The following is a 72,089-nucleotide window of genomic DNA, read 5'->3' as shown; positions in this document are numbered from 1 at the left end:
ACAACACTACTATAAATTCAATAGAGCTTCACTCACATTGAAACCAACAAGCTATTAGCTCACTGCTTCTTCTTCTTGAATCCAAAAAACAAAAACAAGTCTACTTCTTTTTTCCTACATCAAGGCCATGGCAGGCAAGAAGAGCTCATCATTCTCCTTCTTCAGTATGTTCAAATCGAAGAGCTCGAGAACACGAAGAGGAGATCAAGATTACTACAAGGATGATTGTGTGAAGGCTTACAAAGTGTGGCCAAGTGATGAAGATAGAGGTCAATGGGTAGCTGAGCCTAGAATTGATGAAAAGGCTTCTACTTTCATCTCCATTAGGACTGCAAACTGGAACGTGGAGTAACTTTGAAGATTCAAGCAAATATCTACTATAGCTAATTATAGAAGAAGATTAAACATCCCCATTAATTATTACATCCACTTCCCCTATTTGTCAAATGCATTATGTTTCCATAACTTGTAATTTTTTGTTAGATAGTGTGTTAGGTTTGCTTATTAGTCTGTAGAAGTGCAAATAACACACCGATTAATGTAAAGATTTGTTTATATTTAAAAGATCATGTCTTCCTATTCATCTACTTCTGCTCCTACTTTGTGCGTATCGTAACATGAGAATATATTTCATTCCGTAGTATTTGGAACAGGGGAAAAAATAGCCCGAACCAAGACGTCAAAGATTTCTTAATGTTCAGTACTCCAGTTTATACTACCTTCCTCTTCTAGTCTTCTTGTTGAGTAATATGATAAGATTAGAATCAGATTTTTTCTTCTTAACATGACTGGTATTTTGTCTGTTTGCGCTGCTTTAGTACTTATACACCTAAATCCTTAGTATTCTATAGAGGACTTTCTTTAAGGAAGCCACTAATTATAGCCATGCTGGATGTTGTGCGAAAAACTTGCCAATGGCAGTTATTGATGATCTGGGTGAACTTTCTGACGGGGTAATGCGGTTAGTCGATAAATTAGTGAAACCAACAGGAAGATTAGTGACGATCACAAATTTTCAATGCAAGTTCGTAGGAAATTTCTATAATACAACAAAATTCCCGGTATAATCCCACATAATGGAGTCTAGGGAGGGTAGCATGTACGCACACTTTACGCTTACCTTGTGAAGATAGAGATGCTGTTTCCAATAGACCCTCCGCTCAGGAAAGCATAAACAACACATTAATGAAAAAAAAGACAAGAGGGACATTACCCAGAAGCCATGTAAAAGTAGCATAAAAATAGCAAGATAGTAAGATGTCCAAGATGAAAGAAACGACAGGTAGTCATAGAAACCTATTACCAACAGAATGTTATACTACGTACTAATACTACTGGTATGAACAAACTAGACCACCTAACCTACAACCCTAATCCTCGATCTCCACATATTCCTATCAAGGGTCATGTCCTCGGTCATCTGTAGCTGCGCCATGTCATGCCTAATCACCTCTCCCCAATTCTTCATCGGTCTACCTTTACCTTTCCTTAAGCCCTCCAATGTGAACCTCTCACACCTCCTCACCGGGGTATTTATGCTTCTCCTCCTTACATGTCCAAACTACTTAATCCTCTCTTCCCGCATCTTGTCCTCAATAGGGTCCACACCCACCTTATCATGAATATCCTCATTCTGAATCCTATCTAACCCGGTGTGCCCGCACATCCATTTCAACATTCTCATCTCTGCTACCTTCATCTTCTGGACATGGGCACTCTTGACTGGCCAACACTCAGCCACGTACAACATAGTCGGTCTGACCACCACTCTGTACAACTTACCTTTAAGTTTTTGTGGCATATTTTTGTAACACAAAATACCGGAAGCGAGTCTCTATTTTATCTATCCCGCCCCAATACGTTGTGTGACATCTTCATCAATCTCCCCATCGCCTTGAATAATAGACCCAAGGTACTTAAAACTTCCTCTCCTATGAATGACATGTAAATCCAGCCTTACCTCCGCTTCCACTCCCCGATTCTCACCACTGAACTTACACTCCAAGTATTGTGTCTTGGTCCTGCTCAACTTAAAATCTTTAGACTCTAGAGTCTGCCTCCACACCTCTAACCACGAGTTTACACCGTCTAGCATCTCGTCAATCAATATAATATCATCTACAAATAACATTCACCACAAAACCTCCCTTTGGATATGACACGTCAGCACATCCATTGCCAGGGCAAAAAAAAGAGGGCAGAGTGCCGACCCCTACTGCAACCGTATCATGATCTGAAATGGTCTGAGTCCACTGCCATTATCCTTACCTGGGTCTTCACTCCATCATACATGTCCTTAATCTCCCTAATGTAGGCAACATGTACACCTCTAGCCTCCAAATATCTCCATAAAACTTCCTTGAGGACTTTATCGTAAGCCTTTTCTAAGTCGATGAACGCCATATACAAGTCCTTCTTCCTCTCCCTATACAGCTCCATCAATCTTCTAACAAAGTGAATGTCTTATGTAGTCATACGCCCCAGCATAAACCTGAACTGGTTCTAAAAAATAGACACATTCCTCTTCACCCTTAGCTCCACCACCCTCTCCCAAACGTTCATAGTATAGATAAGTAGCTTGATACCCAGATAATTATTGTAACTTTGGATATCACCCATGTTCTTGTATTAAGGAACCATTATGCTCCACCTCCACTCCTCAGGCATCTTCTTCGTCTTAAAAATGATATTAAATAACCTAGTACGCCACTCCAAGCCCGTTCTTCCATAACTCCACCGGTATTTCATCTCTCCCAGTCGCTTTGCCCTTGCTCATATTACCCATAGCTCTTTTGAACTCCTCATCTTTATTCTGCCTACAATACCCAAAGTTACAATTTCTCTTAGAGAATTCCAAATAATCCAGTACAATGTTCTTGTCCCCTCCTCGCTCAAGAGACTATGGAAGTGGGTCTGCCATTTTTGACGGATATGCCCGTCATCCAACAAAACTCTACTTTTTCGTCCTTGATGCACTTCACTTGGTCCAAGAACCGGGCCTTCCTTTCTCTTGCCTTGGCTAGCTTGAAAAGCCTCTTATCCCTGCCTCGGTCCTTGAGTTCTTCATACAAACGACCAAATATTGCAGTCTTAGCCGCCATGACTGCTAACTTCGCCTCCTTCTCCGCCAACTTATACCACTACCTATTGGTCCTATTCTCTTCCTCATCTACACTTTTGTCTAGATTTAGATACGCCGCATTCTTGGTTTCCACTCTGCCTTGAACATCTCCATTCCACCACCAATCGCATTTGTGACAACTAGAGTAGCCCTTCGAGACCCCTAATACCTCTCTAGTAGTTTCCCTAATTAATGCGTTGTGCAGTTGTGGTCCACATAACGCTCGTGTCCCCACTACTCCTTCAAGACCCTATAGTCAGCATCTTAACCCTCAACTTCTGCCATGCGTCTTCCGTCAATGCTGCCCACTTGATCCTAGGTTGGCCATATACCGCCCTCTTCCTCCTCTTCTTCGTGATCTCAATGTCTATGACCAGTAGCCGATGAATGGTCATGAGGTTCCCACTCGGGATGACTTTGCAATACGTGCAAAGACATCTATCGGACTTCCTACAGAGTAGATAATCAATCTGGGTCTTGGCCACCGAACTCTGGAAGGTGACCACGTGTTCCTCCTTCTTTGAAAAAATGGAGTTTGCTATAACCAAATCAAATGCTCTAGCAAAGTCCAGTAGAGAAGTTCCTCCTCCGTTTCTATCTCCAAAACCAAAGCCACCATGCGCATCATCATACCACCAAGAGGGCACACCAATGTGGCCGTTAAAATCTCCTTTTATTAAAAGCTTCTCAATGTGCGGTATACCACGTGCCATCTCATCAAAATACTCCCAAAAATACCTGTAGACTTTCTCATCCAAGAATGCTTGGGGTGCATACACACTGATTATGTTCATAGTAAATCCTCCAACAACTAGCTTAATAGACATCAGCCCATCGTTCTCTCTCCTAACCTCCACCATTATATCTCTTAGGTCCTTATCAACTAAGATATCTTCCCTGTTACTGCCCTCCCCCCTCCTCCCCCGCGATTCTAAAGTATCATAGTTTATACCCGTCAACATCCCTTAGCTCCTACTTTTGACCTGAGCGGTTTTGGTTTTGATGATTCACAAAGAAATACATGCATAAACCAGGTCCATGGACAGTGTAAACAGGTCACTATCAGATTCAAGTAAAAGTCATGCACGTGTAAGGGATAAGTATAAATGATTATTTTTTATAATTCCTGAACGAACAGATTGTATAACTGATAAGGAGCAAGACTCCTTACTTGAAGAGAACAATATCCAATATAAGTAAAGAGTTAGAAGTTGAAGTTAACTAGAACTCCTCCACCAAGGAAGAGTAAAGCATCAGAATTATTTTTACTAACTCTATAAATATCAGTTTTTTGTCTTTTATAGGGATGCACACATACTAGATTTTAGGCAAGAATTGAGAGAAAAATAGCAAGGCATTTTATGAGCAATTCTTGTGAGTTTCAAGAGTGCGAACCTGAAGCTACATGAACCAGATTGAAAAACCAGTTCCATGTTTCTATCTTTTATTCTAGTTTAATTGTAGTAGGAGCTTTTGAGTTGTACCTTTCAGCTTTTCATCAAAGCATTTGTACTAGGTACTTGAGTTGTATTGTTCAAGTTAAAGTTAACTTGAAGCAGTAGCAACAGTCTGTTGCTTGTTTCTAGAAGGGTCAGAGTTTAATCATTAGGTTTGCAAGAGGTTTGTAAACATTATGTTTTGGCTCAGAGTTGTAGTGAAGTATTGGGAAAAATCCCACAGGGAAGTAGGACGCGTTGTTTTTCACCTATTGAGTCGGGTGTTTTCTATGTAAAAATACTTGTGTTATTTACTTTCTGCATTATTTATTCCGCAACAGTAGATTAAGGAACGTATAGAAGAACCAGGTCCATCAATAATATATATGTTTAATTTGTGTTTCAAATGCTCTCATGATATTGTTGTCACTCCCCGAAATCAAGGAGCACAACCGGCACTTAACCGAGTAAACCCAGTCGAGCAAGCCTAATTTACATTAACCTCTCATCATTACTCATGCATGATTTACCATAACATAATAAGATCTTGACTTTCATATTAAATACACTTGGCTCAATGGCCCATATTTTCTTTCTCGTGGTGGTTACACAACTCTATAAATAGCTGTAACTACGGTGAACATAAATACATGACAAAACTCAAATCTTTAATTACATGACCCACAGTGTACATGGAGCTTCTATGACAATAGATACCTATATACATAAAATGAACTAGACCCAAACACCCACTAGAACTATAGCGGGCTCACCATAAGCTGAGTAGTGAAGAAGATCCCTATCAGAGATTCATATCATCCTGTAGAAGTATACCTGTATCCATTAAAAGATGCAGCGCCCCCACCAAATAGGACATAAGTACATGTGAAATAGTACTAGTATGTAAGGCAGTCAAAACAACATATGAAAATACGGTAACTCAAATAAGAGGCAAATAAAGTACACCAAGAAACTACAAAACATCCAATAGAATCACATTTCAAGTCTTATTATACTTGCATCATTCTAAACTTCTTTTAGGATCAACTGAGCCATATGAACTATATGTGGAATACATAATATAATATAATTATAACAACATGTACAAACAAGGTCAATGAAAGTGCTACCTTCCTCTCTTATTTTTCACATATGCATTCCATAGATCGTCCTTATTGTTAACATATCATATTATACACCTATGCGTCTTATAGACCATTCACAGTATCACTTATACAATACATTTGTGCATTTCATAGACCGTTCACAGTGTTCACTTACCCAATACAAATATACCTATTCAAGTGCTTGGAAATACAACATGAATATGATGAATCATGGTAACAATAAAAAGGCTTAGATAGCCGTTAACGTCAAGCAAATTTATTAGGATCTTCCATTCAAATTTATAAATATTAAGTCGGGAATCCTCTACAACCACCTTCACATAAAGCGGCCCTGTCTCCTCACCCCAACATATGCGGGTGGAGGTGTATCACGATACCACAATGTCTACACAAAGCAGCCCAACCGCCTCACTCCAATGTATGCGGATGTGGGTGTATCTCCATACCACAATCCCTACACAAAGCAGCCCTGCTGCCTCACCCCAATATATGCAGGTGGAGGTGTATCACAATACCACGATCCCTACACAAAACGGTCATGCCGCCTCACCCCAATATATGCAGGTGGAGGTGTATACCACATTACCACAATCCCTAACAAAGCGGTCATGCCGCCTCACCCCAATATATTCAGGTGGAGGTGTATTCCATAATCCCTACACAAAGTGGTCATGCCGCCTCACTCTAATATATGTAGGTGGAGGTGTATTCCAAAATACCACAATCCCTACACAAAGTGGACATGTCGCCTCACCCCAATATATGCGAGTGGAGGTGTAATCCCAATCACAATAACATATATAAACTCAAATCGACATAGTTTGTCATGACATTTAAGGTCGTAATTTCTCATATCATTGGAATACTTCATGTTCATGCTCATCATGGAGAAACACAACTTATTACATTAGCACATGTATGGTAAACAATAAGTCAATTTCAATGGCACAAGGGCCCAATTTCTTTTTCTTAAGGTTCATCATTATCTAACAAAAGACATCTCTCTTCGATCTCATTATTCACTCCCTTGGCCTCTTGAGGTCATTAGCTAGGTTCATGGCTCTTGGGTACTTGACAATCGAAGTCATTTACATACATTATTTCAGAAGCATACAACTATAGTTGAAAGCATTGGGACATACAACACTTCATATTTCTCATTTAGACAACGACCACATTTCATGTTCATACTATCACTTACTTGTACTTTCCATGGGTGATCGTAGAGCATTAAGAGCATTTAGAACATTTAGGAACATCATAGTCTTTACTCGCAAGAACGTAGGGACTTATAACACATTGAAAACTAAAGTACAAATACGTACATCTCATAACCTTTCATACCATATATCATTTAATCCGTACTTTCAACCACTTACAACATTATTATTTCATTGGCTCTCTTGGTCATATATATGATTCTTCTTTCATGCCACAATGACCATATTTCATATTCCACGCTTTCATATCTTTCCTTTCATGGATCATCATCTTAAATATCAACATATATAATATTCTGGAAATCACAACTTTAGGTTCATTAGTAATGAAGACTTTAAACACAATGGATTTCTTTCCAAGAAATGGAGTAAAATGATTGGAAATCAAAGTACAAGCTAAGATCATAAACAAGTAACACATCATTTATTATTGAAATATTTTTTTCCAAAAAGGACAATACACAATTTTCACTCACGAATATGTAAGAATGCAAAACATATTGAAAATACTCACTACACATAGCATTAGTTAAAACAACCACATATGTGCATCACTTGAGTTCATAAGCTTTTAGGCAATTCTATTTTCAAAGTCAATTTTTGAATAGTTGAATCAAAGTTCATTTCATAATCTTTCTCACATCATCTCATTTCATTGGCACCATTGTCCATAAGTATAACTTTCACTATTGGCACGTTGGCCACACTTGATATCCCCAATTCACTTATTTTACTTCCAACCATCTTTATAGGTTATCAACAATAAGACATTTCCAATCAAGACTTTAGGTACACATATGAGCAATTAAGAGTCTTAAGCATATTGAGTTTTCTCACACAATTTGGCATCATAACCTTCATTTGAAACACCACTCAAAGACATAGCATTTTAATACACATATCATTCTTGAACACATTCTCAAAAGATAACATAATGGGATAGGAACATTCAGAACACGTTTTGAATACATAATTCTCGACACTTTGCTTATCCGGGACAATCGAATTTATTGGGAGCAACCCGGTGTTGATACCCAATTTTGCCCTATTATATTTTTCAAATAATATATATACTTTCAAAATATCATTTTTGCATTATTACTTAATTTACAAGATTTACACAAGCACTTCTTATAATTTTCCATAATTTTAGAGCTTTTGCATTAATTTACAAAAGAAATTCAGTAATTACCCTTTTAAATTATTTGTGATGACTTAATCACTTAAAATTATTATTTGCATCCCTAATACATTTTTGAAATATTTTAATTTTATTTTTATATAATTACAATTGTATTTTTAGGCTATTCGCATAAATCTGCAATAATAGCCTATATTTTGCAATTGACATCTTATTTAGGGTCAAAATAATATTTTATATTTTTTATAGTCTTCAATTATTGTTTAAAGTATTAATTTGCATAAGTAACATTTTTATATATTTATTTCGCTATTTTAGTAAATTATTTTCCTTTTAATTTCTATTTAAAAGAGCTGGCCCAATATTTTTAAACTACTTTTCGGACCAAAAGGCCCAATACCCTAACCCAATAACCCCTAGACCAACACCAACAACCCACCACCCATACCTATTTAATTAACCCGCCCCAATCACTCTTTAAAATCCTGGTCGTTGATCTCTAAGATCAACGCCCCACAATCAACCTACCCTTTTAAATTACCTAACCCCAAACCCTAATCCCATTTCCCTCTAACCCGCCGCCCTAACCCCCTCCTTCTCTGAAGAACCCTAATCTCCACCTTCCTAAAACTCTCTGAATCCATCTAAAACATGGATTTTTTCCACTATCTGCTTACCTTATTTGTATTATCTCGTTACCATTCACCCGTTCGTGGTGTTACTTAGTATTTGCCTTATTTTTGCAAGTACTACCTCTCCGAATCAAGTGTAATCATCCTCAATCGACAAGATTCAGATGGAAATCTGTCTGTATACACTCTCAATATTCTTGGCTAATTTTTTGACCATTTGCCAACTAGGGTTTGTCCGATTTTGTTTTACCTATTTCTACTCGAAATAGGCTATGCATGTGAATTTCCTTGTTCCTGCTTAAATTTGACTGATTTTCTTTCCCTATTTATGTTTAATTGATTATTTTCCATATCTGTTCTTCCAATTTTTGTCACTATATAAACCCCTCCCAAGTCCCCTTTAAGACAGACTTTGAAATCGATTTTCTTCACTAAATATTAGGGTTTTGCTACTCTCTTACTCCATATTCTATATTGGCAGGCTGAAATCCAAGGCCATTAACACCTTGTTACTTAACATGTTCTTGGTGCGAGCATTGCCATGAGTTCATCGAAGCTCTTGGGAACTTTGACTCATTGGGATTCTGGATTTTCTATGGAAGTTCATTCTTTACTGTTCTTCGCTTAACTGGTGAGTTACTAGACTTTGTAATTTCATTCCTATGTATCTATGATTTGCATATGTTTTCACTCCTGAAGTTTGTCAGTTTAATATATTTTTCTGGGTTGTTTTGTGTGCAATTCTGTTTGCTTTCTTCAAATTTTTAGGTCTCTTTAACTTTTAGCTTCAAGCATGCCTAAGCCTTGTTCTATTAAGTAGATATTTTCCAAATCTGACTAGTCCATATGTTAAGAATTACTACTGTTTGGGACCTTTACACTTGGTAGCATCTCTTGGTGATTAATTATGCTTTAGGCCATCAATTTTGTTATTCGAATATGCTTTGCCTACATAATTTGTGCTCTCTTTCGTTAGCTAGTCGATTGTGTTCAAAACCTGAGTATGTACGCTCACTATATGGCACAAATATGTTTCCTATCCTATTCTGAATTGTTGTGATGATATCCTGCCTATATAGCATGTTTGATCCTGTTACTATGCCCTTTAGCATGTTTAACCCCTCCCCCCATGATTCACCAGTAGTTGTAATATGCTTTTCTCATGTCTAAATGTTGTCCTATTGCCAAATTAGCATGACTGTTTCATAACACCAGGACCTATACTTAGCATAATTTGGACCTCTTCCTTTGTTATGAATTTGTGTATGCTACTGTCACCAATCCTGCAAACCTGTTCTGCTAATGTATGACCACTTATGCACTAGGTGTTGAACTTGTTCTTCTGAATCTTTGCTAAGTGTGTTCTAAAGCCCCCCTAAGGCCTGTTTGATAATTTGCTCTATGTGCTCAACTTGACTGTGTTTGTATCCCCTCAGCTTTGTCTCTCAACCTTGGTTTACTATCCTTCACTTGTCATCGATGCTCTCTCTTGAGTTCTCATTCTTAGCCGGCTGAAAGCAAAGGCTACCTAGGTTCTATTATTGATCACCCTAGTGTGAGCACTGCTCGGGGTCCAATTGAGACCTTTGGTAACTCTGACACACTAGGGCTTGGTCCTTAGTTAGTCTGATATTTTCACAAATGAACTAAATAATTTCAGCATGTTTAAACTGAAATTTTAGCAAATGAACTAAATTACTTCAGCATGTTTAGTCTGAAGTTTTAGCAAATGAACTAAATAAGTTTAGCATATTTAGACTGAAGTTTTGGATAAAACTCATGACAAAACTGTTGACTGCAGGATAATAACTTCAGCATGCATTAGCATGAAGTTTTAGCTTCAATGTAAAACAACTTCAGCTGCTACTGTAAGTGGCTGAAGTTTTAGACCATCTCGCATGCTAATGAATAACCCCTGGTACTTTAAAATAACGTCATCTCCAAATATTCCTCCACAAAATCCTCCACAGAAGCAAAAGTGTATATAGTTCATACTGAGAATCCTGAAGATGAGGAATTTGAGGAATTCCATATCAAAATTTTAATTAGCTTCCGTTCTTGGCAGGTTTAACTTATTTTTTCTCTCCTTTATTTTATCATTTTTCCTTAATAAAATAATTGTATGATCTGAACATCTAGGTTTGCTTGTATTCATTGTGATTCTTATTAATTTCTCCTTGAACTTTTTGACTTCTATGTTGTCAAATGAGATTTTCTTCTTGTAATTATATGTTTTTGGAAGCAGACCTATTCTTCATTTTTGTTAACTGTATTAAAATATTGCATTTTTTCCTATTTTTATGCTTCAACCTTTGGCATGTTTTAATAGGAAGGAAAGAGATTGGATACAGACTTGTTGCATTTTTTTGTTAATCTGATGCTTCAATTCTTGGCATATTTTAAGGTAAGGAGAAGAGATTTATGCGTGATGCATCTTTTATATGTTTTGTCTGGTCATATTATTACGGATGTTTTGTCAACCGGGTACCAAATCAATAATTTTTAAAAATAAAGTACATGTTAAAAGGTGGCGCAAATATAGGGTATGACTGCAAATCCCCCGATATGGCCCCTATTAGAGGTCTGGGTACACTGTGTGAGAGTTGTTGAAGGCCCAGACAATGCTGGGTATTTCATGTTGAGCCTACTGTGGGCCTATTGTCACTGTTGTATAACATTTGTATTATTACTCATTATTGGGCCTGCAATAACTTTTGTATAAACAATTGGGGTATTAGTAAAAAGGGAAAATGGGTAGAATTTAATATTTATATGCAAAATAGGTAGATAACATGCCTATAGGACTTGGTAATTTATTTTCTATATGTGTTGTTCGATTACATGTACACTGTAGAAATCACAACATTAGAAGAAGCACACACACACACACACACTATTTGCTCGCAAACCCTAAATGCTGCAATTATATTTATTGTTATATGTTATTAGAGAACCTGCCTATAGGAATTAGTTTCTCATCGATGTTTCTGTCAATCCTCATCGCCTACTAGAAATCATGCCTATAGGATTGCAATTATTGTACTTGGCGCTGCTCATCTAGAAATTATGCCTATAGGATTAAGATATGACGATAAAATAAGCTTTAAAATGATGTGCGTTAGAGATCCCGCCTATAAGAAATAATTGCTCGTTAATTGGTTAATACTAGACTACTCAAACACTGTTTCCTGAGCGTCACTGTTAAAAAAACCTGGATAATTCTGTGACTTTTCCCAACAGATTTTGTTATACTTAACTGCGTATATCACCTAGGCATAACACATATAGGATTGGTAACTTAAAACCTTCAATAATCAGCTTGTAATACCTGAATAATTCTGTCTATAAGCAATGTACTGCATCTGAAATTCCCCGCATACTTTGACCCAAAAATCGCCTAAAAATTAAGTTTATAGGTTTAAGATTCTTGATTCTGCAGCTTCCTAATTGACATCTGTGTTTGCGTGCATTCGCTCCTTAAGTGTGGAGGTCAATGTGAGCCCTCAATTACTTTTATGTGAAGTCTTTATATGTTTTGTTTGTCGCCTAGTTATGCATTTTTGGGCAGCCTAGATAAGGTCTAGAACCATCCAAATAGAGGTCCAAAATCTCCTGGACCATAGGTATGGGACGAGTAGTGCACGACTTAGAATTGAATTAGAGCGCTCTTAGGTAAACAACTTTAATATAGTAATCGGGTAGCAGGAGATGATAGTCTATACCCGCTGGATAATATGAGTAACACCCTATCTCACGGGAGTTAAGAAATATTATTTATGTTGTACGGGGTGATCCTTTAGGCTAAAGAACTTAGGACCCCCCCATCCTTTCTTTTCTATTAGAATGAAAAAATAGTTGTACCTCCCTATTCAAGATCTCTTTGTAATAAATTCTTAGATTTTGTACTCTCTTTGCTTACTTGATCACATAGACTAATCCGTATAATTTAAGTTCAATCGGGATCCACAATTGTGGACCTCGAGGAGTGCCTAACACCTTCTCTTTGAGGTAACTTGAGCCCTTACCCGATCTTTAGTGGCGTTGACCAGTTAAACCGGAGTCATTTGCAAATAGGTGCCCTAACGCACCTTAAAAATCGTTAGGTGGCGACTCTCCTCTTTTAATACCTCCTTAAAAGAGTTGTCACATGTCGAAACTCGATTTCGTGAGAAAAAGGGGCGCGGCAGCATGGCGACTCTGCTGGGGATTTACACTTAGGCTCTTACCATAGCTAATTTGGCTTATATGGATTAGTCTTCTTTGATATAAACGCGCTTCCCTTTTCCATTTTTATTTGCTACTACATGTACATCCCTCTCCCATTTTCTTTTTACTTGTTTAAATTCGTTGTAATATGCACATCCCTTCCCTGCTCCACCTTCGTTTGCTTAAATTGGTTATAACATGCATATCCCTTTCCTATTCACCTTTATTTGCTCTAAATTGCTCTTCATTTGTTTAAAGATTGCTACATCATGTCTCTCCCACCCCTACTCCCTTTCTTAAATTCCCTATATTCCATGAACTAACTTCTTCCTTTGTCTTTCTTTTTACGTCTTTCAAGTTTTACCAGAATACTGTATTTATTGCTTTTACATATTTATCATGCAAATACTTGGCAACGTGTTATTATCTTTGCATAAAGCGTGCTCCACATCATATTCCACTCGTGCCTGATTATTAATATAGCGGCACTTGATGATTGTCCGCGCTATTCCAAAATATTCCTTTTAAATTGAAATGGCTTACTTGCGGTAAACTAGTCAATCAGCGGTGCAGTCGACGGTCCCGTGCCTTTCCCTCTCAAGTTGTCCACTTGAGAGTACCCGTCTAGACCCTTCTAGAAACTTCACTCCAATATCAACTGTGCATGCATCATGTCAAACCTAGTATGGGTTAGAACACTGTCCACATGATAATCCACTAAGATAAGCCTTGTCCTAATTCCGACGGGATTTCTATAATCCCAATGGACACCATTACGTTATATGCATTACTTGGAGAAAACATGCCTATATGTTGATCATTAATGTGTAAATAGTCAGATCCGGAGGGGGGAAAAGGCTAACTCTATTTGTTTGCAGAAAATGAAGCACGAAGTCCCCAGGTTCGGCATGGTTCAAAACATCCCACCTTTGCTGCTTGATTGGCAGAAGAATCTCTCACCTAGTGACAAGAATCATGTGAAAATGGTCCTTGGTAATTTACCTTCCTTTTTGGACATTCGGCCAAATAGGGCATTGATTGAGGCTGCCACTATGTTTTGGGATGAGAAAAGAGTTGTCTTCCGCTTTGGTGACATAGAAATGACTCCTCTCTTAGAGAAAATAGGAGGCTTCGCTAAGCTGCCATGGGATAGTCCGGGTTTATTAGTACCAGAAAATCGCACTCCCAGCGGTTTTTTAAAAATGTTGGGTTTCAAGAAAAATGATGAGTTACTCTGTCTGAAGAAGTCATACATCCCATTTGAATTCCTTTACGAATCTTATGGGCACCTTCATCATGATGAACTTGCCATCACTTCCTTGGGTTAGACGCCGAGTTTTTGTGTTCATTGTCTGTTTCTTCAGATTGCTGATATTTCCGATGAAAGGGGGAAGGATCGACACTCGCTTAGCCATGGTCTCTAGGACTCTAATGGAAGGAATCGAGGGACAAACTAACACTATCATCCCAATGATCTTGGCCGAAATGTATCGCGCTTTAGACCGATGCAAGCAGGGGTATGGACACTTCAAGGGCTGTAATCTATTGTTGCAGGTTTGGTAACTAGAACATTTCCAGAGATGTGAATATCGCCAGGAGCTTCCTCGACGACCATTGAATGACTAGATAGCTTACCATCATCCAAAAAGATTGACATTTATCCCAGATAAATGTCACACCCCAAACTCGGGGAGCGCGACCGACGCTCAACCGAGAGAACCCGGCCGAGCAAGCCTGTTAGATTTCCTTTTACCCAAACTCATCCATGAATAAAGAGGAGATATACTCCATTAATCAAACACTGAAAAGATTTTATTAACAACTTCGTTTTCATTCCCATTAGTTGCTTCATTCACAAATTCCAAAAGATTACGAGTTTATAGAATTATTGAAAAACATGATTTCCAAATACCAGCGTTTCTAGTTCAGTTCCCAACATCAACCACAACCCACAACCAGTCTACGAAGCCTCTAAGTACAATAGAAGACTAATATGGAAATGCCGGCAATAAGGCCTCGGCTATACCTTAAAAATACAGTACATGAGAAACAAAAGATACATGACCCCGAAATGAAGTGGGGCTCATAAAATCAGCTGAAAAGAGTGTACTACTGTCACTGATCAATGCCGTATGCTGTAGAACCACCTGCATCCATTAAAGATGCAGCGCCCCCGGCAAAAGGGACGTTATTACTATCGAATAACACTAGTATGTATAGCTAAAAATCCTCTTTCAAAATAGAATGCCCATATAATAAAATGCAACGCATAGAAACAGCAAGTCACAATCCACAATATCCAAATGTCCTGGCTAAAACATACTAATTTTCAAAATATGAACTTCATATATAATTTTGTTTGGGAGATCATTAGCACCGATATACCACCGTCTTTGTTAGCACGGAGTCCGATCACGCTCGATAGGCTAGGCCATCTCCCCACGAACAATGTGGTTTGACAAGTGATGTGAAAGAAAGATGTTACCAAGAGTAGTACCACCATATGCGCAATATGGCGTCTGATCTCCACCCTATCAGCTAGGCCGCCTTCCTACATATGCCGCGTGGGTTCACTTTTCCAATCCACAAAGGTTCCAATTTCATCCCAATTAAGGGGAATAATATCACAATTTCCCAAAGATTCCAATTTCATCCCAAATAAGGGGAATAATCAAAATCCACCCCTACACCGGCACATGTAGTTTCAGGTGCCGGCCTTATGACCCACCCTTCTTCGGTTTTTCTAATGATGCTCCCAAAAACATTTTTGATTTGATTTACACATAGAGGTAACATAAATACAATTGTACTCACCTCAACATTTTTCACATTGTATAAATTCTCATTAGTATTTCTAGTCATTCACAACGACAATATTTCATTGGCTCATTTGGCCATTCACAAGATTCTTTATTCCTGGCATGATGGCCGTATTTCATATTCCACACTTTCACCTCTTTCAATTTCAAGATCACCATCAAATATCAACATATAAAATATTCCGTAAATCACAACTTTAAGTTCATTAGAAATGAACAATTTAAGCACAATAGATTTCTTTCCGAAAAATAGAGTAAATAATTGGCAATTGATGCACAAGTTCAAATCATCAACAAGTGAAACCTCCTTTATTCTTGAAATACTTTTCCCCAAAAATGACAATGTACAATTTCAACACATGAGTATATAGAACTCGAATCACACTGGATATATTTATAAAGCAAGGCATTAGTTAAAAAAGCCACTTAAGGGCATGAATTGAGTACAAAATCCTTTAGGCAATTCTATTTTCGAAATCGTTTTCAAACAATCGAGTCGAGGCTCATTTCATATTCTTTATTTCATTCTCTCAAATCATTTGCACTACTAGCCACAACTGTAACTTAACTTCTTGGCACGTTGGCCACACACTATATCTCCAATTCAATTATTTCATTTCCAACCACCTTTATAGGTTATCAAAAATAATACATTTCCAATCAAGACTTTAAGTACACATATAAGCAATTACGAGTCTTAAGAATATTGATATTTTCACACACAATTTGGCATATTAGCTTTCATTTGAAATACAATTCAAAGCCACAACATTTTAATACGCAACCAATACTTTGAAACTCACGGAAACATTATGTAGTTCGATTCCAAGAGAGAATGTTTAGCCAACATACCTCAATTAAGCTTTCCTTAAACTACTACAACGTTCCGAAAATTCTAGCAATCCCAATCTATTTTGAGACATAACAAAATTTAATAATAATTAGGAAGATATTCATGGTCTCAGCTCATTTGAGCATTTTATCAAATACTAGTTGTGCAAATTTAACCACAAGGTTCTTCTACAAGATTTTCTTTGCTACACAACCCAATCCTTGTTTATTTAAGCTCAACAATCTTCCCACAAATCTTTTTGGTACATGCATGTATAGATAATACTCTCATACCCAAGAATCATACTCCTAATCAATCATCTTCTACCCAAATTCGAAATTGAAAACTAGGGTATGGAACCTTACCTCTTAGATGAAGAACTTGTGGGTTTTCCCTGTTAATCTTCCAAGATTTGGGCAAGACTTGATTAATAATTAGCCTAGGGTTTCCTCTCTCTCTCAAACACTCTACCTTCTATCTAAAACATCAGAATATTTGATCAAAAATGACCCTTTGTGTGTATTTAACGAAGTAGGGTCGGGTTTTAAAAACCCAAAAATGGAGCTCCGTAATAGGTTCTGCGATCGCATAATCGTTATGCGGACCGCATATCAGTCGCATAATTGATGTCCAAAGCTGGCCAAAAATCTGCCTCGGTCTGTGGTCACTATGCGGTCGCAAAATGCACCACAGAACAGTTATGCGGTCGCATAGTCGGCCGCATAATTGCTTCCAGACTGACCCTCTCCTGCCTCACTTCTGTGGCCATTATGCGGCCCGCGGAGTGATTCTGCGATCGCATAATGGACCACAGAAATGTGTTTTTCTGCCAAAAAAATTTCTTTAATTTTCGGTGCATTGTTCAACCCAAAAAGTCTGAGCCTTGAACACGTATACCTACTCTAGCACCATGAAACCTTAAATTCATTTGCGAAATTTTACGGGGCTTTACAATTAAAAACTATGAAATTTTCCGGGGTGTTACAATAGGTTTGCACAACCTGGAAGTGCTGTGAGCTGGATGCGTTTCTTCAGCAATCTGACTGAAAAAAGGTACACTGGATGTTTGAATGGTTCCCTAGCAGTGAGTTCATCATCAGATCAAGAGAAACTACTCATCTAGTGCTGATCGAGTTAAGAGGTATCTATCCTTGTGCTCATATAAGGGTAATGAGGCAAGCAGGAAGAAAAGAGGTTATACCTCGGTTTTCCAACATGGTCCAATATAAAGCAGATTTTAAAGGAAACATCATTTCATTCAAGTTCGATGCACAACATATGTGGAATCAAAAGGTCATTGTGGAGAAAGCTACTATCGAGCCAGACATGTATCATTCCAGCCATGCGTACTTCTACCCATTATAGTTGGTAGATGATATAACGGGGGATGTCAAGCCAGGAATTAATCTGAAAAATAGGGTTATAGATGACGCTGCTGAAGTACAAGTCAAGTATAGGATTCTGCGCAAGAGGGTCTTCGAGTCTGAAGCTAGGCATTTGGAACAACACAAAATGGATATGGAAGCGATCAACGAATGGAGAGAAATTGCTACTAAATCAACAGAGAGATTGGAATGTTTGGAGCAAGGGCTAATAGAACTTGAGGGAAAGATGAGAAAGAGACTCTCGGATTGTCAGAACACGGAAGGCAATGAAGGAGGGCATCTAGCAAGGGTTTACTTACTATTGGATATGCGCGACCTGGGAAACCTGATCGACGGATCCAAGAAGGCCAAGCATGGAGAAGGTCCTTCTGGGGCCAAATAGATTAGGAAACAATGTCTTTATTGCTTTCTAGATTTGTTCAAATTTTTTGATTGTAATAAGGCAAATGCCATTAGTGACTTTCTCATTATTGTCATTTTGGTAAAGATTTGACTCATTTGCGTATTAATGAAATGATGCAATTATTGGCATCAATTATCTCCAAGTCTATGTGTTGCTTAGGCCTACCTCGGGCACAATGAGGTCCCTCAAATTAGGACCCGAATTTATTAATTCTGCAACACATGTTCAATATCGCAAACATTCTTTTAATACTCCTTACTGACTTGGTTAACTTTTTGTTTTTTTCTTTTCTTTTTTTTATTCCCATTCCCCAAAGTTGGTTCGTGCATACTGGCATCGTCAGCATATCACACTAGATCCAGAGGTCCTCCACCTCCTCCTCCACCAAGTGATCCTTATAACAAAGGAAAAGCAAAAATGGATGATATGAGTGGCATTAGAAAAGACAATGCTACCCACGCAGAGAACATTGAAACTTCAGACGGCCGGAGTACGCCAGCATAGAATGATTTGCTCCTACGTTTGGAACAGAAAATATTTGAGCTACAAGGGGAGCTTGAGCAGGTCCGGAACTTGGCAAACCTTTCCCTCACCCTAAACGTCCCCGACATCAACCAATAAAATGCAAACGCCCAAAACCCGGTACCTCCCCAAAACACACAAAACCAAAATCCGCAAAATCCTCTCGCGCCTCATCAATACGCCACACCTCCTCAAAACCATAATCCTCCACCAATACCTACCCCTCCACAACACCATCACCATCCGACTCAATATCCATAAACCACCACTTATCACACTCCTCATAACGCACCACAACCTACCCCTGACCCCCAAAACTCAACCAATGACCACTAATATACCCAGATTCTCGAAGTCCATCAAAGCAATCCCATATATGTGGAAACTTTACCCCATACCCCACAACAAACCCTATGTATACCCGAATCTGCCGAGAAGGACCTTCTCAACAACAACATGGCGGAAGAACTCAAGAAGCTTAATGGCAGAGTTCAAAGTGTCGAAGGTGGGAAAGACATTGAGGGTTTGAATTATGAGGATTTGTGTATTCAGCCAGATGTAGAACTTCCAGAGGGTTACAAACCTCCTAAGTTCGAAATGTTTGACTGAACTGGTGATCCGAAGGTGCATTTGAGAACGTATTGTGACAAACTTGTAGGGGTTGGCAAGGATGAACGAATCCGTATGAAGTTGTTTGTGAGGAGACTCACCGAAGACGCCTTGTCTTGGTACATCAGTCAGAACCCAAAGAAGTGGGTTAATTGGGTGAGCATGGCATCGGATTTCATGGATCGGTTCAGGTTTAACACAGAAAACGCACAAGATGTTTTCTACATTCAGAATCTCAAGAAGAAACCAATAGAAACTTTCCGTGAGTATGCTAGTCGGTGGAGGTCTGAAGCCGCAAAAGTAAGGCCGACACTTGAAGAAGAACATATGAATAAGTTCTTCATCAGAGCTCAAGACCCACAATACTACGAAAGATTGATGCTTATTGAAAATCATAAATTTTCTGACATCATCAAGTTGGGAGAAAGAATAGAAGACGGGATCAAAAACGGAATGGTGAAAAACTTTGAAGAACTCCAAGCCACAAATAAAGCTTTGCAGTCAGGAGGTATCTCCAAGAAAAAAGAAGTGGGTGCAGTAATGGTAGCCCAAGGTCCAAAGTCTCCTCTCACATACCAAATACCTCCACCCACATATCAGCCTTTACCTCCAAGATACCAACAACCTGCCGCCACTTACCAAACCAATAACACCCAACCAACATACTCTTACTCACCACCAGCCCGCAAAAATTACCAAAAAACGAAGACAAAATTTCAACCGCAAACCACCCAGACAATACACTCCAATTGTTGAACCCATAGACCAACAATACGAGAGGCTAAAGGCTGCCGGTTATGTCACTCCCATTCCCGTTATTGCTATGAAAAACCCTTCCCAGTGGATTAACCCAAATAAGACATGTTCCTATCACTCAGGTATGAAGGGTCATACTATTGATGAGTGTCATACTTTGAAGGATAAGATTCAGACATTAATTGACACCAAAGTCATACAAGCAAATAAGGCTGCACCCAATGTCCGTAATAATCCTCTCCCGGATCACAGGGGTGAAAGGGTAAACGTGATAGAGACCGATGAAGAATGGGACTCGTAAGGGTCAATTGGACTTATTCGAGAAGGTGATAATCCTAAAACATCTCCAGTCACTCTCACACCTAGTGAAGTTGAGGTAGCCGCACCAACTCTATTTGAGGTTGAAGTAACAACACCCTTCACCGTGATGGTAGTACCTATGCCGTCTTATAAGAATAATGCTATACCATGGGATTATGTTGCGGAAGCAAGAAGAAAAGGAAAAGCAAAAATGTAAGAAACAGGTGCAGCGCAAGGCATGACCAGAACCGGTAGGGTTTATACACCAGATCATTTGGGAGGAACGAGCAAAGAAGCTGCATCTAAGCCGCCTGTCATTGAGACTGGCCCGGATAACCTTTGGAGAAAGGTGCAAGTAAGATAATATTCTGTGGTTGATCGTATGAACAAAACCCCTGCTCAAATATCCATTTTATCACTGCTGCAAAACTTCGAGGCACATAGGAATGCCTGATGAAGGTGTTGAATGAAGCCTATGGACCCAATAACATCACCAGTGGAGAAATGGCCAACATGGTAGGGCAAGTGTTGGAGAGCCACAAGATCACTTTTCATGAAGACGAGCTACCACCGGAAGGACTAAGTCACAACAGGGCACTGCATATCACAATGCAGTTTGGGGACAAATTCATTGCCAGAGTCCTGATAGATGGGGGTTTGAGTCTCAACATATGTCCACTAACTACTTTGAAAAGATTGGGTAAAGGCCTACACAAGATACGAGCAGGAAGTATGAATGTGAAAGCATTTGATGGGTCTCAAATGACCACAATTGGGGAGACCAACCTCAGTCTACAGATGGGCCCAACCTGGTTTGATGTTGAGTTTCAAGTATTGGACATATCTACTACCTACAACCTATTATTGGGACGACCTTGGATACATGCCGCTAGGGCCGTAGCTTCTACTCTACATCAGGCCGTGAAGTTTTAGTGGAACCATCAGGAAGTGATTATCCATGGAGACGGAAGTAATCCCATTTATACCAATTAGATTGTTCCGGTCATCGAGAATATAAAAAGTTAGGTGGAGAAACATACCATCGCATCGAGCGCGTCAACGCAATTGAGAAAGACAAATGGTGGAGCAGTAAGATAGAAAGTATACTACCATGGACAGGATATGAACCCGGTAAGGGTCTCGGCAAGAATCTCCAGGGGATCACCAAACCGATACAACTAAAGCGTCATGGCACAACTTTTGGGCTTGGGTATGAATACACCTGGCAAGAGTATCAGAATTGGTCGCCACCATGGCGTGGTCCTTATTACCCTCTAGAACAACCAGTACCATATTTGCACCAGTCATTTCATCAAGCTGACATGATGTGGGGGTCCGAAGAAGATGAAGTTTTAGCTGGCAAAAGGAATTTGTTTCTAGATGATGAAGACATGGATTGCAATGCGATAGTTGAGGAGGATATGGAGGAAGGCCTTATTATTCAGACCGTGGAGAAGGGAGTTGTTCTCAAGAACTGGACTGCTGCTCTATCAAGGGCCCGTTTATTTTGAAATAATTGCTCAAATCATCGAATTGCACTTGTTTGACATTTTAAATCTTTATCATTGGATTGATGTTTTTAGTATTTATTATTATCCTTTACATTTTCTTTCTCTACAGTATTATTATTACTTATCCCGATGAACCTAGGACTGTGACATGTAATGAGACAACGCAACATAAGGATAGTGATTTAGAGGATCTGGAAGAGGATATAATACCCGAGGAAATTGTCAGAGTAGTGGAAAATTTTAAAAACAAGCCTAAGTACAATTTGGATGAGACTGAAAAAGTTAATTTGGGAGAATCCAAAACAGTCAAGGAAACACGTGTAAGCATTCATCTATCGACGGCAGAGAAGGAAGAATACATCCAGTTTTTGAAAGAGCATGAGGATATTTTTGCATGGTCCTGCTATGATATGACAGGTTTGAGCACGTCTACAGTTGCTCATAAACTACGTACCGACCCTATGTGTCCACCAGTAAAGCAGAAACTCAGAAAGTTCAAGCCAGATATGAGTTTGAAAATAAAAGATGAAGTCACCAAGCAAATCAAAGCCAAGGTTCTCAGAGTGGTTGAATATCCGTCCTGGTTGGATAACATTGTGTCGTTTCCAAAGAAAGATGGGAAGGTCAGAGTGTGTGTCGACTATTGGGATTTAAACAGAGCTAGTCCCAAAGATGATTTCCCTTTTTCCAATATACACATACTGATTGAAAACTGTGCCAATGATGAACTTCAATCCTTTGTGAATTGCTTCACGGGATATCATCAGATCTGGATGGATGAAGAGGATGCCGAAAAGACAGCTTTTATTATACCATGGGGAGTATATTGTTACAAAATTATGTCGTTTGGCCTAAATAATGCTGGAGCCACTTATATGAGGGCTATGACAACCATTTTTCAAGACATGATACATAAGGAGATAGAGGTGTACATGGACGTCGTCGTCATCAAATCTAAAAAGGTTACAAATCACATAGTGCATTTGAGGAAATTTTTTGATCGACTTCGAAGGTACAACCTGAAATTAAACCTCGCAAAGTGTGCCTTCGGAGTCCCTGCTAGAAAATTGCTAGGGATCATCATCAGCTACCAAGGAATTGAGCTAGACCCGTCAAAGGTCAAGGCTATCCATGATTAACCACCGCCGAAGAACAAGAAAAATGTGATGAGTTTCTTAGGGCGTCTTAATTACATCAGCCATTTTGTAGCACAATAAATTGTGATCTGTAAACCGATTTTAAAAATGTTGAAGAAAGACGCTGCAACAAGTTGGACTGAAGAGTGCCAGAAAGCCTTTGACAAAATCAAGGAATAATTATTCAAACCACCTGTTCTGGTCCCACCGAAACCTGGGAGACCTCTGCTACTCTATTTATCTGTACTGGATGGGGCTTTCGGATGTGTCTTGGGACAACACGATGATACGGGAAGAAAGGAGCAAGCAATATACTATTTGAGTAAGAAGTTCGCACCCTACAAACCACGATATTGTTTTGCTGGAACGCACCTGCTGCGCTTTGACATGGATAGCTCAAATGTTAAGGCACTACTTTTGTGCCTACACCACATATCTCATATCAAGAATGGATCTGCTAAAATACATCTTCCAGAAACCCATGCCTACGGGGAAGTTACCAAAATGGCAGATACTACTGAGTGAGTTCGACATCATCTATGTAACTCAGAACTCGGTCAAAGGGCAAACATTGGCAGATCATCTGGTAGAACATCTTGCAGATGGAGAATACAAACCACTGAAAATGTATTTTCCCGATGAAGAGGTATCATTCGTAGGAGAAGATATCACCGAAGCCTTTGACGGTTGGAGAATGTTCTTCGATGGGGCTGCGAATTTCAAAGGAGTAGGTATTGGAGCAGTTTTAGTGTCAAAAACGGGTCAACACTATCCAGTATCCGCAAAACTCAGGTTTTCATGTACTAACAACATGGAAGAATAGGAGGCCTGCATCTTAGGACTTAGGTTAGCCATTGACATGAATGTTCAGGAATTGCTGGTAATTGGAGATTTAGACCTTTTGGTACATAAGGTTCTAGGAGAATGGGCTACAAAGAATACCAAGATATTACCATATTTGTTTTATGTACAAGAGTTGATGAAGAGATTCACAAAAATAGAGTTCAAACATGTTCCGAGAATCCAGAATGAGTTCGCAGATACATTTGCCACTTTATCTTCCATGATACAACACCCAGACAAGAATTTCATCAATCCTGTCCTAGTAGGGATTCATAATCAGCCAGCTTATTATGATTATGTAGAAGAAAAAATGGATGGAAATCCATGGTTCCACGACATCAAAGAATATTTGGCAAAACGAGAGTACCCGGAGCACGCAAATCATACTCAGAAACGCACACTCCGAAGATTATCCAACCACTTCTTCCAAAGTGGAGGAATTCTGTACAGAAGAACTCTAGATCTAGGATTATTACGGTGTGTTGATGCCAAGGAAGCATCCAAATTGCTCAAAGAGATACATACCGTAACTTGCGGACCGCACATGAATAGCTTTGTGTTAGCTAAGATGATATTAAGAGCATGATACTTTTGGATGACTATGGAAATAGACTACATCGGGTATGTCCAAAAGTGTCATCAATGCCAAGTACATGCTGATATGATATGAGTGCCACCCAATGAACTCAATACAATAAGTGCACCTTGGCCTTTCTCCGCTTGGGTGATGGATGTCATTGGTCCAATCTAACCCGCTGCTTCAAATGGGCACAGGTTCATTCTAGTAGCCATAGACTATTTCACAAAATGGGTTGAAGCGGCATCTTACAAGGCTGTAACTAAGAAGGTCATCGCAGATTTTGTTAGGGATCATATTGTTTATCGGTTCGGGGTGCCGGAATCAATCATCACCGCCAACACCGCCAACCTTAACAGTGATTTGATGAGATCCATGTGTGAAACCTTCAAGATCAAGCATAAGACAACATACATGCCGCAAATGAATGGAGATGTGGAAGCCGCCAATAAGAACATCAAGAAGATATTAAGGAAGATGGTAGATAATCACAAACAATAGCATGAGAAGCTACCATTTGCCCTACTTGGATATCGTACCACGGTTCTCACATCAACCTGAGCAACTCCTTATTTGCTGGTCTTTGGTACTGAAGCCGTTATTCCCGCCGAAGTAGAAATTCCTTCTTTGAGAATCATACAAGAGGCTGAACTCAGTGATGCAGAATGGATACGAAGTCGCTATGAACAACTGGCTCTCATTGATGGGAAAAGAATGAATGCGGTATGTCACGGTCGACTCTACCAGAACAGAATGTCCAGAGCCTTCCACAAAAGGGTCAGGCCTAGACAATTCACACCAGGGTAGTTGGTGCTAAAGCAGATCTTCCTTCATCAAGATGAAGCCAAAGGAAAATTTTCACCTAATTGGAAAGGGCCCTACATGGTTTATAGAGTACTAACAGGAGGAGCACTCATACTTGCAGAAATGGATGGAGAAATTTGGCCTAAACCTATCAACTCAGATACAGTCAAGAGATACTATGTTTAGACTATTTACATTTCTTCATCTGATGTAACTGAATTGCGCTTAATCTAATTCCCTTTTAAGAGGGGATACGTAGGCAGCCCTGTGGGTTCGGTCACATCTTAATAAAATTTTCATTTTTTCCATGATCAGAAAGTGGGACAGAATTTTGAGAAGGACCCTCAATATTCTAAAGCTAGTCCAGCCAACTTCGTCATACATAGAACAGTCAAAGGATTGTTTTTAAACTGGAGCAGAATTTTGAGGAGGACCCACAAAATTCTAAAGCAAGGAGGTTGCAATGTCTCTAAAAAATGTCACAGTCATTGGCTTATCTAGATTACTTAATATTGCACACTACCATATTTTAAATAACTACACTCAACAAATGCACGCATAATTTTCGAAAACACTTTATTTCTATAACAGCCAGATGTTGCCCAGGGTAACTAAAACAGGATCTCAAGACATGAGCAAAAGCAAAGCAAGAAGTTGAAAGCACAAACCAACCTTCCCCCACAAAACTCACAATCTTTCTTTGGATGCAGGCATAGTAAGACAACAATTTCTGCAGACACATCAGGTCATTACCTTCAAGACAACAAATTATCTATCACAAGCATCTCCAGCTAAGAAATACTCTACTTTCTCACTATCACTCATCTTTTTCTTGCATGAGGCTAAGCACTACCTCCTTAACTGCATAAGGCTAAGCACCGCCTTTATTTGCATGAGACTAAGCAGTGTCTCCTATTTGCATAAGGCTAAGCATTGCCTCCCTAATTGCATAAGGCTAAGCATTTCCTTTTTCGCATGAGACTAAGCATTGTCTCCTATTTGCATGAGGCTATGCATTGCCTCCTTAACTGCATAAGGCTAAGCATTTACTTTTTCGCATGAGACTAAGCAGTGTCTCCTATTTGCATGAGGCTAAGCATTGCCTCTTTAACTGCATAAGGCTAAGCATTTTTCCCATCAGACTAAGCAGTGTCTCCTATTTTCATGAGGCTAAGCATTGCCTCCCTAATTACATAAGGTTAAGCATTGCTTTTTCCGCATGAGACTAAGCATTGTCTCCTATTTGCATGAGACTAAGCATTTCCTCCTTAACTGCATAAGGCTAAGCACTGCCTTTTTTGCATGAGACTAAGCATCGTCTCCTATTTGCATGATGCTAAGCACTGCCTCCTTAACTGCACCAAGCACTGCCTTTCTTTGCATGAGACTAAGCATTGTCTCCTATTTGCATGAGGCTAAGCCCTGCCTCCCTATTTGCATGAGGCTAAACCCTGCCTCCTTAATTGCATAAGGCTAAGCACTGCTTCCCTTACTTGCATGAGACTTACCATTGTCTCCTCTTCCTGCATGAGGCTAAGCATTGCCTCCATAATTCCGTAAGGCTAAGCACTGCCTTTTCCTTGTGATTAAATGCTATCTCCATTATGCCATCTAAGATCTAGCATTATCCTCTACTCACCCAGAGCTAAGCATTGCCCTCATCTTACCCAAGACTAAGCCTTGTCTTATCTCATCTTCGCATACGGCCAAACATCATATTTTGCATTTCATGGGTTGAAATATCGCCATTTTGTCTAAAGGCGTCATGGACTGAAGACATCATCCTCACATTTGGAAGATACCATTCCATGGTCCAAGGATCTCTCAAAAGTGTACATCATTATTCAAAGGCGTCATGGTTCGGAGGCACCATTCGCATGGCCCGAGGACATCATTTCATGGCCCAGGACGTCATGGTCCAAGGACACCATCCTCACCGTCCAAAGACAACCCTCATGGTCCGAAGGGAATCTGCATCATGTTTAAATTCTCGCAATAATCCATGTATACTTGCATGCATCGTGTTTAAAGTTTTGTAGGTAATCCAGGAAGTAACCGTTCTCATAACGGGAGCAATCTTTGCTCCGGTTTCCGTTCAATGTTCACATCTTGCAATTATTTCACACGTAACCAACCACCATCAATTACCCGCTTTTTTACTCTATGATTGTTCGGATATTTACTCAGTGATCCATCCGTAACGTTTTAGATTCACATCGATGACTCCGCATAAATTCATCTGATACTGTCCTACCCCAAAAGAACCTTTTCCGATGCATACGACCATTCCTATAACAACTCCATTGATTCAGTTCACCATTGGATCTAGAACTACACATGACCTTATTCCTATAAAACTAGGGATATGTAGGCAACTCAGGAACCAGGGTTCAGCCTTCATTTTTTCAAATCACCTCATTCAGTCAAAATCGGTCATCATTTTCTTTACCCGACAACTCTTTCATCATTCCTAGGTAAAGAGGGGCAGCTGTTGATACCCAATTTTGCCCTCATATATTTTTCAAACAATATATATACTTTGAAAATATCATTTTTGCATTATTATTTAATTTACAATCTTAGAGCTTTTAAATTAATTTTCTCGCATTAATTTATACAAAAAATTAAGTAATTACCCTTTTAAATTATTTGTGATGACTTAATCACTTCAAATTAGTATTTGCATCCCTAATACATTTTTGAAATATTTTTACTTCATTTTTATATAATTACAATTGTATTTTTAGGCTATTCGCACAAAATTTGCAATAATAGCCTATATTTTTTATTCCTATTGCAATTGACATATTATTTAGGGTCAAAATAATATTTTACATTTTTTATAGTCTTCTATTATTGTTTAAAGTATTAATTTGCTTAAGTAGCATTTTTATATATTTATATAGCTATTTTATTAAATTATTTCCCTTTTAATTTTTATTTAAAAGTGTTGGCCCAATTTTTTTAAACCAATTTTCGGACCAAAAGGCCCAATACCCTAACCCAATAACCCCTAGCCCAAAACCAGCAACTCACCACTCATACCCATTTAATTAACCCACCCCAATCCCTCTTTAAAATCCTGGTCGTTGATCTCTAAGATCAAAGGCCCACAATCAACCTACCCTTTTAAATTACCCCAACCCCAAACCCTAATCCCATTTCCCTCTAACCCGCCGCCCTGAAACCCTCCCCCTTCTCTGAAGAACCCTAATCGCCACATTCCTAAAACTCTCCGAATTTATCTTAAACATAGATTCTTTCCACGATCTGCTTACCTTATTTGTATTATCTCGTTACCATTCACCCATTCGTGGTGTTACTTAGTACTTGCCCGATTTTGGCAAGTACTACCTCTTCGAATCAAGTGTAATCATCCTCAACCTACAAGATTCAAACAAAAATCTGTCTGTATACACTCTCAACAGGATCATGTGGGATCGATTCACCAAGATTCTTGGCTAATATTTTTACCATTTGCCATCTAGGGTTTGTCCGATTTTTTGTTTTTACCTATTTCTACTCGGAATAGGCTATGCATGTGACTTTCCTTGTTCCTGCTTAAATTTGACTGATTTTCTTTCCGTATTTATGTTTAATTGATTGTTTTCCATATTTGTTCTTCCAATTTCTGTGACTATATAAACCCTTCCCAAGTCCCCTTTAAGACAGATTTTGAAATTGATTTTCTTCACTAAAAATTGGGGTTATACTACCCTCTTGCTCTGTATTCTGTATTGGCCGGCTGAAAACCAAGGCCATTAACACCTTGTTACTTAACCTGTTCTTGGTGCGAGCATTGCCCTGAGTTCATCGAAGCTCTAGGGAACTTTGACGTATTGGGATTCTGGATTTTTTGTGGAAGTTCATTCTTTACTGTTCTTCGCTTAACTAGTGAGTTACTAGACTTTGTAATTTCATTCATATGTATCTATGATTTGCATATGTTTTCACGCGTGAAGTTCGTCAGTTTAATATGGTTTTCTGGGCTATTTTGTGTGCAATTCTATTTGCTTTCTTCAATTTTTTAGGTCTCTTTAACTTTTAGCTTCAAGCATGCCTAAACCTGGTTCTATTAAGTAGATATTTTCCAAATCTGACTTGTCCATGTGTTAAGAATTACTACTATTTGGGACCTTTACACTGTTAGCATCTCTTGGTGTTTAATTTTACCTTAGGACATCAATCTTGTTATTCAAATATGCTTTGCCTACATAATTTGTGCTCTCTTTCGTTAGCTAGTTGATTGTGTTCAAAACCTGAGTATGTACACTCACTATATGACACAAATCTATTTCCTATCCGATTCTGAATTGCTATGATGATTTATTGCCTATATAGCATGTTTGATCCTGTTAGTATGCCCTTTAGCATGTTTATCACCCCCCTCTTGATTCACCAGTAGTTGTAATCTACTTTTCTCATGTCTAAATGTTGCCCTATTGCCAAGTTAGCATGACTGTTTCATCACATCAGGACCTATACTTAGCATAATTTTGACCTCTTCCTTTATTATAAATTTATGTATGCTACTGTCACCAATCATGCAAACCTCTTCTGCTAATGTATGACCACTTATGCACTAGGTGTTGAACTTGTTCTTCTGAATCTTTGCTAAGTCTGTTATAAACCCCCCCTAAGGCCTATTTGATAATTCGCTCAATATGCTCAACTTGACTATTTTGTATCCCCTCAGCTTTGTCTCTCAGCCTTGGTTTTCTATCCTTCACTTGTCATCTATGCTCTCTCTTGAGTTCTCATTCTTAGCCAGCTTAAAGACAAGGCTACCTAGGTTCTATTATTGATCACCCTAGTGTGAGCACTGCTCAGGGTCCAATTGAGACCCCTCTGAACTCTGACACACTAGGGCTTGGTCCGTAGTCATTCTCTAAATCTCAAACTACTCATATTCATCCTATTCCATCATGTTATTTGCTGTGTACCTGAATTAGCTGATTTAAATGGTGCAACACTTGGTGCTATGGTTGAATAAATTGACTTTGGGCTCGTTTATGGATTACGGGGTTGTGTGTTGGATATGGACCCTATTAGATATCTGGGTACGCTGTGTGAGAGTTGTTGAAGGCCCAGACAATACTGGGTATTTTATGTTGAGCCTACTATGGGCCTATTGTCACTGTTGTGTAACATTTGTAATTTTACTTATTATTGGGCCTGTAATAACTTTTGTATAAACAATTGGGTTGTTAGTAAAAAGGGAAAATGGGTAGAATTTAATATTTACATGCAAAATGGGTAGATAACATGCCTATAGTACTTGATAATTTATTTGCTATATGTGTTGTTCGATTACATGTACACTGTAGAAATTACAACATTAGAAGAAGAACACACACACACACACACACACACACACACACACATACATACACACATACACACACTGTCTGCTCGCAAACCCCAAATGCTGCAATTATATTTATTGTTATGTGTTATTAGAGAACCTGCCTATAGGAATTAGTTTCTCATCGATGTTTCTATCAATCCTCATCGCCTACTAGAAATCATGCCTATAGGATTGCAATTATTCTACTTGGCGCTGCTTATCTAGAAATTATGTCTATAAGATTAAGATATGACGATAAAATAAGATTTAAAGTGTTGTGCGTTAGAGATCTTGACTATAGGAAATAATTGCTCGTTAATTGGTTAATACTAGATTACTCAAACACGGTTTCCTGAGCGTCACTGTTAGGAAAACTTGGATAATTCTGGGACTTTTCCTAGCAGATTTTGTTATACTCAACTGCGTAGATCATCTAGGCATAACACATATAGGATTGGTAACTTAAAACCATCAATAATCATCTTGTAATACCTGAATAATTCTGTCTATAAGCAATGTCTTGCATCTCAAATTGCCCACATACTTTGACTCAAAAATTGCATAGAAAGCATGTCTATAGGTTTAAGATTCTGGATTCTAGAGCTTCCTAATTGACATATGTGTTTGCGTGCATTCGCTGCTTAAGTGTGGAGGTCAATGTGAGCCCTCAATTGCCTTTATGTGAAGTCTTTATATGTTTTGTTTGTTGCCTAGTTTTGCATTTTTGAGCAGCCTAGATAAGGTCTAGAACCATCCAAATAGAGTTCCAAAACCTCCTGAACCATAGGTATGGGACAGGAAGTGCACGCATAGGGCACGACTTCAAATTGAATTAGAGCGCTCTTAGGCAAACAACTTTAACATAGTAATCGGGTAGCAGGAGATGATAGTCTGTGCCCGTTGGATAATGTGAGTAACACCCTATCCCCTATCTCAAGGGAGTTATGAAATATTATTTATGTCACACGGGGTGATCCTTTAATCTAAAAAACTTAGGAACCCCCCCTCCCCCCCTTCCTTTCTTTTCTATTAGAATGAAAAAATAGTTGTACCTCCCTATTCAAGATCTCTTTGTAAATTCTTAGATTTTGTACTCTCTTTGTTTACTTGATCACATAGACTAATCCATATAATTTAAGTTCGGCCGGGACCCATAGTTGTCGACCTCGGGGAGTGCCTAAAACCTTCTCTTTGAGGTAACTTGAGCCCTTACCCGATCTTTGGTGGCGTTGACCAGTTATTGGGTGCAAATAGGTGCACTAACGCACCTTAATAATCGTTAGGTGGTCACTCTCCTCTTTTAATACCTCCTTAAAATAGTTGCCACGTGTAAAAACCCGTTTTCGCAACAAAAGGGGCGCGGCACCCGTAACATAGAATAAGGAACTTGAGACATCCATACTTGAAACTTACGGGAACATCATTGAATTCAATTCTAAGAAATAAGTTTAGCCAACATACCTCGCTTCGAGCTTTCCTTAAATTACTACAACATTCCGGAAATTCTAGCAAGCCCAATCTATTTTGATACATATAAAAATTGAACACAAATTAGGAAGATATTCATGCTCTCAACTCATTTGAGAATTTTATCAAATATTAGGTGTGCAAATTTAACTACAAGGTTCTTCTACAAGATTTCCTTCAGTTCCTCAACCCAATATTTACCCATTTGAGCTCAACAATCTTCCCACAAACCTTATTGGTACAAGCATATATACATAATACTCCTATACCAAAGAATCATACTCCTAATCACCAATATTTTACCCCAAACTCGAAATTGAAGACTAGGGATTTGAATCTTACATCTTAGATAAAGATCTTGTGAGATTTCCTTGTTGGATTTTAAAGCTTGGACAAGATCTTGATGAACAAAATCTAGAGAGAAGTGAGAGTATTCTAGAGAGAGGAAGTAGATGAAGTGTTTTGTTCATCAAGTTCTTGTCCAAGCTTTGAAATCCAACAAGGAAATCTCACAAGATCTTCATCTAAGACGTAAGATTCAAACCCCTAGTCTTCAATTTCGAGTTTGGGGTAAAATATTGGTGATTGGGAGTATGATTCTTCGGTATAAGAGTATTATGTATATATGCTTGTACCAATAAGGTTAAGTGAAATATGCTCGTTGGGGTAAAATATGTTCGTTGGAAGTTAGGTCTTATGCGAACTCACATGAAACTTTATCCCATCATAAAATTTTCAACTTGACTTAGCCTTGAGGCTCTTCTTAGACCATAAACTATTTTTAATGCACCTCATACATATATTATCATGATCAATTGATATCATTTATATAATAGTCCTTGTCTACATACAAAATAATATAATCAGTGCACATCAGCCCTCTTATTAGCGCTTAATTACTTCAAAAATGTTCGGGGTGTTACATTCTCCCCCACTTAAGAACATTCGTCCTCGAATGTTTTACAAGTCCCTTCTAAGTAGAGATTTACCATCATTTTACCTCCAACTATTATACATAGGCACTTATGACTACATCGGTCTTATACATCCTTTCCAAAATTTCAACTTACTTTTGGACCTTATGATTTGGCTATCTTTACAAATTCTTAAATATTTCGACGGAGTTTCCCCTGTAACCGGGCCTATCCACCTGTTAGAGAATCCCATAAATCAATCCTAAACAACATATAGATAACACCACTTTGCACCATATATGAAATCAACAACTATGACTCTCGAGGCCAAATTTATGGCCTTTCTTACCTTTGGTCGTATCCTTGGCTTTTCCATCCTCCATTACGAGGACAATTGGGAACCTCACACATTATGCCTGTCATGTGCGACATCCCTTTAATCCTTAGGCCTTTCTCATGCACGATGTGCTACATTCCTTGGTATTAATAAGGAAACTCTGAGACTAACTTGGAACCTTAAGGCATGATCAAGGATAGAAGAAGAGAAATATTTTCTAAATGTAGTTGTAGCCTCCCTATAATAAGTGTGGCCGAAAACACACTGATAAGAGAGACTCTACTGACACAGCTCCATGACATTTTAGGCCTCCTAAACCATGCTCTGATACTAAGTTTTTCATGCCCCGAACTCGAGGAGCGCGACCGACGCTCAACCGAGTAAACCCAGTCGAGCAAGCCTACTTTACATTTATCTCTCATCATTACTTATTCATGATTAACCAAAACATCATTAGATCATGACTTTCATATTAAATATATTTGGCTCAATGGCCCCTATTTTCTTTCTCGTGATGGTTACACAGTTCTACAAATAGTTGTAAATATTGTGAACATAAATACATGACAAAAATCAAATCTGTACTTACATGACCCACAGTGTACATGGAGCTTCTATGACAATAGATACCTATGTACATAAAATGAACTACACCCAAACACCCACTAGAACTGTAGCGGGCTCACCATAAGCTGAGTAGTGAAGAAAATTCCTATCAGAGATCCATATCATCCTGTAGAAGTATACCTGCATCCATTAAAAGATGCAGCGCCCCCGACAAAAGGGACGTAAGTACATGTGGAATAGTACTCGTATGTAAGGCAGTCAAAACAACATATGAAAATACGGTAACTCAAATAAGAGGCAAATAAAGTACACCAAGAAACTACAAAACATCCAATAGAATCTCATTTCAAGTTTTATTATACTTGCATCATTCTAAACTTCTTTTAGGATCAACTGAGCCATATGAACTATACGTGGAATACATAATATAATGTAATTGTAACATCATGTACAAACAAGGCCAATGAAAGTAGCACCTTCCTCTCTTATTTTTAACATATACATTCCATAGACCGTCCTTAGTGTTCACATATCATATTATACACCTATGTCTCTTATAGACCATTCACAGTATCACCTATACAATACACTTGTGCGTTTTATAGACCGTTCACAGTGTTCACTTACACAATACAAATACACCTATTCAAGGGCTTGGAAGTACAACATGAATATGATGAATCATGGTAACAATAAAAGGGCTTCGATAGCCGTTAACGTCAAGCAAATTTATTAAGCGATTCCATTCAAATTTATAGAATTAAGTCGGGGATCCTTTATAACCACCTTCACACAAAGCGTCCTTGCCGCCTCACCCCAACATATGCGGGTGGAGGTGTTTCACGATAACGTAATCTCTACACAAAGCGGCCCTACCGCCTCACCCCAATATATGTGGGTGGAGGTGTATCACCATACCACAATCCATATACAAAGCGGCCCTGCCACCTCACCCCAATATATTCGGGTAGACGTGTATCACAATACCACAATCCCTAAACAATGCGGTCCTGCCGCCTCACCCTAATATATGCAGGTGGAGGTGTATCACAATACCACAATCGCTACACAAAGTGATCATGCCGCCTCACCCCAATATATGCAGGTGGAGGTGTATACCACAGTACCACAATCTTTACACAAAGTGGACATGTCGCCTTACCCCAATATATGCGGGTGTAGGTGTAATCCCAATCACAATAACATATATAAACTCAAAGAGACATAGTTTGCCATTACATTTAAGGTTGTAATTTCTCATATCATTGGAATACTTCATGTTCATGCTCATCATGGAAAAACACAACTCATTACATTAGCACATGCATGGTAAATCAATAAGTCGATTTCAATGGCACATGGGCCCAATTTCTTTTTCTTAAGGTTTATCATTATCTAACAAAGGACATCTCCCTTCCATCTCATTATACACTCCCTTGACCTCTTGAGGTCATTAGCTCTGTTCATGACTCTTGGGTATTTAACAATCGAAGTCATTTACATATATTATTTCAGAAGCATACAACTATAGTTGAAAGCACTGGGACATACAACACTACATAATTCTCATTTAGGCAACGACCATATTTCATGTTCACACTATCACTTACTTGTACTTTCCATGAGTGATAATAGAACATTAAGAGCATTTAGTACATTTAGGAACATCATAGTCTTTACTCGCAAGAACGTAGGGTCTTATAACACATTGGAAACAAAAGTACAAATACGTACATCTCATAACCTTTCATACCATATATCACTTAATTCGTACTTTCAACCACTTACAACATTATTATTTCATTGGCTCTCTTGGCCATATATATGATTCTTCTTTCATGGTACATTGGTCGTATTTTATATTCCACACTTTCATATCTGTCCTTTCATGGATCATCATCATAAATATCAATATATACAATATTTCGGAAATCACAACTTTAGGTTCATTAGTAATGAAGACTTGAAACACAATGGATTTCTTTCCAAGAAATGGAGTAAAATGAATGGCAATCTAAGCACAAGTTAAAATCATAAATAAGTAATACATCATTTATTCTTGAAATACTTTTTCCCAAAAAGGACAATACACAATTTCCACTCACGAATATGTAATAATGAAAAACACATTGAAAATACTCACTAAACATAGCATTAGCTAAAACAACCGCATATGGGCATCACTTGAGCTCATAAGCTTTTAGGCAATTCTATTTTCAAAGTTAGTTTTTGAATAGTTGAATCAAAGCACATTTTATAATCTTTCTCACATCATCGCATTTCATTGGCACCATTGGCCACAAGTATAACTTTCACTATTGGCACGTTGGCCGCACTTTATATCCCCAATTCACTTATTTCACTTCTAACCATCTTTATAGGTTATCAACAATAAGACATTTCTAATCAAGACTTTAGGTACACATATGAGCAATTAAGATTCTTAAGCATATTGAGTTTTCTCACACAAGTTGGCATCATAACCTTCATTTGAAACACCACTCAAAGACATAGTATTTTAATACACATATCATTCTTGAACACATTCTCAAAAGATAACATAATGTGATAGGAACATTCGGAATACGTTTTGAATACATAATTCTCGACACCTTGCTTATTCGGGACAATTGAATTTATTGGGAACAACCCGGAACATATAATGAGGAACTTGCGACATCCTTACTTGAAACTTACGGGAACATCATTGAATTCAATTCTAAGAAAGAAGTTTAGCCAACATAACTCGCTTTGAGCTTTCCTTAAATTAGTACAACGTTCTAGAAATTCTAGCAATCCCAATCTATTTTGAGACATAACAAAATTGAACACAAATTAGGAAGATATTCATGGTCTCAACTCATTTGAGCATTTTATCAAACGTTAGGTGTGCAAATTTAACTACAAGATTCTTCTACAAGATTTCCTTCACTCCTCACCCCAATATTTACCCATTTGAGCTCAATAATCTTCCCACAAACCTTATTGGTACAAAAATATATACATAATACTCTTACACCCAAGAATCATACTCCTAATCTCCAATATTTTACCCCAAACTCGAAATTGAAGACTAGGGGTTTGAATCTTACGTCTTAGATGAAGATCTTGTGAGATTTCCTTGTTGGATTTCAAAGCTTAGACATGATCTTGATGAACAAAACACTTCATCTACTTCCTCTATCTAGAACACTCTCACTTTTCTCTAAAGAATCTCAGATAACTTTCCCAAAATAAGCCCCAAAGCCTATGTATCAAAATGAGGCCCGGTTATGAAAATAGGAAAATGGACCCTCCAAAATCATGTATGCGGTCGCAAAATGAACCGCACAATCGGTGTGCGGGTTTTACAATGGACCGTAAAATTGGTGCCAAGAATTGGACTGTGCTGGCTAGGTCTACGACAAGTTTTGCGATCGCATAACCACTTCTGCGATCACAGAATTGGTAGCAGAATCACCTTCTGCCAGCCTTTGGTAATTTGCTCATAATCTTTTGTAGGAGTGTCCAAATGACAAACGGTTTGAAGAATTAGAAACGAGACACATAGACCTTGTTTTGATAGGTAATACACCATACAACGTCATACAATGATAGTTATGCTCATTTGAAGTTAGGTCTTATGCGAACTCACTTGAAACTTTATCCCATCATAATATTTTTAACTTGATTTAGCCTTGGGGCTCTTCTTATACCATAAACCATACTTAATGCACCTCATACATATATTATCATGATCAATTGATATCATTAATATAATAGTCCTTGTCTACACATAAAATAATATAATTAGCGGACATCAACTTTCTTAATAGCGCTTAAATACTTTGCAATTATCCGAGGTGTTACAAAAACATTAATTGGTATCAGAGCGGGTTATCCTTGAAGATGCTAACACCTTAGGAAAAGATCAAGATGAGTGCACCACCTGAAAGCTAAAAAGGTCAATCCACTTATAGGACATCACTCTTCAATGGCCAATACTACTCATGGTGGAAAACAAGGATGACAGATCACATGCAGGAAAAAGATTACGAGCTATGGGTTATAATCACTAATGGCCCACTTCCAACACTGAAGAAAAATGTTGAAGGTGAGGATGTTCCAAAGACAAGAGGTGACTACAATGCTAAGGACTTGAAAAAGTGGGAGAACAATGCTAAAACCAAGAAATGGCTTGTCTGTGGACTTGGTCCTGATGAGTACAGCAGAATCCAAGGTTGCTCCACTACCAAGAAAATATGGGACACACTGCAAGTGTCCCATGAATGAACAACTTAGATAAAAAGATCAAGTGGAACCTCAAAGTTTTCCCAATATGAAAACTTTGCCATGAGGGATGGAGAAACCATTTAGGAGATGTACACAAGGTTCACTACATTGATAATTGAATTAAAGTCTCTTGGAAGGATTATCTCTGAAGAAAAAAGGGTTAAGAAGATCTTAAATAGGGTTTTACCAGTTACATGGGAAAGAAAGATCATAGTCATTCAGGAATCAAAGAATATTGCTACTCTTCCGTTGGATGAGTTGATTGGAAGTCTCAAGGACTATGAACTTAGGAGGCAAATCATGAACATGGATGTACCTAAGAAGGATAGGAGTCTGCACTCAAAGTCACTGAATGTTCTGATTTAGAAGGTGATGAAATAGAAATGATTACTAAAGACTTCAAGAAGTACCTAAGAAGAGGAAAAGGTTCTTCAAGAAGTGGAAGCTACAACAAGGCCAAAACTACAGAGAAGCAGGTAAATAATGGATGCTATAAATGTGTAAATCTTGATCACATGATCAAGAACTATCCCTTGTGGGAGATTGAATGGAAAAGGGAAAGAGCTAAACGAAGGAACATATTCATCCCAAGAAAAAGGAAAGGTAAAAGATGAGTTATAGAAAAAGGATGAATATGTAAGAGTTTTGAAAGAGGACTTAACTAAGGTTAGGCAGCTTTATAGAACATGTAAATAGAACAGGTCCTCTGATGAACTTCCATGCCTATAAGAACACCATAGTAGCAACGTAAGGTGACTTGGCTTTGGAAACTCTGCACCTAAATTGGATCCCAAAAGCAAAGTACCTCACACTCACTGAGAATAAGATTTACACTCATTATGGTAACACTGCTCACTATAAGAGTGAATGTGATGCAAAAGAAAAGGCAAGTCTATAGATAAAAAATTTTGTTCTAGGGAAATTTAAGCTGCCAAGTTGGGCAAACAAGAATCTAATTTATATTTTTGCCTATAGAAAGGGACCCAAACTAGTTTGGGTTCCTAAGAATAACCCCTGCTTTCCTTTTACAGGTCCAAATGTAGGAGAGCGATCAAATATGGTACATGAATAGCGGTTACTCAAAGCACATGTAGGGAGTAAGAACCAGTTCATTTCACTTGTTGCCTTTAAAAGAAGTAATTTATCCTTTGGAAATGTAAATAAATGTGAGATCATTGGAGTTGGGAAGGTATGCAAATCTGATACATAGTAGAGAAGTTGTTTATCACAAGAGAAGTTGTTTCTTCTCTCCAAACGTTGCTCCCCAAAATCCAAGATACTTATTTTAAGATGCGTTAGGCTTCATATAGGTCAGCAAGGGCCGCCTCCAAATTTACAAAAATAGGCCTGGGTAACTTTTCCGACAGTAGACGTGCGCGGCCGCGCACCTGGAGGTGTGACCGCGCACATGGCCGCGCACATGTGGAAGAACACTATGTCACTTGCGCGCTCAAGTGCACGCTGTGTGTCGCTCGTGCGCGGTTACGCACCTGGGTTTTCCTTTTGCTCAACTCTTTTTCCTCCCACTAAGTGCATTATTCATCCATTGATCCCCTCTGTATCACATGCACTGAAAGACAACATATTAGACCAAATCCGACCAAATCTCTATTGAATCAGCCAAAATAATGATGCAAAGTGGGGAAAAATAATAAGTATCTTTAAGCTCATCAAACACCCCCACACTTAGCTTTTGCTCGTCCTGAGAAAATCTAAAATGAAAACGCTCCTAATATTGCAACCATCTCAGACAAGTGGCCAGCTAAATCAACTTGATACCATCTCGGGGTCACATTCTACCTCAACCCCGGTCATAACATTCCACTAGTGTTGTGGTCAAATTGGAACCAAATCCTCGATGCACCTCACAAGTAAGAGACAATGCCCATTTACACACCAATTGCAATTAACAGCCTCAGGCAGTATACAACAATTGCTCACCCTCACAAATAAGTGGCTCATCCTTTCTAAAGTACCATAAGCTAGGCTATTGCATAACTGTCCACTAATGTAGGAACAACCTCATCTAGATCATGTAGGACTTTGTATTTGGTTCTAATGTAGGCTATGGTATGGGTTGGATATAATTTGTATAAAAGTATCTACACCTCCCTAAGCACTTTAATACCAACAACTTCATACTTGTCCTACCCCTTTTTGATTGACAGTTGTCCACAAACTCCACAATCAAAGCACACCCCAGATCTCAATTCTTTAAGCACAACATACAAGTATATTACATCAACAGGGGAACATTCACTTTCATTTCCTTACTCAACATGAGCAAAATTTTCTATTCTTTTTTTTTCTTTTTTTTTCTTTCTACTTAACATTGGTTCCACTCAAACCCATCCCCCAGCCCCGCACTTATGTCTCTTCATATTTTAGTATTACACACAAGGCATTCAAGTGATTAGGGATGGCTACAAGTTCAGGTCGTACTGTGGTTGCCAAAGAAAAAGGGAATTAGGCTCAACTGGGTTGACTAGGGATAAATTATCAGTTCTCAAGAGGGTTCAAAGCAGTCGAAAAATCAAGAAGCTATCAAAGAAGGCCTACGGTCATCTCCAAACTCGACTATTACCTAAGCTTTCTCCTTGAGTCACAACCAAGCAAAGTTCTAGACCTTGTCATGCATAATCACTATGCAAACATTTACCTCACACCACATAGTGTCTCGGATAGGCACACTATTTAGACCGTAGTCACCAATGGTCTCTCTAACTTATAAGGGCGGGATCATGCATCCCACCACTCAGGCACAGTCAACTTTGCCAACCACAAGCAACTTTTCAAAAATCGAAAACCAAGAAATAACAAAAATCTACTCTAAAAGGTGTATGGTTCAAAATATTACGACCATGGTAGAGAACCAAACAAGAAAGAAATTGAAGTAAGTGAAGAAGTTATCCTAAAAAATAAGAAAATATTTTTGGATTTTTGTTTTAAATAAGAAGGCAAAGTAAACAATGCTCTGATACCATTTCTTTCTTTTTTTCTTTCAAATAAGAAGGCAAAGTAAACAATGCTATTTATACTACCCCCACCCCTACACTTAAAAAGTGGCATGTACCCATGTCATAAAATTAAAATACAAAGGTGAAGAAAACTTCCCTGAACATCTAGTCGGGGTTTGAGTCGAAGTCGGGCTCCAGTCTTCACGCCTGAACTAATACACAAATCCATGCGGATAGCTTCTTCTCGGCCTTCTTTGGGTACATCTACACTTATCTTTATCGTACCACAGTCTTCTCTTTCGATCCCTTTACTTTTCACTCAACACTCGCAAATGATTTGTCCTTTTGTGCCCCTTTGTCTACATCCATCTTAAAAGTCACAGTCTCCTTGCCCACTTTAAGCATAAATTTTATCTCTTGTATATCTAATATAGCTTTGTCTGTCGCTAAGAATGGTCTTCATAGGATGAGGGGGACCTCCTTGTTTTTCTCCATATTTAGCACTATAAAATTCACAGGAAATACGAACTTACTCACCCAAACTAACACATCTTCCACTATCCCCTCGGGCATTATAGTCATTTAGTCTGCCAGCTGCAAAGATATGGGAGCAAACTTTATCTCTCTAATCTCCTTTTCCAATTTACTGTAGATAGATATATGCATTGAATTAATTGAGGCACCCGAATCACATAAGAATTTATCAAAATTAATAGTTCCTAAAGAGCAGGGTATGGTAAAACTCCCTGGATCTCCACACTTTTGTGGGAGTTTATTTTGCAATATCGCGCTGCAATGCTCTGTGATCTTGACAACTGAGGTCTTCTCTAGTTTCCTTTTCTTCGTAAGGATCTCTTTCAAGAATTTAGCATAAGAAGGAAATTGTGAGAGCACTTCAGTGAATGGTAAGTTTACATGAACCTGCTTCAGCACTTTGAGAAATCTCTCAAACTGCTTGTCTAGATTTTCTCTATTTAGCTTTTGGGGAAAGGTAAAGCAGGCATATGCTTGCTCTCCTCAGTTTCCTCCCTTCTCGAGTTTTCTGCCTTTATTCTTTTCTCAGCTTCAATATGGCCTTTCTTCTTCTTATCAACATTACTTTTCAGCTGCTCCCCACTTTCTTTTTTAAGTCTCATATCTTTTTGGATTGGGGTGAGATCTTTCAACACTTGCCCACTTCTCAAAGTTACAACATTCACTGTTTCTTTTGGATTTCTTTCAGTATTAGCAGGGAGAGTTCCTAGAACCCTCTCAGATAATATCGTTGCAATTTGTCCCACTTGATTCTTTAAATTTCGAATTGCTTCTCTTTGTACTTCAAATCTTTCATCAGTTATCACAATGAATGCCTTCATTATATCTTCTAGGCCATACTGATTGGACTGTTGAGGCTGAAACTGCTGCCTCGGCTGATTCATAAACCAAAAGCTCCTTATTCCTGAGATTTGGGGTTGTTTTGTTTCCATGCATTTGTAGTACTAGGTGAACTCCAAAAAAAACGAGGGTACCTCTGACCCATTGCATTAAAATTATATTTTGCCACAGCATTCACCTCCAAATGACACCAAATTTTTCAGACAAGTTCCAAATAGTAAAACGAACCTATTCCAAATCCCAAAACCAAATTCCGAACCAGATAGCCAAAAAGTCAACCTACGGTCAATCTTGGGAAATCTTCTAAAGCTCAACTTGCCAACTTTTGACAAAACAATACAAATCAACCTACGGACCTCCGAATTCAATTTCGGACATACACCCAAGTTCAAAATCACGATACGAAACTATCGGAGCCATCAAAATTACTGTTCCGGGATCTTTTTCATGAAAGTCAAACTTTGGTGAATATTTCTAACTTAGGCTTCTAAACCAAGAAGCAAAGGGCCCAAATCAACCCGAAATCTTCCCAGAATAAAACTAACCAACCCAACAAGTCATCAAACCACAAATACATATGTGTGAAGCATCAAAAGGGAAATCAGGACTCATATACAAAAAATTGTCATTCGGGTCGTTACATTCTCCACCTTTTAAAATAAGCATTTGTCCTCGAACGTACCAAGAGTCTCTCCCACGCTATCAAATCACTGTATAAACTCACCATACACATGCCCGCGGGTGATCCCACATCACCCCAATCCACATAAGCCCGATAATATCTTCTCAACTGAAGATTATTCCTTACACTCCTTCCAATATACCTTAGAATCAAACTTCCACGCCCACCAAGGGACCTATTATCACCCAATCACACTGTAAAATCCTCAACTAGTTGTAACAGCTTATGCATACATCTACAAGGTATAACCACACGTCGTGACACATCAGCTATATGCCCATAACAATAATTTTGACCACAATAGCTACCATTTACAAAATATGGTAGTGGTAATAGCCTCATATCGACAAAAACCTTGTCCCCAAACCTACTCAATATTGATAATGATGCAAGAAATAGGTGAAACTCATAACTACTCACCCGATCAATAAGGCATATGAAAAGTCACCAGAGCACATACATCGCAATCCAACCCAACAAGAACAACTCGATTATGACTAGATATGGAAAGAGAAGCATATGAGAAAACTACCAAACAAGTCCAACATGCACAACTCCCCATTGTAAATCATACTACGAATCCATCCCACAAGGGAGAAATAAAACATATAAACTAATCATAAGGAGCTCATCCCAATATAACTCCACCGCGGCACGTAGCCTGGTCCAAACATATCAATCCATACGGAAATACAAGGATATCGGCATTAGCTCTGAATTGCAAGTAGAATAGACATCACACCATCCGAAAACCTTTCACTAACTCATATTCCGCGGAATGCAATGACACATGTAACAGACTTCTGTCACGACCCAAATTTTTCACCTTAGGATGTGTGATGGCACCTAGTCTCTAATACTAGATAAGCCTAACATGCATAAAGAAATAGCGAAAATAATAATAAAACCGCATGTCTAATCTATTGCACTATCATAATAAATCTCAACAGCACAGCTGACAAATAACTTTCAAAATCTGGTGGAGCTGAGTCATAAGCTACATAATGTTTTAAAACCTCTACTATAACACTGTCTGGTAAGGGAAATAACAATAATAAGAAGATAACAGAAGGTGACTACGAGGCTTGCAGACGTCGAGCTGGTATACCTTGAAGTCACCAGAAAGCAGCTAACAAACCAATCACTAGAGGCCAACACGGGCAGACGTATATGGATCTGCATAAAATTGTGCAGAAGCGTAGTATGAGTACACCACAACGATACCCAATAAGTATAAAGTCTAACCTCGGTAGAGTAGTGACGAGGCTAGGTCAAGACACCTACTAGGACATAATAAACAGAACAAAAATATAATAATGAGAAGTAATGGAAAGCGAAGAAATGAATGATAACAAAGCAGTTTAGTAATGTAAGCTAATGACATAATTTTAAACAAAAAGGGCAACAAGAAGGAAACACATATTGAGAACCAAAAATAATTAAATATAGACAAAAAGGTAAGACAAGGAAGAATAAAAAAGGTACCGCATATTGTTCACCGAATACATTTTTCAAGATAAAATGTACAATAAGAATCACAGCCGAGGTACCGCCTCGTATTCAAAAATCGGCTCTCTCTCGTTAGGTAATTACCGAGGCAAAAACAGCTCTCTCAGAAGTCAGTTTCCTCGCCATCTTAGTGGGACTAGTCTACAAAACTTTCACTTATTCATAATCTCAATCACAATATTTCCTTATATCATCGCGGGAGCCTTACATTTTGTTTCGAAAATCATTTTCACGAAATATCTACACGTGATTTAGCCCACCTTATCTCATCGCGTGGCTTCAAGTAGTTCCCATACTAGCAACACGAGTATCAAGCCCATCTTATCTCATCGCATGTGTATGAACCCCTAGCCTTATACCTCCACATGCATATCAATATCTCAACTCGCACAACAAGTGCCCGTACGCCACAACATTTCAAAAGAATCAACAATACTAATGTTTCCACAACAAATAGCCCATGGCTCAACCACAATGTGCACAATAATCTCAACAATAACTAAAAAGAATGTGAATTTCTCAACAAGAGAGACCTCTCAACAATTAACAACTTCACCTCAATTTGATAACGGATTTTACAACTTCAATACCAATAGTTCAACAAGAAGGTTTTAACGAATTAATAACTTAATTTAACAATTTAAGAGGTAATAAGTCAATAAGGAAGACAATAACTTCAACTAGAGCATATAAGAGCAAAATAACAAGAAAGGGGTAGAACAAGTGTTAACAATTTCAAACAAAGCATGTAAATGGTAGATTAACAAATTTAAGAGATATAACATGTTATGACAATTCAATTAAAGGAATGGGAAGAGTCTAAATAACCTAAACCGGTCAATTACCACATATAGCTCGTGTACCCACTTGTCACCTTGCGTAAACGGTTTTCACATAACACAAATAGCACAATCAACCCAAATCCTAAGGGGTAGTTCTCCTACACAAAGTTAAGCAAGATACTTACTTCAGCTAGGCCAACTCAACCCTCGGAAATAGCTTTTCCCTTAAACTTTGCCTCCACACAGCTCAAATCTAACCAAAATTGATATAATATCATCAACCAATGCAAGGAAAAATAATTACAATAGATAAAGCTTTGATATTTACGAAATTCCCAAAACATCAACAATAGTTAACCCCATGCCTGCCCGGTCATAACCCGGATCGAAGGGTAGATGCCGACTACCCATAACCCCATGAATCCATATATGTGTTTTGTTTTAAAATCCTAGTCCAAATCGACTCTCAAAACTAAATTCTTCATTTTTCAAAAACTTGACAAAATGTTCCAATTTTCCTTTTTCATTCTCATATATTTTATTTTAAATATAAGATATAATCATGAAATACAGTTGGAAATCGTTTAGAATCACTTACCCAATTTTGGTAGATAAAAGTTCCCTCTCTAAATAGCCTCCTACCGAGTCTAGGGTTCCAAATTTAGAGAATATGATGCAAAATCCTGACTCTCAGCCGTTTAGTCCAGCTGCATATGTTGCATTTGCGGCATAGGGTTCGCATTTGCGAACCCTTGCAATTGCGAATCAGGGATCGCATTGCGAACTCTGACAGCCTCAACAGAAGTCGCATTTGCGACAAAGGCTTCGCAATTGCGAAGATGACACCTTCCGCAAAAGCTACCAATTGGTCGCAATTGCGAACCCCTCGTAGGCATGTTGACATCACAAATGCGAACAGGGAAGTTGCAATTGCGACATCTGACCACCCTGTGTCCCCTTCAAAATTTCGAGGCTGGTGCTGGCAATTGCGATAACAGAGCACCAACAATTCTATTTTTAGTCCAAACTATTCTGAATCACGTTTGAAACTCTTTCGAGTCTTTCGGGATCCAAAACAAACATCCAAACAAGTCTAAAAATATTATACGAACTCGTCGGATGATCAGAACACAAAAATAACATTTAGAACTATGAATCGGATACCAAAACAAATGAATTTCAACTTAAAGTTCAAGAACTTATAGAACTGCAAATTAGTGTCCGAATCCTATCAAATCAACTCCAAATGACACCAAATTTTGTAGACAAGTTCTAAATACTGTAACGGACTTACTCCAAGTCCCATCAAATTCCCAACCCGATAGTCAAAAGTCAACCTACGGTCAAACTTCTAAAACTTAAATTGCCACTTTTCGGCAAAACAACACAAACCAACCTATGGACTTCCGAAATCAATTTCGGGCATACGTCTGCAGTCCAAAATCACGATATGAAGCTATCCGAGCCATCAAAACACCGTTCCGGGGTCGTTTTCATAAAAGTCAACATTGGTTAATATAATCAACTTAGGCTTCCAAGCCAAGAACCAAAGGGTCCAAATCAACCCAAAACCTCCCCAGAAAGAAACTAACCAACCCCGCAAATAATAAAACAAAAATTACACACGTGTGAAGCATCAAAAAGGGGAAACAAGGCGCAAATACACAAAAGACCAGTCGGGTTGTTACATTCTCCCCTTTTAAAACAAACGTTCGTCTTCGAACGTGCATAGAGACATATGTGAAGTGATGAAAAGGTGAGGATAAAGACTTTGCATGTCGTGCTCAGTCTCCCAGGTCACCTCCTTGACAAGATAACCCTACCATTGAATCTTCACTCAAGCAATGTTCATTGATCTCAACTTTCGGACCTGTCCGTCCAAGATAGCCGTCGGCTACTCAACATAAGTCAAATCCTTGTCCAATTTGACTGAACTGAAATTTAATACATAGGACGGGTCACCATAATACTCCAGAGCATAGAAACATGGAACACTGGTGAACCGCTGATAAGCTGGGTGGCAATGCAAGCTTGTAGGCCACCTCACCAACTCTCTAAAGGATCTCAAAAGGACCGATATACCTAGGACTCAACTTGCCCTTATTCCCGAACCTCATCACTACCCTTCATGGGTGAAACCCGGAGCTAAATCCTCTCTCCAACGATAAATTCTACATCATGGGCTCTCTGATCGGCATAACTCTTATTCCTAGACTATGTTTTACAAAGCCGATCCTGAATAAATTAACTTTCTCCAAGGGATCTGGAACTAAATCGGTGCCCAACAACCTAGCCTCTCCCGAATCAAACCAACCAACAGGAGAATGACACCGTCTCCCATATAGGGCCGCATAAGGGGCCATCTGAATACTCGATTGGTAGCTATTGTTGTAGGCAAACTCTGCAAGCGGTAAGAATGAACAAAGATATATCAACTCACGTAACCCATCTAAATTTGGCACATATAATCAGCCCTACATCCGCAATACGTCATTATCTCCGATAAAAACCTCCTTGGCATTGCAGTTATGTACTGTGTCCTTAAGGACAAGCAAATGGGGTTATCATACTGACACTCTCTGATGCGCTCATATAATGAAGACTAAGAAACCACACAAGAAAAAACTCGGTTGGGCTACGAAACATCCAATCTTACAAACTGATTGGCCAAAGCCTGAACATTCATGGTTAGTGACCTCTCTACTGCCGGTAGATATGCTAAACTGACCAAACTCTCTGCCTTTAGACTCATACCATCGTTCACTCTATTGGCCTTCCTGAGATGATACAAAATAGTGATATCATAGTCTTTAAGCGACTCTAACCATCTACGCTGCCGTAAATTAAGTTACTATTAGTTGAGCATATGTTGTAGACTCCGGTGGTTTGTATAGACCTTACATGGGACACCGTACAGATAATGCCTCCAAATCTTCAATGCATGAAAAATATTTGCCAATTCCAAGTCGTGGACAGGATAATTCTTCTCATGAACCTTCAGCTGCCGAGATGCATTGGCAATCACCCTATCATCTTGCATCAACACCACTCCAAGCCCAATACGCGATGCATCACAATACACAGTGTAAGACCCCGAGCCCGTAGGCAATACCAATAGTGGGGCTGTAGTCAAAGCAGTCTTGAGCTTTTAAAAGCTCGCCTCATACTCCTCAGTCCATCTGAAAGGAGCACCCTTCTAGGTCAATCTATCATAGGTGCGGCAATGGATGAGAAACCCTCAACGAAACGACCATAATACTCGGCCAAACCAAGAAAATTCCGAATCTCAGTAGTTGAAGATGATCTAGGACAAGTCTAAACTGCTTCAATCTTCTTTTGATCTACCTTGATCCCCTCACTAATCACCTCATGACAAAATAAATACCATTGAATTGAGCCAGAACTCACACTTCAAGAACTTTGCATACAACTTCTTCTCCTTCGAGGGTTGGAGCACGTTCCTCATATGTTGCTCATGATCCTCCCGACTTCTGGAGTACACCAGGATGTCATCAATAAACACAATGACAAACGATTCAAGATATGGCTCGAATACACTGTTCATCAGGTACATAAATGTTTATGGGGCACTGGTCAGCCGTAATGACATCACAATGGACTCGTAATGACCATACCGAGTCCTAAAGGCAGTCTTCGGAATATGCGAATCCCGAATCCTCACCTGATGATACTCTTACCTCAAATCAATCTTTGAGAACACTCTGGCACCCTGACGCTGGTCAAATAAGTCATCAATGCGTGGTAATAGGTACCTCTTCTTCACTATAACATTATTCAACTGTCTATAATCAATACACATCCGCATAAAACCTTCCTTTTTCTTCACAAACAAAATCGTAGTAGCCCAAGGCAACACACTGGGCCAAATGAAACCCTTATCAAGCAACTCTTGTAGCCGATCCTTTAACTCTGCTGGTGCCATACGATATGGTGGAATAGAAATGGGTTGAGTGTCTGGCAATAAGTCAATACCAAAATTGATATCTTTATCAGGCGGCATACCTGGAAGATCTGTCGGAAATTAATCCAGGAAGTCTCTCACTATCGGAACTGACTCAATGGTAGGAGTATCATCTCTGACATCTCTCACAAAGGCTAAACATGCCCATTCTCAACCATTCAGTGAGCCTTAAGGAAGGACACAACCCTGCTAGGAATATGATCCAATGTACCCCTCCACTCCAACCACGGCAAACCTAGCATAACCAGTGTCACAGTCTTGGCATGATAATCCAGAATAGCGTGATAGGGAGACAACTAGTCCATGCCCAACATCACGTCAAAGTATACCATATTGAGCAATAATAGATCAACTCTGGTCTCAAAACCACCAATAACAACTAAACACAACTGATACACACGGTCCACAACAATAGAATCTCCCACAGGCGACACATAAATAGGAGAACTCAAAGAATCACGAGATATATACAAATACAGAGCAAACTAAGATGACACATATGCATAAGTGGATCCCAAATCAAATAAGATTGATGCATCCCTATGACAATCCGAAATGATACCTATGATGACTGTGTCTGATGTGACTTCCTTCGTCCTACTCAAAAAAGCAGAGAATCTAGCCTGGCCTCCCCCTCCAGGTCCACCAATACCTGTTTGACCTCCACCCATAGTTGGTTCTACAGGTGGAGCGGCAATTGGAGAATCAACCATGGCCTATGAAGTCTGTGGACCAGGTGGAATCTGGGGATCCTGAGTAGTCTGTGGAGGTGCACCCCTCCTGAGTCTGCGGTAGTACATTACCATATATCGGGTATCACCACACTCAAAGCAAGCTCTCTGTAGGCGTGGCTACTAAAATTGGCCCTGGCCTAGTCGGCTAGACTGACCGCTGAAGGTACCCCGTGCAGGAGGTGCACTATATATGGCTGATCAAAATGGGCAATCTGAGACCTCGGAATAGCCGGACAAGTACTAGAAGCTGGAAGTTCTGAATGAATTGGACGGATCACATAGCATCTACCATGACGAGATGTAGCTGGGGCGTGGGAACCACTATATCCTCCAAAATCTCGAGGCCTCTTGACCTTCCTATCCTCTCTCTTACGACCCCGCAAACCCTCCAACCTCTGCGAGATATCTACCACCTGCTGATATGGAGTATCTATCTCCAACTCTCGAGCCAAGCTAAATCTAATACCATAGTTAAGCCCCTCGATGAATCGGCGGACTCGCTCTCCGACTATAGAAACCAAGGTAGGTGCATGTCTGGACAACTCACTGAATATGATGGCATACTCTAACACTGTCATAATACCCTGGCATATATACTCAAACTCTGTGCACCATGCATCCCGAAAGGTTTGGGGAACAAACTCTCTCAAGAACATCTCTGAAAACAGAGTCCATGTGAGAGAAGTTGCATCGGCTGGGCTACCCTCCTCGTAATCCCACCACCACTGATACGCTGCTCTTGACAGCTGGAATGTGGTTAAAGCAGCTCCACTTGTCTCCACAATACCCATGGTGTGGAAAATACAGTGGCATTTCTCTAGAAAACCCTGCGCATCCTCTGAAGCTAGGCCACTACAAGTAGGAGGATGATACTTCTTGAACCTCTCAAGTCTAAGATGATCCTCGTCAAATGTCACTACCCTAAACTTGGGCTGAACCGGAATAACACGCTACACTGGCAAAACTCCTGGAACTTGATCAACCTGGACCTGGTGTTCTGGAGTACAGGTAGTGGGAGTCTAGGATCCTCCCCTGGCTTGAGATGTAGCTGGTGTGAGAGGAATCAATCCCGCCTAAGCCAGAGTGGAGAACATGCTCAAAACCTGTGCTAGGGTCTCTTGAAGTGCAGGGGTGACAACAGGAGCCTCGGGTGCCTGTCCTCCAACCGGAGCTACTGGTGGCTCCTCAGTTGCTGCTCGGGCAGGTGCTCTAGCTGCACCACGTGCCCCTCTTCAGCCTCTGCCCTAGCCCCGGCCTCTCGCGGCTCTAGCAGGGGGAACGTGTGTTTGATCGTTGAATCCAGCAGTGTGTGTCCTCACCATCTGTGAAAGAATAGAAAGTTAAAGATTCAGATTTCGCAGTCAACCAATTCGCACAATAAGGAATCAATGAAGAGGAATTTTCCTAACAGTTCTGTAGCCTCTCGAAGATAAGTACAGACGTCTCTGTACCGATCCGTAAGACTCTACTAAACATGTTTATGACTCGTAATACCTATGAACCTAGAGCTCTAATACCAACTTATCACGACCCCAATTATCCACCTTAGGATGTCGTGATGGCACCTAGTCTTTAAGACCAGGTAAGCCTAACATGCATAGAGAAATAGCGAAAATAATAATAAAACCTCAAGCTTAAACCATTACACTATCATAATAAATCTCGACAGTATAACTGAGAAATAACTCCCAAAATCTAGTGGAAATGAGTCATAAGCTCTACAGAATGTTCTAAAACCTCTACTAAAACACTGTCTGATAAGGGAAATAATAGTAATGAGAAGATAACAGAAGGTGACTCCAAGGCATGTAGATGTCGAGTAGGTATACCTTGAAGTATTCAAAAAACACCTAACAAATTTATTCCAAAAAATATTCTATTTGGATTATAATGAGTATTTGTGATTGATTTTTTTGGTTAGAGGTTTTCAAACAATAAATTTATATTATTATTATTATTTTTATTTTTAAAGTATTACTCCCTCAGTTTCAGTTTATTGGTCTGTTAAAAAAAGAATGACCCCTTTCTAAATTTGGAAATAATTTACCTTAAACTTCCAATTCTATCCTTAATGAGAAGTTTTTATTACCACACAAATACTATGTACTCCTTTCTCACTGGTTTAGGATCACAAATTTCAAAAGTTTTTATTTTTTCTTAAATTTCGTGCCTATTCAAACAGGTTCACATAAATTGGAACGGAGGGAGTATGTGCTATCACTATATGAATTTCCTTGATTTTTCTTTTTTTTGTTGTTAATATTACTTTTTATTTATTTATATGCTTATCTTATTAATGCATCAAAAATATTAAAAATTAAGTATTCAATGGGCTTAGGCTTACACCTCAAGTAAAATGCCTCACTTCACTCCCGCCGCTTATAAAATACTACTCCCTCCGTTCCAATTTATGTGAACATGTTTGACTGGGCACATAGTTTAAGAAAAAATAAAATTTTTTGAAATTTGTGGTCCTAAACAAATCAAAAAGGGGCTCAGAGTATTTGTGTGATTACAAAAGCTTCTCATTAAAGGTAGAATTGTAAGTTTAAGCTAAATTGTTTTTAAATTTAGAAATGGGTCATTTTTTTTAGAACAGACCAAAAAAAAATATGTTCACATAAATTGGAATGGAGGGAGCAAATATTATTGCTAATAAAGCATTGAACGAAATCATGGAAATTCACTTCAAAGAAGTGCACATGCATTTTGTACCAATGTCTCCAAGTGATGTGACTTTAATGGCTACTTGGTTGGGCTTCAGGACTTCAAAAGAATCTCTCCATGATTTATTGATGTTCCATTTTTGTCCTATGATTATTGAATTATTCTTTGGGAAATTCAGAGAGAACAAATTGAGGGTAGATTGAAATATAAGATGCCTCAGACCTAAGTACTTTTATTCGAGTAACATGTGTGTGTCTGTTGAGTTTTGTTGAAATGGAAGATGCCTTAGGTCTAAATTGTTCTTTCTTTGAAAGTGTGTGTATTCACATATATCATTTATTGATCGCTGTGGCCCTACACTTACTGTTTCTCTCAAAAAAAAAAAAGAAACAACATAAAGCAAAACAATTTTTGCTGCTCTTTCAAGAATCTACCATAGAATATATCATGCTTTAACTACGAGTCGACTGAATATATAGTGCTATGCAATACTCAAGCTTCGACTATATTTTAAAGCCATGTTCGTTTTTTTAGAGTTTAACTAATATACACGCATGGTAAAGAAATTTTATAGTCTTAGGTCACTCAAAAACCAAGAAAATATAGATTCTCATAGCAGGCATACATTAGCAGTGTTAAAAAATTTCCAGGATTGTGTATATAATTAAATAAACTCTTTTTATAATCAAACATAACGACTTCTGGTTGGTCATCTTACCCTTAAACTGTACGTGCGGTTATTTTTATCCCATCATTCACTAAGTTAGCTATTTGAGAATATGAACAAAGGCGTATAATTATAATGAGCCCGGTTATGCAAAAATTACTAAGATTAGGGCAAATTTTCATGCCGAATTTGTAAAGCGGATAGGAGCCAAGAAAGAGCAAAGTGAAAAGATCCCAGCATTTACATGACAGTTACATTTTTGGATCACAAAAAATTCAATTTGTAGGGAGGGATTCTTTCTTTATTTCATGTCACTCATATTTGCTTATTGGAAAATTTAGCTTCTCATGGACCCTTTTCATTTGGTGCAGAAACTTAGTGGCTATAAGATACTTCTACATGTTATATTATAGACCTTGATTAGCCTTTTTCTTTTAGTATTTCTTACCTTTTCATATACAGCTGTAATGTCACAACTCGCACTTTGGAGTCGTGATTTTGGCTAAGATCTGGTGAGAAAAGGCTCTTCTGATTGTCTAACGTAGAACTGTCTACTCGGGCAACTTGGACTTTTTAATTTTAAGCATATATAAGGGGGTATAGGTGATGAAAGCTCCGACCTGCCTCCCCCATACGTGCTGCCACCAAGCCGTATCGAACGAGCTACCTTGGGGGCAACCTCAAGGGCCTGCCTAGATGACTCAAAGGAGTGTCAAAGGTATCCATATGAGTTTGGTAATTCTATGGATGGCGCAATGCCTTCGGGCTAGCGTTGGACATCAAAGTGGCGTTGGAGGCTCGATGTATGGGACGGCCAGCCCCGCGGGCTGCCGAATGTTGGAAGGAAACCTCCATGCCGATTGGATACTTGATGCACCTGTCATAGGGGCATCATGTGTCGACTTATGAGTATGGCTTGGGTTCAACCATGCAAGCAAGGGTCCGTTGGCCTAAAGGTGTAGCTGTGGGGCGACACTGCACTATTCGGGATGGAAGCGTGTCGCGAGGGCAATGTATTGGCATGACACGAAAGACGCGCATGACAATGGCCAAGGGCTAAAGGTTGCCTTACTCGGGCGAAGCATGAGCTAGTCACGGATGCACTAGGCTAGTGTCAAGCTTGAGGATTGGGCTTTGCACGCGGGAGCGATGCTCAGTCTTGGGCGAAGGAAAAGACATCTCCTAAGCCAATCCCCCAGGGCACGCATTGATTGTGATCCTAAGATGAAGCGCCATGACATGTCTAGGGCCAAGGGCCTAGACATCTTACGGGTGGCACAAGTTGGGGCGAGCCTCATGGGTGAGCCCCACCAACAGGCACGGGATCATGCTTGGAATCCTTGGAAAGGAAACACGCTGGCCTGCAGCGAGGGGAACTGCAGGCGCCGCACGGGCGGGCAGGTGCTGCTACCCAATGTAAAGATTTGGGCCCGTGACACTTGGTATCAGAGCCGATTAAGGCTATACTATGCCATGGCACAATGTCAAGGAAAAGGGTGGATATGGCGAGCGCATTTTGGATGTCAGTGCAGAGATCACGTCAAAGCAGAGATTGATGTTCATATGCCACCAGAGATCGAGAACCCGATACTGATGGTCGAAGAAAGAAATGGGTGATTCCATTGTCTTTCGAGAGTCTAAGGTGCTACTGAATAAGGTGATATGCCGATGAGTCGGATGGTCAAGAAAAGGCCATGTTTGCCAGGTCGTGCAACCATATTGCGAAGAGTGGGAGCCATGGACTATAAACTTGGGCATGATCATAGTGGAGATCTTGCCAAGGATGCGTGTGACGCATCAGTTGAGTGTCTTTCCTTCGGGATAGACTTCTGAGCTGCCTGAGGGCATTGCCATGGTGAGAAAACGGATTCGAGGGTATAGCGAAGCTTCAGAATTGGGCGAATTTCCAAGTTAGAAGGTGTCATTCTGGAAAGAAGTACGTTGAATGATCGGGGACTGTTGAGAGTCCAGGTGCGAGGCACACCGAACCGGAAAGCCGTGCTAGAAGGACCAAGAGGGTACCTGTCTATAGGGCCAGTATTGAAGTACTACCGGGAGCATTGGCTACTTGCTGAGGAAGTGACAGTTGAAAAACAAAGAGCTTTGTTCAGAAATGTGGCGATGCTATGACTTTGGGAATGTAGTACTCACCAAAGGTCGTCCCAAGAGCTGGCCGAATGCCAAGTGGGACGACAACGCTAAGATGTATCCCCCACATTGAGTGTGGGAGGATCCCGCCTATGCAAGAGGCATATGGGCGAAGTTGTGAGTCCAGAAGCTAACACATCTTCAAGGTAGTGAAGGCAAGGAAAAGCTACGGGAGCGGAAGGCTACGGGAGCTATGCCAGAGGCGTTTGAAGGCTACGTGAGCGATTGAGCAACTAGAGCCGCGCCAAAGAGCACATTGATGTGCTAACCTATGAAGGGAAAGTTTCAGACCGACATGAAGGCCGTGAGGGTCATGGTGTGATTGACTAGTGTGGGTCAATCACAAAGTGAGACACCAGAGGGTGCAAGTGCGGAGGCACTTTCCAAGTGAACACCGGAAGGAGGTGAAGTGTAGAGGCACGCTTGGAAGATACTTGGGGGAGGAGTGCATGGGGCACGACTCCTTTTGAGAATAGACTTCGAGGAAGTCCAACCCACAGGACGAAGGAAGCCGACATGGGCATACCTGAGGGGGAAGACTCCGGGATGTCTTAGGCCATGATGTGTCATCGGGGACCATGACATTATGAGTGTGGGAGGATGTCACAACTCGCACATTGGAGTTGTGATTTTGGCTAAGATCTGGTGAGAAAAGGCTCTTCTGATTGTCTGACGTAGAACTGTCTACTCGGGCAACTTGGGCTTTTTAATTTTAAGCATATATAAGGGGGGTATAGGTGATGAAAGCTCTGACCTGCCTCCTCATACGTGTTGCCACCAAGGCGTATCGAACGAGCTACCTTGGGGGCAACCTCAAGGGCCTGCCTAGATGACTCAAAGGAGTGTCAAAGGTATCTATACAAGTTTGGGACTTTTATGGACGGCGCAACACCTTCGGGCTAGCGTTGGGCATCAAAGTGGCGCTGGAGGCTCGATGTGTAGGATGGCCAGCCCCGCAGACTGCCGAATGTTGGAAGGAGACCTCCGTGCCGATTGGATACTTGATGCACCTGTCATAGGGGCATCATGTGTCGACTTGTGAGCATGGCTTGGGTTCAACCATACAAGCAAGGGTTTGTTGGCCTAAAGGTGCAGTTATGGGGGGACACTACACTATTCGGGATGGAAGCGTGTCGCGAGGGCAATGTATGGGTATGGCACGAAAGACGCGCATGACAATGGCTAAGGGCTAAAGGTTGCCTTACTCGGGCAAAACATGAGCTAGTCACGGATGCACTAGGCTAGTGTCAAGCTTGAGGATTGAGCTGTGCACGCGGGAGCGATGCTCAGTCTTGGGCGAAGGACAAGACATGTCCTAAGCCAATCGCCCAGGGCGCACATGGATTGTGATCCTAAGATAAAGCGCCACGACATGTCTAAGGCCAAGGGCCTAGACATCTTACGGGCGGCACAAGTTGGGGCGAGCCTCATGGGTGAGCCCCACCAACAGGCACAGGATCGTGCTTGGAATCCTGGGAAAGGAAACAGGCTGGCCTGCAGCGAGGGGAACTGCAGGCACCGCACGGGCGAGCAGGTGCCGCTACCCAATGTAAGGATTTGGGCCCGTGACATGTAATCCCTATTGAAAAGGGATATATGGCCAATTTCTGAAGATCCCTTTATGAAGAAGGTCCTCTTCTTTCTTGCTTTGTATCCCTTGTTGTCTTGTTAAAGTTTCCAAGCCCACTAAACTCCACTTTTGTGTCTTCCAGTGTGCATCTTCTAGGGTGGTTTTCACTTTAATTTTTGCTCGCATGGTTCTTGGCACATGATTAATTTGTATGAGCCTCTCTTTTAAAATTAATTAGAAATTAATTGATATGAATCAACATTCATATTCTATTAGAGTCTGTTTTATCCAAATGAAGTTTTATTATGTCGGGTTTTGTAATATGCACAAAGTATCCAAATGAAGTTTTGTTATGTCAGCTTTCGTAATATGCACAAACCTCTTGCTATGTGCGGCATTGCTTTGATCACGCGTTATGTCTATTATGCACAATTTTATCTAATAGATTATAAGTTTTACCATTTTGTCAAGGCTATGCCTTTTTGTATACGGGTAGAACCGATTTCTATGCTTGATCGAGGCATCTGGAACAATAGGTCAAGGCTCGACACCTACATAAGAGATCGAAGTTACAGATGTAACTGAGCTCGATGTCGAGGGTCGAAGTTCGAACAAGACAATCAGATTTTCCCTCGAGCTTATCGGGGGCACAGCCGACCCCGCTTCTAACGACCTTGAAGAAACGTTTTACCCACTCACACGACAAGTATCCATGATTCTCGCCATTAACCAATCATTATGGCGGAAATTACGGGATTAAGTCTAAAAGGGAGCCAACGGTCTACATAATTTCTTTTAAAATAATGTCTTTAAGGTTTCATCTCCCCGTATATATAAAGGGAATGGAGTAATTCATTGAACACATTGTAGCATACTTAAAAGAACAACATACTATCTTTTCAGCTTTGTGTATATTGTTTTGGCTCAATAATATTCTGGCAATATCTCTCCTAAATTCGAAGGAAGTGAATCCTACGAGGCTTAAGTTATTCAATTTTGATGGTTTGTATTTATTTTTCTATTTATTCTTCCATATTAAACCTGATTTTCCGCTTTATATCAAATTGGATCACGTGTTCTTAATATTACGTATAAATTTAATTGTTATCCGATATTTTGGGTAAACAGTTTGGCACCCACCATGGGGCTACGTATAACAGTGGTTATTTGATACAAATCTTTATAACACACACTACTTTATACTTGCTATTTGAAGTATCTTTGATTTCAAACCAAAAATGACAAACTCTCTATTAGCACCTCTACATATCGGCAACGAAGCTTGTCATCAAGGTGAGAATAACAACATGACGCCCGCTAATGCGGGTCCACCTGCTGACGTCGTTGGAATTCAAACTACGGATCCAATTGATGTAAATTCACATGTGGCCGTCGATGCAAACTTACGTACCGACCCTGAAAACAGCGTCCGTGGTGGAGCCCGATCTGTAGCTTGAAACACAAAAAATATTGAAGAAGACAGTATTAGCCTACGCATGATTTTTGAAATGCTGCAAGCTCAACAGGTGGCGATAGCGTAGTTGCAGAGCCAAACCTAGGCACCGAGCAGAAATGAACCCGATCCGCCCCAAGAAGTCACCCACAGAACAGAACCGGCTGTGGTAAGGTCAAATGAACAAGAGTCGGGGTCTAACCCCAAAATAATAAAAATGCCAGAGGAGCGGAAAAAGCGGATAGAGTCAGGGGAAAAGAAGATCGAAGTGAATGATAAAAAGGTTGAAACCTATAATTCCAGGGTAGATCAAATACTAGGAGCACCCCCGATATTGAAGGGATTGGATTCCAAGAAGTTTGTGCAAAAACCTTTTCCTCCTAGCACGGCCCCAAAACCGATCCCCAAGAAATTTTGTATGCCCGAAATACCTAAGTACAATGGAACAACTGATCCAAACGAGCATGTAACTTATTTTATATGTGCCATCAAAGGGAACGACTTAGAAGACGATGAAATCGAGTCTGTTTTGCTGAAAACATTTGGGGAGACACTGTCAAATGGAGCCATGATATGATATCACAACTTACCTCCTAATTCTATTGACTCATTTGCTATGCTTGCAGACTCTTTTGTAAAACACATATCGGTGCCATCAAGGTCAAAACCAGGAAATCAAACCATTTCAAAGTTAAACAGAATGAGAACAGAAGGAGAATGAATGGATCTGCCACCGGTCGCTGATGATTGGGCTGGTCAGGCTTTCACTCAAGGACTCAATATTCGAAGCTCGATGGCTTCGCAAAAATTAAAGCAAAGTCTGATAGAATACCCTGTCATTACCTGGATCGATGTACAAAATCAGTATCAATCGAAAATTAGAGTCTAAGATGATCAACTCGGGGCGCCTTCGAAGTCCATATATCCCGCCAGGACTCTCGATAGAGCCAAGAGGGACATCGATCGTGAACCAGAATCAAACGGGGATCGATATCGACCCTATAATGGAGATCGAAGAAGCAGTGAGTCGGGGAGAAACTGTAACACCCCGGAAAATTTTAAAGTACTTAAATGTAAAGCCCGGTAAAATTTGCAAAGAAAACAATGTTTCATGGTGCCAGACTAGGCTTACGTGTTCCATTATGCGGTCGCATATGCGACCGCAGAACCGTTCCGGAGCTCCATTTTGGGGTTTATAAAACCCGACCGTATTTCGTTAAATACACTTTTTGGGCCATTTTTGAACTATAATCTGATATTTTAGAGTGAGAGAGAGTGCTCTAGAGTGAGAAGGTGTTCTTCAATAATTGTTCTTCAATTCTTGCCCAAGTTTTGGAAGATTAAGAAGGGAGACTCACTAGGTCTTCATCCTAGAGGTAAGATTCTACACCCTAATCCTCACTTTTGAATTTTGTGTAGAATTGGATAATTAGCAAGATAATTTCTGGGCAGGAGTGTTGTTTATTTACATGAATGTGATATCAAGGGGTTTTAGGAAGATTGTTGAACTAGGCATGGTAAATATTGGATTGTGGGATGATGGAATTCTCCATAAAAGGGCCTTGAAACCTTATGAAGACCTTATGTTTGAAAAAATGCTCAAATGAGCTAGAACCGTGATCATCTTCCTAATTTTAGTTCAATTTGTTATATTTCTAAAATAGATTGAAGTTGCTAAGAATTTCAAAATATTTAGAGTGTAAAGAAGCTCAAGTGAGGTATGTTGGCTAACTCTTCTTTAAGAATTGGAATTCCCAATATCCTTGTAAATTCCGAGATGTTGATTATAAATGGAGTATTCCGATAAGTTTTGTGATAAAGATATATGTTCAATTCGTGTTTCAAATGCTCTTATCATATTGCATTATAAATTGAGGATGTGTCCCAAAGTATAGATTATGTAACCACATGTTATAATTTCTAGTCGTGATTTATGTGAAAGTTATTATGCCAACTTGTGTAGAGATTGTGATTGTGATACACCTCCACCCACATAAATTGGGGTGAGGTGGCATGACCGCTTTGTGTGGGGATTATGGTATAGAGATTGTGATTGTGATATACCTCTACCCGTATACATTGGGGTGAGGCGGCATGACCACTTTGTGTGGGGATTATGGTATAGAGATTGTGATTGTGATACACCTCCACCCGCATACATTGGGGTGAGGCACCATGACCGCTTTGTGTGGGGTTTATGGTATAGAGATTGTGATTGTGATAAACCTCCACCCGCATATATATTGGGGTGTGGCGGCATGACCTCTTTGTGTAGGGATTATGGTATTGTGGGACTGCACCTCCACCTGCTTACATTGGGGTGAGGCGGTACGACCGCTTTGTATATAGTTTTGGTATTGGTGTGGCACCACCACCCGCATACATTAGGGTGAGGCGGCATGGCCGCGTTGTGTTGGTATTGGTATTGTTGATGCATTTTCACCCGCATACATTGGGGTGAGGCGGCATAGCCGCTTTGTGTAGGTTCTCAGTACTGTGGTTATACATCCACCCGCATACCTTGGGGTGAGGCGGCAGGGCTGCTTGATTAGAGTTGTGGTATTATACGTACACTTCCACCTGCATACATCGGGTGAGGCAGCAGGGCCGCTAGGTCCGAAGATGGTTACAGAGGTTCTCATCTTAAATCCTATAAATGTTATTTATATATTTTAATAAGCTTGATATGCTTTAAAAGGTTATGTATATTATTCAATTGCTGCACTGGTTCATCATATTCATCTTGTATTTCTGAATTCTTAAATTAGTGTTTAGTTTTCATACTAGTACTATTCGACGGTACTAACATCCCTTTTGCCGGGGACGTTGCATCTTATAAATGGATGCAGGTGGTTCCACAGCAGGAGATATTGATCAGTGATAGCAGCACACCTTCTTCCCAGCTGACTTGGTGAGCCCCACTTCATCCCGGGGTCATGTATCTTTTGTTCTTTGTGTATTCTGTTTGAGTTGTAGCCGGGGCCTTGTTGCCGGCGCTATAATTGCACTCATCTTTATCTATAGAGGCTCCGTAGACATAGTGTGGGTTGTATAATGGTGTTGGGGAAGTCAAACTCGTGTGTTATGCTTGAATTACTATTTCCACTTCAGATTAATGCAAATATGTATTATCTCCATTTATGGATGAGTTTGGGTAGAATGAAATCTAACAGGCTTGCTCGGTCGGGTTCACTCGGTTGAGCACCGGTCGCGCTCCTCGATTTTGGGGCATGACAGAAACCCCATAAGAAATTACAAGATAAGTGATCAAGGTCGAAGAAACCTAGGACCGATGACCAAAAATATCTTCGACAAGTCCATCGGGCCTAAAGAAGCACCGAGGCTATCAGAATACAACTTTAATATCGATGTTGCCGCCATTGTATTTGCTATCGGGTGCATCGGTGATACCAAACGACCTCGACCTTTACAATCCGATCCAGGTCAAAGGGACCCTAACCAGATGTGAAAATATCATGGCACTCATGGTCATAGAACGGAAGATTGTCGACAGTCGAGAGAAGAAGTAGCCCGTTTATTCAACGATGGGCACCTTTGAGAATTCTTGAGCGACCGAGCCAAGAACCACTTTAGAAGCAATGATTATAACAAACAGACAGGTCAAGAAGATACAGAACCTCAACACATCATAAATATGATCATCGGTGGAGTCGACATCCCACAAGGGCCAATGTTGAAACGCACCAGAATCTCCATTACCAGTGAGAAATGAACTCGAGACTACATACCTGAATGAGCCTTATCCTTTGGCGATGGGGATGCGAAAGGGATCATATAACCTCACAATGATGCATTGGTAATATCTGTACTCGTAAATAAAACTAGGATCAAACATGTGTTAATTGTTTTAGGTAGCTCAACCAACGTTATTCGATTGAAGGTCGTAGAACAACTCGGTCTACATGATAGGATCATGCATGCAGTCCGAGTCCTAAACGGGTTCAACATGACATGTGAAACCACCAAAGGAGAGATAACATTACTAGTCACCACTGTCTGTATCATACGAGAGGCCATGTTTTATGTAATCGAGGGGGGCATGAGGTACAATGCCCTTCTCAGAAGGCTATGGATCCATCACATAAGGGCAGTACACTCAACTCTTCACAAAGTATTAAAATTCCTAGTCCCAAGGGGGATCAAGAAAATCTACGGGGAACAACGGGCCGCAAAAGAGATATTTTCCATCAAAGAAGTGGTTCTGATATCAATGCTCACAACACTGAAGGAACCAAATCCTTACGTCGATGCCAAATAGCAATTACCGATTCCACTAACTATCCAATCAAATAAGAAAAAGACCTACGAAGATGATCATTACGGGGTTCCCCAATCTTTTATAATCTCCGATGATTCCGACGAGACCATTATCGTGCCCCGTTTTCTCGCGAAAGTCGGGCTTCGATGTCATGACAACTCCTCTTAAAAGGAAGGGTGTTAAAAAAGAGAGTCGCCACCTAATGGATTAAGGTGCGTTAGGGCACCTATTTTGCAAATAACTCTGGATTAACCAGTTGCGTCACCAAAGATTGGGTAAGGGATAAAATTACCTTGAGGAGAAGGTGTTAGGCACTTCTCGAGGTCCACAATGGTAGGTCCCGGCCGAACTCAAATTATTTGAATTAGTCTAAAAGAAGGGAAGCAATTTGGACAAATAAAATTATTGACAAGGTGGGGGGGGGGGTCCTAAATTTTTTAGCCTAAAGGATCACCCCATAAAACATAAATAATACTTCGTAACTCCCTCAAGATGGGGTGTTACTCATATTATTCAGCAGGCACATACTATCATCTCCTGCTACCCGATTACTATCTTTAAGTTGTTTACCTAAAGCATACTAGTCAATTCTAAGTCGTACCCTATGCGTACACTACCTGTCCCATGCCTACGGTCCATGAGGCTTTGGACCTCTATTTGGGTAGTTCTAGATTTTACTTAAGCTTCTCAAAAATGGTAAAACTAGGCGACACACAAAAATAATTTGGACTTCATGTAAAGGCAGTTAAGGGCTCAAGTTAGCCTCCACACACAAACAAACAAATGCACACGAGCAGTTTAAGCAATACATAGTTTCAGAATTTGAGACTTAGAGTCCTATATGCATGAATTCTAGGTGATGTTGAATTCAATATCGTATATGTGGTCTTGTTGTCCCAAGTTAACTAATTTACAGTTTATTGTGTGTGTGTGGGGGGGGGGGGTCGTGAAGCCTATAGACATGATTTCTAAGCGACTATACAGTTTAGGAGTATTTGGTATTACACGCTGATTATTGAGACTACATCTTATAAGTTAATAAACCTATAGACATGATCTCTAGGTGATTTACGCAGTAGGGACAATAAACCTATTGGAAATGCTCAAAATTACTTATGCCTCCTAATAATCACGTGGATGACAATGTTTGAAGAACGAGTAGTGAGGTCCTATAAGCATGATTTCTAGAGACTGGTGATTGGGACTGATTCTCATATATTTAGCTCTTATAGGCATGCTTTCTAAAGGTTGACAGTTTGAGCTGATTTTGTTCATATTTAGCTCCTGTAGGAATGCTTTCTAGTGAATAACTGAGTAGTCATGCAAAGTGCTCACTTCATATGTATATGCTGTCTATAACCACGCAACAGTAGACATAGCGTCCGAATAGTAAACAAGTAGGGTGTGTGTGTGCTTCTCCTAATATTATAATTTCTATCAGCTCATGTAATCGAACAACACATGTTGCAAAAACATTGTCAAGTCCTATAGTCTTGTTATCTACCCATGGCATATAGATATAGAATTCTACCCATTCCCTTTTCATTAACACCCTGATTGTTTATACAAGGTATTATTACAAGCCCAGATTAACAAGTAAGATAGTAATATTACATGGCAATAGACAGGACTATAGCAGGCCTAAATAAACCACTAAATTCCCAGCCTTGCTGGGCCTTCAACATTTTTGGCCTAGCATACCACACGATCACAGGTCCATAGGGATGTTCAGACCTCTTTAGTGAGCCACAGTACCAACTATTGCATCACTTGGAATCAACACAATACATGATAGGGAGGTAGGGTATTAGGGAGCGTTTTGTTTTTAGAAGTTGAAGAATGACTAAAGCCTAACCCTAGTGTGTCAGAGTTCACAAGGTCCTCAATTGGACCCCGAGCAGTGCTCACACTAGGGAGGCCAACAACAGAGCCTAGATAGCCTTGGCTTTCAGCCGGCTAGGAATAGAAATTTGAATGTCAAAGTAACAAGTAAAGAGGGTAGATAGAAATCACTGAACTGACCATATATCACAAATAGTCAAGCAAGCCAGTAAGTTTAGCAAGGTGCATATAGCAAAGTATCACATAAGCAAACATCATAGGAATTAGGAGAAGAGACAGGTTTGCAAGCATACATAGGTTGCACTGGTGGATATCTAAGGGTTTAAATTAAATTTAATCTAACCTAATGCCACATTATTCAACACTTGAACACAATAGAGGGATACACATGTTGATAACCACAGAAAGGAGAGAACAGTAGATAGACCAAGACATACTAGGAAATAGGTTATCACAAGAGTTGTAGAAAGTAGAGTTGGAAATCCAGGACAGCATGAAATGAGTTTGAACAGGTCTTAAAACACTCCAATATACACAGGATTGATTGAAAGTTTATTCAAGTAAAGGGGTTCTCATAGAGCTAGGGAATTATCTAAGCATAACATGCAAAACAACATACAACTGCAATACTGAAGTCCAAATTAACATATTAAGATGCTACATGGGTATAGAACTAATCCTAGGAGATAAGAGATCACAGGGTGCAGATTATGGTGAAGCATGACATGAACAATAGACTATTCTCAGGCATCAATTAACATAGAATGATATCAAAGATGAACACCATCATAATTGGACCAAAGTTCAGATACATGTACAGAAAGAAGGAAAGAAACTAAACATTATGAAGGTTTAAACACTAACCGGTAGCAGAATTAAAAGAGTGCAGAGTGTAGTAGCAAAAACCCAGAATCCCCGATGCTTCAGAGTTCACACGAGCCTCGAGAATAGGCTCCGAGCAGTGCTTGCACCGGAGGAGGTTGTTCAACAATTTAGAGAGCAGTTAAGCGAAAAACAAGAAAGAACAAAGTTCACAGTAGCAAGAACCTAGAATATCTGGCCTTGGCTTTCAGCCGGCCAGGAACCAGAATATTGAACAAGAGTATTTAGAGAACAAAGAGCGATAACTTCAATTTTTTAGTAAAATATTAATGATTCTCGTCGTCCCCCCCCCCCCAAAAGGGGAATGGGGAGGGGTTTATATAGTAGTAGAAATTAACATCTAAAAAAGGAAAATCATCAATCAAGCACGAGAAAGGAAAGAATCTTCACATGCAATCAAATCAGTAAGGAAAAGGGAAAATCTCAAACCCTAATTTTAGGGAAAGTGTAAAATCGGCAGAAATCTAAAATAAATAAGAAGTAAAAATCACATGCTGCATAGAATAAAATGAACATAGACGGAAATACCTTTTAAAAACAAATAATTGGACCCAATTTGGTTCGATTTAAAAGAATATGAAACCCTAATTTTAGGGTGAGTAGGAATCATAGAAATACACAGAGATTCATACCATAAAAGAACAAGAATGAACATAGACGGAAATAGGTCAAGGAACTGAACCAGCTTTGGTTCGAAGTTGATGAGACACTCTTGCCATGCTTAGGCAAGCGGCATATAGAAGGTTCAAGTACCAAGGCGGAGTCGAAAATGGCAAGAAGTGATTGTATAATCCCATGTCTGGTGGGATTAGGAGGGAAATTTAGGGAGAGATGGCTAGGGTTTGAGAGATGAGAGATGAGAGGATTCAAGGGCTGCGGGCGGTGAGGAGTGATTTAGGGTTAGGGGTGTTAGGTTAATTAAAAAGGGACGGGGTAATATGGGCCGTTGATCTCGGAGATCAACGGCCACGATTAGTCGGGGGTTCTGGGTCAGGTTGGTTAATTGGTCGGGTCGGGGGGTTATTTGGTTTGGGCTCAAAGGTTATCGGGCTGAGATTGGGTAGTTTTAGGTCCAAAAATAGGTTAAAATTAGGCTTTTATTTAAATACCTAGTATTTTATCAATAAATAATTTATAAAAGTAATTAATAAATATAAAAAATATCATTTGTGTATGAAAATGATTAAAAGATTATTTAATATTATAAAAATATAAAAATTTATTTTCTACATAGATAATGTAATTATACATGCATATGGGCTAATATTGCAAAATATGCAATTTGGCCCTAAAAATGCAAATGTAATTATAAGAAATGCTCTGAAAATATTTAAAATCTCATATTGGCATAAATGATATGTTTAGATGATTAAATCATCATAAAAATAATTTATAGGGTAATTATTGGATATTTATATAATAAAAATGCAGAAATAAATTGATTTAAAGTCTTTAAAAATTATGGAAAATTCTGAAAAATACTTGTGTATGCTTGTAAATCAAATGATGATGCATATGCGCTATTTTGAAGGTATATATATAGCTGCCCCTCTTTACCCGGGAAGGATGAAAGAGTTGTCGGCACACACACACACACACACACACACACACACATGGAAAATATGAGGGAAAAATCGGGTATCAACAGTTGCCCCTCTTTACCCGAGAAGGATGAAAGAGTTGTCAGGTAAAGAAATGATGATCGATTTTGGCCGAACGGGGTTATTTTGAAAAATATAGGCCGGACTAGGACAATCTTTCTTGATATGCCCAACCTCTCCATACTCAAAACAACCTCGAGTTGAGAATGTCTGATATGTCTGAGGCTACCTATGAAAACCTGAGTACCCACTGGAAGAACCCTAGACTGAAGGAGTACAATAGGAAATATGTGATGGTAATGCACAAAATGAACACTAAACTGGAGCGCCATGAGAGGGTTGATAAGATGAAGGAACCGGCCTGCTAAAATGGCCTCTCCCATAATGATCCATACCTCTAGACGAGGTACCACTAAAAGTGCCAAAATGTTGGGATCTCTACCCATAATCACTATGGCCTTCCTGCTCTGACATAGGATGTGCTCAATCATGTGCGTTATATCCATAGCCTGAAGAAATGTATTACCAGTATCTGTCTCCCTATCCATAGCGATCTTGATACCACAATTCAACAACTTAATGAATCTCTTCACCTTCTCAATCTCAGTGGGAATCAGAAAAGCTGCATGACTAGATAACTTAGTGAATCTCATCGCATACTCTGTCACAGACAACCTACCCTACGAAAGGTGCTCAAATTGGCCACACATCTCATCCCTCCTCGTGAGTGGAATGAACTTCTCTAAGAAGAGATGTTAGAACTAACTCCAAGTGAGTGGAAGTGTCCCTTCTGGCCTACTATGCTCATATGACTGCCACCACCTCTTGGCTGACCCCTTGAGCTGGAAAGTAGTGAAATTGACACCATTCGACTCAACCAAACCAAGATTCTGCGGAATCTCCTGGCAACCATCTAAGAAATCCTCTGAATCTGCCGAAGGATCACTATCATTCTCTGGAGGACCCATCTTCCTGAATCGATCAAACCACTTTTGCTCCTCCTCAGACATAGCGGTCTCCAATATTTGCCTAATAGCAACCACAGGAGGATGTCCCCCAATCGGTACTACTCTTAATGTCAGATAATCAGCAGTAAGCTATTAAGGAGTGTGAGTAGAGGGAATTTGTGCCCCTCCCCTGGCATGATAAGTAGTCGGTGCCATGGGAAGTACTCTAGTCTATGCCAAACCCTCCACAAGTCGAACCAAATGAACAAGAGCATCCTGAAGTACCAGGGTAGAAATAAACCCCTCTGGGACCTCAGCTGGTCCAACTAACTCACCCTGATCAAAAACCTGCTCCTTAACCGGAGCTGCTGGTGGCTCCACAATGGCTACTCTAGTAAGGGCTCTAACTGCGATGTGTGCTCCACCCTTGCCTCTATCTCGACACAGGCCTCTCGCTGCCCTAGACTGAGGTGCTCGCTCCTGCCTAACTGCTCTCGATGAATGTGTTCTCACCATTTGTGAGAGAATAAAAAGACAAGAATTCAAACTTCGAATCAATAATGTCGCACAATAAAGAATGAAAGAAAGGGAAGTTTCCTAATATCGTGTAGCCTCTCGTAGGTAAGTACAAGCATCGTTGTACTGATCCATAGGACTCTACTAGACATGTTTGTGACTTGTGAGACTTACATAACCTAGGGCTTTAATAGCAACTTTTCATAACCCCAAAATCAATTTTTAGGTCGTGATGGCTCCTAGTCGTACTTGCTAAGCAAGCCAACTCACAATCTACTAAAAATATATATATAGCAAGATTCCTTTTATTAACAGGAAATAGTAAAGGAACAGGGACTCGGGCACTGCAAAATGAATCCGCAGAGTGCAGCTCACCTTGAGTCTCTATGCTACTACCTAAGCTCAACGGGAGGCTCCAGTACCACCAACTTGAGGAACTGCACAAAAGATGTGCAGAAGTGTAGTATGAGTACACCACAATTAGTACCCAGTAAGTATCAAGTCTAACCTCAAAGAAATAATGGTGAGGCTAGATGCATCTGAATACTTACGACAAAGATATAATAACAAAGCTAGAACAAGAACGATAAATAATTACATGAATAACAAGTACCAAAGATATCAACAGTCGAAGAGTCTAAAGCATGCTTTTTCAGTACAAGAGATAATCATGATGCTGCTAAGATATAGTATTAAAAGATATCATGCTCAAAAAATGGAGTCGAGGCTCCTAGTTAGCATATAATAATAACATGCAATAATTAGCAGGTAATGAATACTTCTAAATGCGTCAAATATATCTATGCATTCTCAAACCGGTATAAGATTCATGTACCATAATACATAATCCATGTATCATCATAACCCGATATAAAATTCATGTATCGACCCGATACACAATCCATGTATCGACTACGCTCATGGGGCCAAGAGCAACATGGGTAATCACATGATACGGAGACTGGATCCAAATCCAAGCGCAAAGAGTATCTTAATAGTTCACCCTTAATCAAATATCCGATCATCATGTCATGTGTTCAATAACTGTATTTCATCCACACACCTTACCTTTCGTGCCAAAATTCTCAGTCCAAAGCAAGTATCCATGTACAAAATATATGCATATGCCCAAGAATTAATAGACAAAAGTTTCACAAGGACTTAATAAAAATTATACGGACATGTGCTCATGAAAATTTTATATGACTACAGATGATTCAAGCAATTCAACATATCAAGAATAAGTTCCCATGCCTTCATAAATAATCATAGATCTAGACATGGTCTCTAACATGAATAAGACAGCGAACATAGTCATATAAGTCAAAAAAATCATGAATCAAATGAGCACATAATCAAAACAAGGCATAAAGTATCCAAATTCTACTCTGGTCATGATGTAGACTTGGTAAATGCATATACGCTTGCCACTCCGTATATACACCACCTCAATACCTTAAACACATAGCAATCAAGTCAAATCCTAGGGGTTTCCCTCTTAACAAGGTTAGCCAAGACTTACCTCCACTTGATAGCCTTCAACCTTTCAAAATAGCCTTCCCTCTCAAATCAACCTCCGAACGAGTTGAATCTAGTCAAATAAAACTCAATAACGTCAAACAAAGCCATATGAATTAATTTCAAACAATAAAGTTTGAATATTTAATCAAATCTCCAAAAGTCAACAAAAGTCAACCTGAGACCACATGATCAAAACCCAATCAAGGGGTAGATCCCTACTACCCATAACCCCACCAGTCCAAATATATGATTAAACTCAAAAACCGACTCCGAATTGACCTTCAAATCCCCAAAATATACCCTTTGTAGTTGTAGATAAAAAATTCAAATTTCTCTTTTAAAATCCAAGCTTTTAGGTATATAAATCCATGGAAAAATAAGATACAAAGTCAAATCCAAGCAAAAATTACTTACCTCCAATGATGTAGCGAAATTGCTCTTCAAAATCTCCGACTCTCGAAGTCTAGGACTCAAAACATGAAAACGCGGGCATAAGTCCCGAAATCACAACTTAAATATTCTGCCGAGTGATATAAATTGCGATCGCGACCCCCCACCCCCACCCTCACGATCGTGAAGGCCAATAATTTGCCCAACTGAAACTCTAATTTGCGAACAAAAAGTACCTCCCGTGAACGCGATGACCACTCCAGCCAAGCCTACGCGAATGCGCTCACTCGGCCGCGAACGCGAAGGCAGTCCACATGCATGACACTAAGCCTCCGTGAACATGGCCCCCTGCATGCAAACGCGAAGCACCATCCCTTAACCCTACGCGAACGCGACCATACTCATGCGAATGCAAAGAGGAAAATCTTCCCGGCAGCCTCTCCCATTCTATGATCGCAAAACATCATCCGCAATCGCGAAGAAGTAACCTGCACCAAAAAACCTGCAGTACCAAACCAAAGGGAGAAATAGTTTGAAACCACCCTTGAATCACACCCGAGCCCGTGGGATCCCGTCCAATCATGTCATCAAGTTCCAATACCTTTCCAAATTTATTCAAGGGAACGAAACACCACAAACTACATCAATATCAAGAATCGACGATCAACCTCAGTCACATAGCCCCCAATAGTGACTACAGACAATCGATATACACAGTCCACCACAATAGAATCACCAACCGGTGTAGATACATAAACATGAATATTAAGAGAACCACGAGACATATCCAAATAAGGAGCAATTCTATTCAGACCATTAGTTATTATAAGATACTTATTTTATTTCGGGAGAATGCTCCGAAGATTTATGTACTCAGATTATTCAGATAGAGGCTCATTACTTGTCGTAGTGGATTTAGATCTTTAATTTCTTATTTATTAGAGGTTATTAAACTCTTTTCAGAGTTATATAATTTAAGGATTATCAAACTATAATATGATTAGCTTTCTCAATAATACCTTTCAGATAGTTAGATTATGGTTCAGTCACCGAGTTAGTACAGGTTGGGTGCCATCACGTGCCACCTCAGTTTCGGGGCGTGGCAAACCCAATACCTTCACTCTCCAGCCCTCTCCGCCCTTTTATATTTCTAAACAAAAATATTAAGAATTCTATGGATCAATACCTTTTTCGTTACAATATTATGGAGAAGAGAACAAATTGTAAAAGATTGTTCGAGTCGAAGCCGAATCAATTTCGTTTGTTATACAATCTTAGGGAGACTAAAAAAATTTAAGTTTG

The sequence above is a fragment of the Nicotiana tabacum genome, chromosome 9 (assembly GCF_000715075.1).
Source record: "Nicotiana tabacum cultivar K326 chromosome 9, ASM71507v2, whole genome shotgun sequence".
NCBI lineage: Eukaryota > Viridiplantae > Streptophyta > Magnoliopsida > Solanales > Solanaceae > Nicotiana > Nicotiana tabacum.
The sequence above is the reverse complement of the archived record's forward strand: the minus strand, read 5'-3'. Positions refer to the sequence as shown.